Source organism: Phoenix dactylifera, chromosome 1 (assembly GCF_051530095.1).
Source record: "Phoenix dactylifera cultivar Ajwa chromosome 1, Ajwa_hap1_PhDact_Kaust_v1.1, whole genome shotgun sequence".
NCBI classification, from domain to species: domain Eukaryota; kingdom Viridiplantae; phylum Streptophyta; class Magnoliopsida; order Arecales; family Arecaceae; genus Phoenix; species Phoenix dactylifera.
In genome coordinates, this window is record NC_143190.1 from 47,765,670 (window position 1) to 47,837,758 (window position 72,089).

Consider the following 72,089-nt stretch of genomic DNA (forward strand, 5'->3'; position numbering starts at 1 on the left):
TTATGGTTCGGAGGACATGCATATTGGGAGGCTCCCAAACCCGCTGAACAACAAAGGGAGTGATGATGTTATAATTAGGGACTACTTGTCCTTCCAAAAAAATTGTACAGCTTTTGTTCATGGATAGCTCCGGTTGGGGAGTGGGGTGGGGGGACAATATCCTTTGAATTATTAAAAATTCTAAGTTTAATTTTATTCTTTTCCTTGATCTAATGGTTCTCCATTGATGAACTGATGAAAAATTATTCACACTACAAGAAAATTGGGCATTAGCGATGCTTTTTTTGGCCTTTAGCGACGCTTTTAAGCATCGGTAAAAACCATCCCGACGCTTTTCCAAGGGTCGGAAAGCGTCGCCTATGCTACAGTGGAGAAAATATTTTCCGACGCTTACAAAAACGTCAAAAATTAAAGACGTTTTGCCGATGCATTTTAGCGTCGGTAATTTACAACACAGCGATGCATGAAAGCGTCACTAATCGGACTTTAGCGACGCTTTAAAGCATCGGTAAATGTTTGATTTAGTGACGCTTTAAAGCATCGTCAATTAAATTTTACCGACGCTTTAAAGCGTCGCTAATTGATATCTATTCATGATTTTAACAACGCTTTAAAGCGTCGTTAGAATATTATTTTTTAAAAAAAATTTTGAAGTTTGTTTACAAAATCAAAACCACACACACTAAACGAGATATACACATGGCACAACCAAACATATTTATCTAAACATTCATATTGTCAAATTACATTCATATTGTCAATTTACGTTTACAATGTACTTCGAAAAGCATAAAAAATATACATATAAAACTCCAAAATAAATGCTTCAGGGGTCGATGGAATCACTATCTCTACATACAGATGAAGTATCAGGAACCTGTAATAAAAAAAACTTAATAAGAATACGAAAATTATTAAGCTCTTTAAAAAAAATATGATACTTATGTAAAATGTTCAAGTAGATATAGTAATTTACCTGAGGAGGGACAAACTGATGCAACAAAGATGTAATCTGATTAATCTGAGCCCTCAAAGATTATATCTCTGTCTGGTGGCTTTGCTTCAACTCTTGTATCTCTGCCTTCAGATCATTAACCTCTGCAGTGCTACTACTCTGTCTAGCATCTTGAGTATATCTACCCACTGCAGACAACTGAGTGGGGGTAACTCCAATGCCATAACCCCTCACTCGACCATAACGCTCCGAGCCCATCAATTCGGTAAACACCTGAGCTTCGATACCTCTGGTGTTGCCGATTGAAGATGACTCTCTGATACGCTCTGAAATAAGGGATGTAGCTCTGTCCTATATCTCTCAAAAACAATCAAATTAATTTTTGAAAAATTGAAATACATGAAAAATCATTTCACAAATTATTAATGAATACATACAACTATATCTCTCGACTCCTTCCAGACAAAGCTGCAATCTCGGTGGATGTGAGTCATCTTATAGAACTCCACCTCACCAGGTTTCCTCCCATGATCTTCCATCTACAACAAAAAGTATATTGGAAGTGCTATATATCATGATACATGCTATATGATATAAGAGTTTCAAAAAAACTTACGAATTCAGCTCTGAGCCTTGCATAACTCTTCGAGCCTGAAGTGTGAGGAACTGTCTGAGATGCTCGTACGGTTCGACCAATGTCAGAATATATCTACCACGGAAAAAGTAAACATTGTAATATATTAAATGTATTAAACATTATATAAGGTATTGAGAGAGAATACACAACCTGTCCTCTCTCGAAAAACCAATAGTGAACAAGCTCTCTCCACTGATGATGGTATACATTAGGAGGACAAACACGAGCAACCTCCTCCTCTGTCATCCCTCGCGTTTCCAGTTGGCCTTCAACTTCGACTTATATTCTTTCCATTTGCGGTTGAGGAACTTTAGCACCCAATCATGGCTCTTTGGAGGGAGCACAAACTTTTTCTACACCAAAGTAAAGAATGTTATAACAATATTAAATCAAAAAATTAAAATTATAATAGTAAGCAAATTAACATACAGTAGGTATCAAATTAACAATATTAAATTCAATTCTTTACCTGTACAAATTTAAGAATCTCAACTTTATAAGAATGAAGCATATCATTCCACTTATGATAGTTGAGCGGACACAACTGACCCCTACGCGCAACTGATCCTAAGAAACTTGATAAAAGGCTTCCAGCCCTCTTGATGGGCTGCCCTAGTTCGTTGCATTCGACGACTATCTTCTCATCCTCACGAAGCTGCCACACATCCCGTGCTCGAGAGAAACCCCGTGTCAACCTCACTCTCCCTTGTTCATCTATAAAAAATAATAAAATATCCATTAAAACATTGGAGGCAAATTAATTAAAATAATTAGATTGTAATTAACCTCCTGGCCTGGATCGTGCTGAGATCGGAACTCACACTGAGACTCGGACTCCTACTGCTGGGGCTGCTGGGATCGCATGAACTGAGCAGAAGAAGATCCCACTTGAGACTACTGGAACTCTACATCTCTGAATCGTTTTCCTCGGAGCATTTTGTTACCTAGTATGCACAAAAATGAATCAATATCAGTTAAATAATAATTAAATACTAAATGAATTAGTAATAAAAAATACATTATTCAATGTATACATCGTAAATTTTTCTTACCATTACGAAACTATATTCTCTCATTGTCCATCAGTCGGCATAATATTAAAAGGCATACACTGAGTATAAGTCTCATTATCCTCCTCTTCCAACATTTTCCTATATCATACAAGTTCCTAGGTTTAGTCTTAATGACAACAGACCAATCTTTATCTTTTGAGTCTTGTACAAAAAACACTTGTCGAGCTTGAGATGAAAAAATGAATGGGTCATCTTTCAATAGCACAGCGATATGTATCAACCTTGAAAAATTTACAAGTGTGAAACCATTTATGTCTTGTCTCAAACCTCTAGATGAGTTTATATCCATCCAATCACATCGAAATAGTACTACCTTAAAGTTTCCATAATAATCCAGCTCATAAATATCCTTCAGGGCACCGTAATAAGTTTTTCCGTCCGCCTCAACCATGACCCCACTATTTTGGGTTTTTCTAAATTTCTCACGTTCTTTAGTATGAAATTTAAAACCATTTATAATGAACCCATCATATGTGTTGACAATATTGTTCGAACCTCGAGCAATGACTATTAACTCATCGGAACAATTTTTCTCCATCATCATGGGTACCTAAAAAATTATAGAAGCAATGATTAATTATTCAATGACAATGTCTAAAAAAATTGTAAAAATACCTAATGTATTAAATGTCTAACCTGTTTGAATAGCCATTCAGGAAATAACTTAACTAACCATCTTTGCTCAATCCTTGGGGTAGGACGAATGTTATTGTTGATGCTTCGCTAAGTTACTAAAAATTCTCTGCACGATCAGAAACTCTTTAGCTAAGCATTTATATCTGATATGAGAGATAAGAAGATTACAATCATACTAACCTGCGATACTCGGATATTATATCACTGTGAAGTAACACATAGCGATGTGCTTGTGCCAATGATTTTTGGTCAAGAACAACACTTTTAATTGTCCCCAAAACTCTTCCCGCAGATGAAAACTTGTAAATTTCTGCATTCTCTACAATATCACAATTTCTTGGAGGTGATTGAGAGCAGTTTCAACACCTTCGAGATATCTCGAGCAAAATGTCAAACACTCCTCAACAATATATTCTTCAGCAATCGAGCCCTCGGGATAGGCTCGATTGCGTACATAATCCTTTAAGCGCATAAGAAACCTTCAACAAGAAATTTTTAAGATCAATATCAACACCGATATGATTTATAAATATGGACATTAGAATTTAGCAAAATCATCTCTCAATAGGATACATCCATCGGTATTGAACCGGTCTACCAAGTTTAGCTTCCGCCGCTAAGTGAATGAATAGATGAACAATAATAGTAAAAAATCCAGAAGGAAAGATCTTTTCCATATGGCATAATGTAAAGGCAACATTAGACTCCAATTGATCAAGCACCCTAGGATCAAGAACTTTTGAACACAATGCTTTAAAAAATGATGACAACTGAGAAATAATTACAAGAACTTGTTTCGGCGTTGACGATCTTAAAACCAATGAAAGTATATCTTGCATCAAAATATGACCATCGTGACTTTTAAGATTTGAAAGTCTTCGCTCTTTAAAATTTACGCACCGTGAAATATTCGATGCATACCCATCAGGAACCTTCATATTTTTCAGAATCATTAGAAAAAGATCCTTATCTTGAGTAGACATTGTATAACATGCAGGAGGTATAAAAAATTTATCATTAGCAAGCTCTTTCGGATGAAGCTCTTGTCGTATGCCCATGTCTTTCAAATCAAGACGCGCTTTTAAGTTGTCTTTGGTCTTTCCATCAAGATTTAACAATGTTCCAATCAAGTTATCACAAACATTCTTCTCTATGTGCATGACATCAAGATTATGTCGAAGAAGATTATACTCCCAATAAAGTAAATCAAAAAAAATGCTCCTTTTTTTCCATAACTGTTTCTATGTAGAAGCAACCAATGTGTCATCGTCATTTTCCTGTCCATATACGTTGTCATCATTCTCAAAAAAGTTAGCATCCTCTAAAACCTCGGATATTAACCCTTCATTTAATGAGCCGCCAACATCCTCCCTTCCCCTCTTCTTTGAACATTTGGAGACCTTACCGGGTATGTAATTTGTGCCATGCATTTGTCTAAGAACTTCAGTACCAGTTGGCGGAATAGGGGCAGAACGCAACTCTGTGGTACTATCAAACAGATCATTCTGAAATCGAAACGGATGGTTTGGTTCTAACCATCGACGATGGCCCATATAACAGAACTTTCCTCCATATTTTAACCAATATGAATGGGTTGAATCTGAAAGTTATTCCTAGGTTCTTCGGTGTTTAGCATGCTGAATTTTTTTTTTTTTGAAAACCATGGCTGAACCTGATCTGGTTGCCTATGTACCCCTTCACAAGGGGAATCAAGCCACACGTAGTTCTTTTAAAGTTTCAAAAATACAGCGGAAAAATGAATCAAACAATTTAATTCATGCATACTTACAAGATCAAATCTAGAAATCAGCACATTAAGAACACATAGGATTATGCCGGAATCGTTTAAATAATTATGCTAAAATTTTTATGCATGATTAACTATCAGAACTGAAACTTAAGAACTCTATTCCAATTAATCTCCGAATATCCATCGAATGGATTCTGGAGATATCTCCGTGAGGAGCCCCAAAAGAGGGTAAAACCTCGGAGAATCGGACCTAGACCTTGACACCATAATAAATGATTAATGCTAGATTAATACCTTTTATGATGGATGAAAGTTGTGAATCTGATTCTTGACTTCGCAGCCACGCACACGAATGGCCTCTACGAGAAGTACACGCGAAGTCCTGAAGGATCTTCTTCCGCAACAGTGCTAGCAGCTGCAGAATACTTGAAAGCTGAAATCTGTCCGCCGGAATTCAATCAACTCTTGATCAATCGTCTTAAAGCAGATAGAGATGAGGTTTGTAAGGAAAGTAGAGGACTCAGATCTGATCTTGAATCTTCTAGATATTCACCCTGAAAACCCTATCTAAAATGGAGAAGAAGAGGAGGAGGAGGCGGGTGAGGAAGAAGGCTGCAATGGATGTGTTTTCGGTGCCCATGTTTGACCCCTTTTAATGGCCTCCGAATTTTCATTCAAAATTCGAAATTTATTTTTAGAAAACCTCCTATAGTTGGCACATGCAAAGAAATAGGAACAACCCAAATCAGATCTCAACCAGATCTGATTTAAATTCAAATTTTAAACATATGTGCAAGAGGGGAGGAATTTGAAATCCATGCAGCAGAATTTTCCTACCTCTTGTCGCATATATTTCATTTGAATTTCGAATTTAAATGATTCAGAGGTTCACACGCCAGCTAGGGAAGTTATTTGATGTATGAAATCATTTAATATATTGCTTAATGTTTGAATTCAAATTCAAACAACAAACAATGTCGCCATGTGTCAAGCAATGGATCCATGCGCCATGCAATAATTTTGGTTTATTTAAAATTCATGAAATCCAATTCCATGTCACCACTAATTGCCACATCATCTGAGCCTAATCCTCTTGGGTTGCACCTAATCAAATTTGGTCAAACCCGGATTAAAACAAAGCAATTTGGTTGAACCCAATCTAATCAGGTCAAACCCTGATTGAGCTCAAATTGAATCCAATTCAATTTTTGGCTCATCCAAACTCAATCAAATTGAATTAATTACTTTGTGTTGGACCTAATCCAATTAGGTCAATCCCCAATTAAGAACAAATTAATTTAAAATTAATTTGATCAGCTTAAGTCCTTTTTGGTTCTGACCTAATCCAATCAGGTCAAAACCCTGATTGAGCCCAAACTTGGATCCAATTCAATTTGGCTCATCCTTAGCACAATTACTCAATCAAATTGAGTTTATTAGTAATTTAATTACTAATTAATCCTTCAATAATTACTTTAATTATTTTATAAGATAATTTGTCAATCAAATTGACCAAATTATCCCTGAATGATTCTTAATCATTCATCGGCTTTCTTGATCAATCAGGAATCTTCTATGCGTGCGACCTCATAGGTTCGAACCTAAGCCGGTAGTATAGGAACAGTTTCCTACACTAATCGATGTGACCATCTAGCAATGGTACCCGACGTCCGGATAGTCCGAATATATGCGAAACAAATATTCTGGAACCCTGAACTATGGTTACTGTATAATTCAATCCCTTTGACTCCTAATGCTAGGATGACTTAGAGCTTACTGTCAACCCTATAATTAGTACATCCATTATGTGATTAACTTTAGATATCCCGTGACTCCTCACTGGGATTACCCTGGCCAAGGTTTTGCTAAATTAATCACAAGACATTATCTTCTGTTTTCAGGAGGTGTCAATTCCATCTTGACTCACAACTGACTATGCAAGTACTTGACTGCACCCAGTGACCTTCCGTCACTGAATTAGAAATTCAGGTAGTCCGGTACCAAAGTACAGTGAGTTGCTTGCTAGTCACAGGTTGCGGTCTCAGGTCAGAGGGCCAAACTTATACCTATATCCACTCGGAACATCTCTCGACAGTAGAGCGTTCTGGAATTGGTCACGTTCAGTGAAATGTACTCCTACACTTCACCTGTGTGGCATACCAGTGTCTCCACACTTCTTGGTTAAGAGGACAACCAACGTATATGTCACACAACGACCTAATCTCGATAATGCTGTCGTCCTAGTAACAACATATCATTTGGTCGCGAACAAGTTTAAGGACTCAAAGATAAATCCTCATTTATCATAACATAAGTCCTAAAGACTTCATCATATAAGAGTTCATTTGAAGATGAAATGATGAATAATGCCAAATAATACTTTATTAATTTATCAATTCATTTACAAAATTCAATCATCAATATGCTGACGATTGACATTTAGGATACAAATCCCAACAGAATCTCCACAAGAAGGACATGCAATACGCCCCTTAGGCCCTGTTTGGGGGAGCTGTTGGCAGTAGAGCTGTTGGAAGTAGAGCTGTCTGAAGTAGAGCTGTTATAAAAAGCTGTTTGCTGTTTGGTAACTACATTCGTAAAGTGCTGTGGTACTTTGTTTTGTGTTTGGTAAATAAACTGAGAAAGTACTTTTATATGACAAAATTACCATAAAGGACATTGCATAGTATTATACAACATAACATAATAAAACATAACATAAATTAATACATAAATATACGATATAGTATAATATTATTGTAATATAAAATAATATTATGTTAATATAGCATAATAGTAATATAATTATTAGAGTAAATTAATATTTGATAATATAACATAATATTAAATTATTTAACATAACATATTAATGTATTATGATATAATGTAATATATATTATATTTATAGTATAATACAATAATAAAAGTATAAATTATTATAATTATTAGTATAAATTAATTTCTCATAATATAACATAATATTAAATTATTTAAAATAACATATTAATGTATTATAATGTAATGTAATATAATACAATATTTATAGTATAATACAATAATAAAGGTATAAAATATTATAATTATTATTATAAATTAATTTTTCATAATATAACATAATATTAAATTATTTAAAATAACATATTAATGTATTATAATGTAATGTAATATAATATAATATTTATAGTATAATACAATAATAAAGGTATAAAATATTATAATTATTAGTATAAATTAATTTTCTATAATATAACATAATATTAAATTATTTAACATAACATATTAATGCATTATGATATAATATAATATGATATTATATTTATAGTATAATACAAAAATAAAGATATAAAATATTATAATTATTAGTATAAATTAATTTTTCATAATATAACATAATATTAAATTATTTAATATAACATATTAATGTATTATGATATAATATAATATGATATTATATTTATAGTATAATACAAAAATAAAGGTATAAAATAATATATTTATTAGTATAAAATAATTTTTCATAATAATTTTTCATAATTTCCCATAAAATAATTTTCCGCGGTCCAGGGGCTCTTCTTCGTGGTCCACGCTCGAGGAGAACCTCAGCGCGGGCCGCGAGGTTGATGATAAAAAAAAACAATAGATTGATTTTGGAAGGTATGGAAAAGGATTAAAATTTTTTTCTTCTAAAATGTGGTTCAAGAGATGCATACAAAAATTGAAAAGAAAAATATCTTTTCTTACGGAAGGGAGTCTGACGGCTAGGGTTCTTGGCTACAGCAGATTTTTAGGTTTATAAAGGGACAAACTATGTAATTATGTTATTTTAATATGGGTATTTTTGTCAAAAATACAGCTTTCCGAAAAAGCTGAAACAGCTTCCTCCCAAAAGCTTCAAATTGGAGCTTTCTCCTAAAAGCTGTTTTCAGCTTCCCGCAAAAGCTGAAACAGCTTTTTGAAAAATTTACCAAACACAGTTTTTCATCTAAAAGTACTTTTGGAGGGCCAGAAATTGCTTTCTGGCCCTCCAAAAGCTCCCCCAAACAGGGCCTTAGTGGTCCAACCAGATAAATTAGCATATGCAGAAAAATCATTAATAGTCCATATAACAGCTGCACGCAATTTGAATGTTTGACCAGTAAAAGCATCAAATGCATCAATACCCTCCCATAACTGTTTCAATTCGTCTATTAAAGGCTGCAAAAAAACATCAATATCATTACCTGGGCCCTTATCACCTGGAATAACCATTGACAGAATGAGTGAAGACTATTTCATACACATCTATGGTGGCAAATTATATGGAACCAAAACAACCGGCCAAGTGTTGTATGTAGAACTCATAGTTCGAAAGGGATTAAGCCCATCAGTAGCCAAACCCAATCTAACACTGTGAACATCAGAAGCAAATTCGTGATGCCTATCATCAAATGCTTTCCATGCTAAACTATCCGCTGGGTGTTGTAACATTCCATCTTTTGTATGGCCTTCGTTATGCCATCTTATCGAGGAAGCCGTCTTCGATGATGCATACATCCTTTTCAATCTAGGTATGAGAGAAAAATATCTCAATATTTTTGCCGGTTTTTTCTTAGTCTGTGCATCATCCACTTCATTCAAAAAAGCATGCTCATCTTTAGCTTTCTCCCATCGTGAAGATCCACATATTTGGCACGACTCTTCGTTACTATTTCCACCATGGAATAAAATACAGTCATTCGAACAACTGTGTATCTTCTCGTATCCAAGATCCAATTTTTTTACTAGCTTTTTGGCTTCATAAGAAGATGATGGCAAAGTAACGCCTTCCGGAAATGCATCATTTAATAATTGGAGAGCATAGTAAAAGACTTGCTAGACCATCCATTCAAATACTTCAAATGGAATAAATGCACAAGAAAAGAAATTTTTGTAAAATTCTTACAACTCGGATATAGTTTTTCATCACAAGCTTTCAGCAAGTTATGATACCGAGCTGTGTCATCATTAGAGTGTATATGTTCTTCAACATGCATAAAATCAGTTGCTGTACGCTCATCATCTATTTCAGTTGCTTTTTGTCCTCCACTAATATCTGTTAAATTTCTAATACTATGTCCAAGAGCATCTCTGAGTAAGCCCCTTATATCATCTTCTCCTACAGGATTTCTTTCTATGTTACTGGATCCAAAACTAGAGGTATCTTCTATATACGAGGGTTGGTTACATGGAGATGACAATATCAACTCTCCATGAAATACCCATTCAGTATAACCTCTCGTAAAACCATTCCACACCAAATGTTCTTCAACAGTTTTTGGAGCGAGAGAAGAAGCATTTACACATTTTCGACATGGACATAAAATCTTCCCATTCATATTAGATTTCTCAAAAGCAAATTTAATGAAATTCTGAACTCCATTCAAATATTCGTCACTGTATCTCAGCTTAATTATCCAACTTTTGTCCATTCTAAAAAAAATAAGGTGGCAATGTCACAATCCGTAATTGAACAAGAAATATGTAACATCGATTACAATCCATATGAGGGAATCATGCATTAAGCTTTGAGTCATTAATTGATCTTACAGATCATTTTGCATGATCCCATATTTTTCAATCTAAACCTATGATGCTTTACTCATTTGAATTGTTTCTTAGACTAAAATGCATTAACAAGATTGTTTTTTGCATTATCATCAACCCCATAAAGGAATCATATGCTTGGAATTGCTTCCCAGACTAAAATGTCACTGTAAGATCATTTTCAGCATTATAGTCAACCAATAAAAGGAATAAACATATGCTCGCTTGCTGAATACTGTTTGCTAGCTTAGACAACCCAGAGAACCTCTAAGAGGGATAGGACTTTAATGAGAATAATACAAGAGCTGCTAATAATAAGTGAGAGTCTGCTAATAATAAGTGATAGTACAAGAGCTAGGGACTACCTTTTCTATAACAACTGCAGGATTGAAGAGAGTATGGCTCACAGGGGAGAACACCTCGATTCCAGATAGAGAGGCAAAATCCTACAAGTACAATTGCAATATATCATTAATGAGAAGAAAAGCCAGGAAAAGGCCAAATCTTTCTTGCTTTTTTTTTGCCTGAAAAAAAAAAGTGAGGCAAATCCAATATGAATAACTCACTTTGAGTTGTTTATCCCGGGCGAGCGAGTATGGCTCTGTGTCGAATTCATAGCGGAGCTTTCCAATATTTCACTAAGGCTCATTTGGTTCGTGGAAAGCATTTTTTCTTCTAGGAATATAATTGCTGGAAAATAAATTTCCAGAAAGAGGATACCTAGGAAAGTACTTTTGGCATGTTTGATTGACCATAGGAAAGTGACAAATTTACAAAGTGCTTATGTTTGGTTGGCCATCCACTTTTCTGGAAAAGTTATGTATAATTCCTATTATGCACTTAATAAAAATTAGGTCTTTAATGCCTCTTTAATGCTTCTTTAATGCTGAAGGGTCTTTTTGGGAAAAAGTAAAAATAGAATGATTCCTGTCTTATGGAAAAGTAACTTTCTCATGTTTCTCATGGGAAAGACTTTTCCATGAAATGTGGGAATCATATTCTATGGGAATACAACTTTTCCGTCTCTCTCCTTTGAAAACTCCAACCAAACAAGAGGCATCTCATTACTTTTCTGTTGACCACACTTTCCCCCCTTTTTTTTCCGCGAACCAAACGAGCCCTAAGAAAAGCATTCAAGAAAACATGGTGACTCAAGAAAAAAAAAAAGAAACGACAAATTCGAGCAAAATAGTTCCAAGATTATGTTTGAAAACAGATTTACATCCTTCAAGATGGCGCAGAGGACTCGGACGGGATCTCCTCGGAGGAGGAGGAGGCGAGAGCCGAGGGTCCGGAGGGTGGCTTCGAGATCGGAGAGGCAGTCGAAGAGGAAGCAGATCCGGTTGAGAGCAGAGTGGGCGGAGCCGGGGGAGAAGCGGATCCTGCAGTTGTTCTCTTCAATCCTGCAGTTGATAAAAAAGGACAGCAAATTTACTTATCTCATCAACCACCGAACCAAATGAGCAGATCCAGAGGGATCACTTGGAAGTTTCAACCCTCAAGAAAACTAAGTATGCAAGGCCATGAACAAACTCTGCTTTCTTGCATGCTCTGGAACAAGGCGTTCGAGAGCATATGGAGGGATGCAATATGGGATTTTAAAAGCGCTCACCAAGCTTCAACAGTTAAAGTACCCAATATGGGATTTGTCTCATTTCATACTCTTAAGTGTTGATTAAACTTCACCATGGAAGCTGATTGCAAGCTTAAGTAAAAAGAAGAAAAGAAGAAAACCCATGACAACATTATTTTTATCATATCTAGAAGGAACAGACTACCATCCTAACATGCCATCCATGCTAAGAAACAATGTCAGAGCTGTCATCACAGCGATTACAATCCTATGATCGAAGCAAGAGAGGAAGATCCCAAATTTGGCCTTCTCCTTGTCCTTGCCGGCTCCAAACTTCAAACGCCGTGTGAGTGCTCTGCGGCGGAGGAGGAGGAAGTCGTCCACGAAGAGGAGGCCAACGGAGAGGGGGAGGAGGGGAAGGAGATGCGGTGGAGGAACGCGATTTAGGGTCGTTCGTCGGTGAAGATTGGCTGAGATCGGTGAAAAGGGCTGAGGACGGAGGGGGTCGGTCGCCGTGAGTTAGGGATTTAGGGCTGTGGGCTGTGGAGGGAGGAGGTCGATCGGATTTTGTGGTGGGGAGGAGTGAAGTCCGACAACGCTTATAAGCGTCGTCGTATTTTTTCCTACGCCGACGCTTATAAGTGTCGGTGATAAATATTCCAACACTTATAAGCGTCAGTAATAGGCAGCCGACGCTATACAAAGCGTCGGCGGAACGTTTTTTTACTGACGTTTTTTACAAGGGTCGGCGGTTACTGTCGCAAGAAAAAAATTTGCCGATGCTTTTATGTAGCGTCGATAATATAGAATCGCCAAACCCTTTATTGTTGTAGTGAAATTTCCTAACTTATACAAAGATTTTATTTTTTTTCATGAATTGTTGACGGAGGTGTTTGTTTGCTACTGTTTGATATCCCTTTCACGTGCTTACTCTTTAATATTTAGGAAGACAAAAATCTCAAACATCATACACTTTGAGTTATAAGCTATTTCAAACATTCAACCTATGAGCATGGCACAAAATAGCATTTGTTTAAAATTAATTTAGGTGCACAAGGTTCCTCTTTTATTGATAATATATGTGTGTAAGATGTTGTTACTTAACTAATATCTTTTATGTATCCATCCGTGTTCGTAAACGAAAACACTATCCGATGGCTTTGCATATTATCCTAGAGAGTTCTAAAATTTATTAGATGACTTTCTGATCCGGCTATTCAGATACCAATACCCATCCTCTGTATCAAAATTCTGGAAGAATAGTAGCAACTCTTCACTTTTTTAAATATACAGAATCTAATAGTGCGGCAGACTGATAGTATCATATTTTGCTAATTATACAGAATTTATATTGTAAATAGCTATAACAGATATTTTTTATTTATTTTATTTTCTGATGCTTATGTTTATATTTATTTTAAATTGATTTAATATATCTATTTTTTTAAAAAAAACAAAAAGAAAAAAACACTATCCGATACCCATCGTCAGCAACCTGGCTCTGAGCATTCTACATCCTGAAGCACGGTAGGCAGCACCGTCTCCAATGTATTTTCAACAGAAATCAACGACAAAAATATTGAATAAACAAAAATAATCGGCTAAAAAGAAATCCATTTTCCATTCAATGTACCATCATCATTATTGTAAGATTGCACAAAATTTATAGCCTTCTGATGACCGTTAGAATAACAATGGCTGCTCTTAATAGTAGCAATGCTATCATCCTTGTTGCTACGTTGCTTTGGAGAGACCGCAGCGAGGACGACGAGGCCGCAGAGAACGGCGAGGGCGAGGCCGAGGGCGTTAACGAGCGTCGACTCCGGTGAGCGGCGGGGGAGGCCACGGTTGATGTGGAGGAAGGTGAGCTTCTCGAGGAGGCCGGTCTCGGCGGTGGCGACAGAGAGGCCGTAGGTGTAGATCCCCGCGAAGACATGCCACGGCAGCAGCGCCGCCCGCGTCCGCCGGCCCTCCCCCCGGCGCCAGAAGCTCAGGAACCCCACCACCCACTGGATCACGGTGGCAGGGCAGAACAGAGCATAATTAAAACAAACATAATAATGGACGTGATAATTAAGGTCCACTGTGCAAAGGACAGAGGCATGGGAAAGGATATAATAAAATATTTAGCACAACGAACCAAAAAGGCTTCTCTGCTATCGGGAATAAGGGTTCGCGGAAAGAGAAAGGAGGCAAGTATAAACCAATAAAAAAATATATCTTATATTTCGTAGTTTTCAAAAAAAATAAAAATAATTTTTCATATTTTATAAAATATTTTTATAAATAGTATAATAAATATTTTATATAATTTTTTTAGCAAAAATAAGCTCAACCTAATATAAAATATTTTAGAATATATTATTTTTTTTTTGGTCAAAAATAGGATGGGAGGGGGAGGGACCAGCCCACCCGCGTAGCAGCCCCATTACTGAGCCCCCCTTCCACTAGGGAATGTTCGATACAGGTCGCAGGTTTCGCGTGCCTTCCCCGACCCGTGGGCTCACCCCACTGGGTTCACCGCCTCACGTGTGGGTACGTCACCCCAGTGCCACCTTGGTACAAGTGGAAGGAAAGCATAACCGCCAACAAGCCAGCCGAGCGTGGGGCATCCGGTCCCCTAATTTAATCGACGCCCGTGCGTTTCGAACCCGGGCAACTTAGGCGGAATTATCGCCCCCTTACCACTAGGCTACTACCTTGGTGGCTATATTATATTATTTTTTCGTGATCAAAGCGTACATACAAAAAACATTTTTTTAGATATTATATACTCAAATATCACCTTTTCTAAAAAGTATATATTAATACAAAAAATTGTAAACCAAACAAATCATCATGGAAGAAATTATACCCTACACTATGGTATAACTTGCCGCATGTTACTAAAATAGGCAACCATGCACGAAAGATATAACCCGAACCGATCCCCACAATAAACACCATCTTTTGCCCGTGTCTACTTAACAGCGAACCATGGTAACCTTCACCCGCTCGAACCAATCTGAATTCCATTTGGATAGAGCGGGCAGACTTGAACTTTTTCTGATTACGACATTGCCTAACTTTCATAAGAATACTATTATAATAACAAACCCATAGGTGGGATCTCAAATCAAACTATAGCAAGGGAACTTATAATACCATTCCCCTTCTTTACCCTAAAGAAACAAGAAGAGGAAAGGCACATGCCCCTTCTTATAATCCACACTTTTGACTCGTTAATCTAGGCTAAACTTGTCACTAACAATAGCCACTCCCAAAATGGAGATCCATTTCCCATCAACTTTCTTCCTTGTAATTCTAGCTTGAAGTAAATCCATTTTGGAGAAAAATCTGAACTGACTAATTGATGCTACATGGTACATACCCCACCTAGAGGTATAGAGGGCACGAGAAACTATTAGGTGGACCAGAATTGGCCCATACTTTGCGTCATCCAACCTAAATAGGACAACACTTTCATCCAATGTAACGCCCGTCCGGTTCGGTGCTTGTCCAATGTAGCTTTGCGTGTCGGCGGCATGTCCTTCTCAAGCTCCAAAACAAACAGCAGAGATCAAATGGCAGCAATCAAATCATCGTGTGCTAAAATTCCAAACTATCGACGGTGAGATTTATGGGCCATTACTAACAGGGAGAGAAGAAGGGGGGATCATCAGACGGACCTGGGCGGCGAAGAGAGCGACGCAGAGGAGGCCCATCCAAGAGTGGAGGCTATAGAAGTTGGCCAGGATTCCATCGTTGCCCTTGAACTTGGCCCAAATACCAAAAAGCCCGAAACCGAGTGCCGCCCCATGGAGCGAGAGGTGCATCCACTTCCGCGACCACCCCGAGAGCCACCTGTGCGCCAGTATCCCTGCCACGTATCCCGTCACCCCAAATACGCTCACCTCCCGGTAGTATCCGGACTCCACCCAAAGAAGAAACAACGGGAAAAGAAAAAAATATATGTATACCTTACCTTCGCCGCTGAGAAGGATAAAGCCGATGACCATGAGAAGGGGGTGGAGCACCTGAAAAGAAAAAAAAAAAAAAAGACAAAGGAAGGGGGTTTATTTTAGAAGAATTCAGAGGGGAAGAGGGGTATTTGGGGAAATGTAGGGAGATTTACGGAATAGAGATGGTCGAGCTGGGAAGTGGCAGCGGCGGAGGTGGTAGAAATGGGAAGAAGAAAGGTGGTACGGAAGGAGAGGGTCCACACGAGCACGAGGATAGCGACCAAGACACCAGAGATCCGGGCCAAAGCCAGAAGACCAGCCATTCCGCCACCTTTAGTTACGGACTCTTTCTCTCCTACTGCTGTGAGAGTAGAGGAAAGAAGAGGTATACCAGCTAAAGCTTTTTCTTCCTATTTGGATCCATAGAGACTAGAGAGTGGCTACTTTACCTTACTACGCTTTGGTTATTTCGCATTCCACCCTTCTCTTGCGCTGCATTTCTAGTTGCGTTGAGATTGGGGCATAGCTGGTAATGTACGGTTGAAGTATAATATCAGCCCTCTGATGCCGTGGGCCGTGGGCTCCTCTTGCAATGCAGCAAGGGAAGCATGATTAGTTCCCTCCTTTTGTCTGAACTATGGACCCGACGGTACAGATGAACGGTGGTGATGGAGAGATATCGGGCGCGTCCGTACGTTTCGGATCATATTAGAGAAATATTTCTTTCCGGATTTGTTTCCAAGGTCATTATAAGCGGGCACATGCGGCGCACTCAACAAAGCACAAGCCAGAGTTACCGGACACTGAAACTGAGACACATGGAATGCTGGTAAAAAAACGCTTCTTATGCGCGAGACCCGCAAATTGGCTCAAATGGGCAATTTTCGGGCAGCTTATAGGTTGTCTTTTTCATTGTCCAACACTTTAGAAATTTTTTTAAATCTTTTAAATCCATAACCAATGGCATTAACAGAAAAGAAAATCAAAGTATACACTGACGGGAGGAAACGGACCCTTTTTCCTTCTTTCTTTTTTTTAATAGATGGACAAATCATACAAATATAGTATAAATACAGATGCTCAAAGTGTAGAGAGAAGAAAAGTATAATATTTTTTAAAATTTGTATCTAAAATAAAGCAGATTAGTTTATTCTAAACCTGATTAGTTCAAAATAGCTAGCCGTTGATTGTTTTTAAAAGATAGACTGGTTATTTTGCTTTCTTTTACTAGTTTAGGTTTAAAATATCTGTCCAAGTCGTATATATGGCTGGTTTAACGGATCAATTGGAGCTGCCCATATACTCTATATTAGATACGTAATAATGATAATTTTTTAGGATTAAGAGAGCCTAATCCATAACTCTGTCCTATAACCACCCATCCTTTTAGGGTTGATTTCAATTGAAATTGAAACCCGTCCTACTGACCCAAGTAGCAAGGAAAGAGCGCGTAAGCTCAATGGTGACATATATAAATAATAATTAAATAAAATTTTATATAATTTCTCAAGATTTTGGTAAGGTTAAAAGAAAGAGAAGCAAGATTTATTTTTGGTTTAAATTTACCTCCATAGATTTCAATAAATTGGATTCGGATCAAAGTTCATGGCCCAATAGATATACCTCCACAGATCCCAATAAACATTGAATTTATCTTAGATCCTCTGTTATATGGGCAACAGGAATTTCAAAGTTTGGAGTTTTGGTCGAAGAATAGAATAATGTTGGAAAACTCATTATCTTATCAATGGGGAGCTCCTTAGAGTTGTGTTTGAAAAACAAGTTTCTCGAAAACATTTCTTGCTAAAATTTTTGGCAGTGAAATATTAAACTTTAGTCGATTCTTAAATATGAGTATTGATGATTGTAGTTTCTCTTCCTTTATATGTGTGAGCCAAATTTTGTCGTAACTTATCATGTTTCCAATTGGCTTGCCCAAAGTCATTGATAATAGACTTTCATTATGCACTTGAGTTCAAATTTTTCTATCCATTGTTTGCATAAGAGAATAAAATATTTTAAAATTTTGAAACATTGATGGTGAAAAAATATGCATTAGTGAAGTCATCACTAGGTTATGTTGCGATCATTGTTCGTTGTCCAGTTTACAAATCTTGTAAACTATGCTATACAAATAACAGATATAATTTATATTTAAATTGGTAAAAAATACTAGTCAACTAATCTATTACAATGGTACACAAATTTCTATAACATCAGTATTTATTTTGTGTTTGTATGCAGCCATATTAAAAAAAAAAAAAGATATACTTAAATTAATTTTGGAATATCATTTTTCTTCAACGTTTTCATAGAATGTAAGAATAGTTCCTATTTTGAACTGTTAGTGTTGTTGCTTCCGTTGGGGTTGGCCAATCCCGTTGCCCTAAAACAATCAATATTTATGATGGCGTTCCTCTATTTTTAATGGCCGCTCCTTGTCCTCATCCTCACTTAAAGATACAAATCTATTATGCCTATAGACTATAGTCAATATGACCACTCACTAAAGAAGTTAATGGTTTGTCAACTTAATTTCTAAATCACGACATTATTTTTTTCTGAGAAAAGTTATTGACATCATTAATATGCAACATCTAGGTACAACAACATGACTCTACTAGTAGAACTTTTAGCAGAAAAACTTCTTGGGATGCCCATGATCTATACACAAAAAATATTTAGAATTTTTTTGCACAAATACTTTTCTAAAAAATTCAATTTATATGAATACCTTCTTAAAATTTAACTTTATTTCTGTACCCTTATAAAACATTATTTTTACACAAATGTCTCTAATATAATGGTTCTTCTAACACCGTTAATAAAAACTATATTTATTTTAATTAAAAATAAAATAAAATTTTAAAATTACATTTTTGTTCCTCATTGCAATCACTTTATAAATGTTTTTTTTTTAGCATATCACTTTATAGTAAAGACTTTATAATTGAAACCATTAATTTTTTAACGGTGTTAGATGGTGTAGGTACATATCCAAAAAAAAAAAAAAAAAAGTAGAATAGCAAAATAAATGTTTTATGAAAGTATTTATGCAAATATTAATTTTGAAAGTGTATTCATGCAAAATTCGATATTTAGATCTCTAGGAGGATATTCATGTAAGAAATCTAAATATTTATTGAACCCATAACAACTTATTTTGGTAATTATGCAATCAATCAATCTCTCGTGAATGACAACAAATACCATGAGTTGCACTGATTCTCTCTTGCTACATGGTAAGACATCCATACATTGATATGGGAGCCGGATAATATTACTTTTTCTTTAGAAATAGGCGGAGATAATCTCAAGAACCAACCAATTCAAAACATCATTTTCTACTGACAAGTTCAAAGCTCGGCCCCAGAATAATTTTTTGATTTTTCCAAAGTTCGGTTGGATCTACGCAGACCTTACCAACGAGCTGGCCGAGTAACCTGCAATATAATAGCCCCAGATGGACCTCGGGCTCGAACCGGCCATCTATGTCCAGCCCCCAACACTATAATTAATAGATATAATTAACAACGAAGTACGTGTCACTTGCAGAATGATTAACAGAATAGGATATGTATATATATATATATGTATACATATATATATATATGTGTATACATATATATATATATATATATATGTGTATACACATATATATATATGTGTATACACATATATATATATGTGTATACACATATATATATATGTGTATACACATATATATATATGTGTATACACATATATATATATATGTGTATACATATATATATATATGTGTATACATATATATATATACATATATATATATGTGTATACATATATATATATATATATGTGTATACATATATATATATATATATATATATATATATATATATATATATATATATATATATATATATATATATATCCTGTTAAGGACTCGGTAGGAATTCTTCTGAAATAAGACAACAGGGAATCTTTGCGAGGGTCCGTTCCAGCTGCATCGATAAGAATTATAAACGAAGCACACAATGCGCAAGAATTCCCCATGTAAGTCCTTGTGGTCTTCACTCCATTCACAGAGAGAATAAGAAAGAGATCACATAGGCTTCGAGAGGGCAATGGAGGTTTGGAAGAAAGACTTCAAGGTGGGGGAGTGCAAGGGCCAGAAGACCGTAGATGGGGAGCAAATACCTCTAGTGCTGCACCCACCCCAAGCCGACCGAGGAGACTTGGGCTCGCTCGTGGCGGCCCTCAAGGCCGACAAGGAGTGGTTCGAGGAGATGCTGATAAAGAACAGTGCCATCCTCCTGAGGGGCTTCGACGTGCGCAACGCCGAGGACTTCAACGAGGTCGTGGAGGCGTTCGGGCGGGACGACATCAGGTACGTAGGGCCTGCTCCGCGGACCCATGTACACAAGCGGGTGTGGACTGCCAACGAGGGACCGCTCTCGGAGTTCATATACTACCACCACGAGATGGTTCTGGTAAGTTGATCGAACGGCATGCTGTAGTTTTGAAACCAAAGGAGCTTGGAAGCTCCAAAACCTTGCCCAAGGAAACCATTTGAGAGGGGTGAATCCATTGAGAAACACACGTAAGGCGAAATTTGCCTACGGTTTCCCTTACATCATGTTATCGCTTATTTGTGCCTCCTATGTCGTTCTCTCTCTTGCCTCATGTGTTTGTTATTGATATGGACTGTAGATCAAGGAATGCCCCAACCAGGTAATACTCTTCTGCGAGGTGCCACCGCCGGAGGGTGGTCAGACACCCTTCGTGCCAAGCTTTCGAGTCGCAGAACGAATGATAGAAGAATTCCCCGAGAACGTTAAGGAAATGGAGGAGAAGGGATTGAGGTACACATTTACTGCCCTTAGTAAGGACGACACGTCTTCCATGAGGGGAAGGGGATGGGAGGATGCCTTCGGCACATCTGATCGGATCGAAGCTGAGAAAAGGTATAATCGACTGAATATTTAACGGATTGTCTGAGTTCTACGTACTTTTCCATCGATCCATTTAGTGCCCAATTACCTTACTCGACACTTCGGAGAGAAAAGTCTAGTAGTTGGAAAAATGCAAGCTCTTTTGAGCCATCTACTTGTGAAGCATGTCAAGCCTTCCAGTCTCCAACCACGAATCCCGCATTCCAAATGAATCTCAGCAATTAATCCCTGCATCCATCCATAACTTTGTTGATCTATTTCGTACAATTTTGATTGATGGAAGCATAAGCTTCTATATAAACTATTCCTTTCTTCATAGCTTGTGCATCGCATGGCGGCACAATTGTCTCACTTGATTGTAGGGCCAAGGCGCTGGGGATGGACATGGAATGGCTTCCTAATGGCGGAGTGAAGACCGTATTGGGCCCTCGCCCACTGACCCGTGTGTTCCCAGGGAGAAGAGGGAGAAGGATGTGGTTCAACACCGTCGTGGGTATGCATGGGAAAGAGCTCAGCTCAGCCACGATGGCCGACGGATCAGAGATACCAGCAGATGTTGTGAAGAGGTGCGAGGAGATCATCGAGGAGGAGAGCATCCAATTCAAGTGGGAGAAGGGTGACATACTCTTCTTGGACAACTTAGCCTTGCTTCATGGGAGGAGGCCCTCTTTGCCACCTAGGAGGGTCCTCGTTGCAACCTGCAAGTGATCAAGAACAGAAGGCATGTGTTGTTGTTACGTTAATTCTGAATAATTTGGTAGACCCTCCCAAAAATAAAAATAAGAAGGATGCGTTAAGGTTGTGATCTTTCCCTATTTTTCTTTTTGTTTCTAGTAAGCAAAAGTGTAAGGTTTTTACATGGAACAAGTGTAAGGTTTGCTTCGTAAATGATAATGAATAATGAGGGAAATATTTATGAAGAAGGGGTCTGACGCTTGCACGTTATATCAAAGGCAAATCACATAGCCATTTGGCTGATTAACCCAAATAAAGGACTCGCCAGTTGTTTGATGGAAATTACAAATTAATAAAACTTTAGAAATAAACAAAATAATAAAACTTTTAAATTCTCCATAAGCTTCGTTATAACTTTTCTTCACAGCTATGTTACCCCTATACTATGTTACCCCTATGCATGTTCCAACATTGCAGCCGATAGTTTCTTAATCCACTACCTCTCAGTAGGGTTACAATTCTATTTAGGGCTTATTTGGATTTTGCTACACAATTGGGCTGAAAATCCTATAAAATTCGTTGATTGAGCCAACAAAACCAATAAGATCACAGACTACATATTGGATTAGGTCTATATTCATAAAATACCCAGAAAATCTTTTTTTCTTCTAATAGAATTCGAACCGGCCCATTCCAAAGCTATTCCTAGATATTTTACCTACAGCTTATAATCTTGCTGATTGTACTTTGTTCAGTTGACCTAAAAAAATCACGTAGGATTCGTAGATTGGGCCATCCATTTGGCCAACCCAAATTTTGTTAAAAAAAAAAAAAAAAAAACATTCTTTCCGATAGCCCACAATCTAGAATCTGACCTAAAAATTTAAACAAATTCTTAGAAAATGCAAGTTAGATGAACCAAAAAGCCCAATTCATATAGAATTTTCAGCCCAAACAGACCTTAGCCTATAAAAAGTCTAAAACAGCCATGAAGACTAATCAAATTCACATGTAGTAATACACGAATTCATTTAAAATATGTTTTGCCGCAATCTCAAGATCCAAAAATTATTAGATCAACAGCTTATGTAATCCTTCCTACCTCTCCACATTCAACCAATCCCTTAGCGGGATCGATCGATGGCTTTGTATCATACAACCATGCAAACAGCATCGCACAAACCTGGTAGTCACGCATCCAGACAATACCCATCCCCACTCTCAACACCCTCTCATAGCAGATCACAAAACCAGACAGAAACAGCTGAAATTAAAATGCAAAAGAAAATGCATGCGAGGGGTGTCTAATTCAGATAAAATTAGCCAATATCAAAGTACTCAAGTCTAAATGGATTTCCTCTCGAAGAAAATACCAAAACATGGTCAAATACCCCGGTCCTGGAAGAAGATATTGGCCTGTTGGCCTTTCCAACAAAAACCACAACAATCAATAGAAGAAGAAAATGAAAACTATTTGCTGCTACCTTTAAATATTATTAATGAGCTTGTCTCAGAATCAGACATTTTTCCACAGCATTCCAGAGCTGTGCGCTACATAAGCACGCTAATTTGGTGACCACCAGTCTCCTCGCCAGATCTTCAAGAGACTGAAAAATGGGAACCAAAGTAAAGCAGCATAAAACTGAACTTAAAACATCCAACAGCTATAAGAAGACAAGGCCTCAAACATGCCGCCTGCGTCATATCTGGATCTTCAACCGGGCCATATATCATCCGGGATTTATTTTCACAAGACTGGAAAGTTCCCATTGTTTTCTCCTGGGCTTCTCTTTATTTTATAAAGCAATCACACAGGTAAGCAAACAACATTCTATAAAAATTAAAAAAGCAAGCCTTGTCATCGTTAGTCACTTCGTCTCTTAACTATGATCTTTCTGGCATATATCCTAGTGCCAGTAGCATCCTTATGAGGTCCGGTTCAAGACGGTATGGCCTCGGCCCCTCCCAGCATAGCCATATCCTCGTCCATAGTATGAGCCCCTTGTACGCCCACCACGATGACCACGCCCACCACCTGGGCTGGGCCGATGCCTTGGAAAATCACCAAAAGTCTGCACAGAAGAATTATTTGTACAGCAGAATCTCTATAAAAGTGGTATACAGGTCAAGATCAGGAAAGTGTTCAGCTTACCTCTGTATCTATTTTCAACTGCTCGGAGAACTTAGTTCTCCCAATCCTCGTACCATGGTCGAGCGAGTTGGAAGAGAGTGAATCAAAGAACTCGTCCTTAGAGTAAACAGGCTTTAGGAAGGAAAAATCGTCAATAACTGGTTTTTGTGAGAGAAAATCAAATATTTAAACAGGCAAAGAAGTAACGATTGTTTCAAATGAACAATGTCGATATGTAAACAACTGGCAGAACAGTGATGTTTATTTCAGAAGAGCATGTCATGATACCTTTATCTCCAATTTTATGCACTCTGGAGCATTGTCCTCCAGAGTATCATCAGCTTCATCTTCTCCTTCCCCGTCCTTTAGCTGGGCTTTGTTCTTACCAAGATGGCCCCACACTTCATCCTTCTTGAATTTTTCATTCATTGCTGTGAAATCAAATTCTTCAGTGAATTTGGTGACAGGGCGCGGATACTGCAAGAACAGAGACAACGGTCCATTTCATCAAATAAGTAAACTACATCAAGATAGGATACATTCCGTATCTGCATAAATAGATGGCAGGTAAATAAAGGTTTGCGAAGGTGCACAAATGCACGAGCTTGCAATCGTGAGCTTGTGTCATGGTCAGGTGTTTAGTCATGGAAGCACGGATGCATACTGATGTAACTATGAAGGAATATCACTTTGTATGTTGTAAGAACCGGGATTGCCTCAGTCGTAAGACACCACTTTAAACCCGGAAGTTCTGGGTTCAACTCTGGACTGAGGTATCCTCAAAATTTTGACCCAGGTAATAATAATACAGGTGGGACTCCTTCCTGTTCTTGGAGGAGGAGGAGGTGGATGCAGAAGCAGAAGAAGAGTACATCTGGTGCTTGAGCTGCCAATGCAAGGATGGAGGACGCATGCATGCTGATGCAATTATGAGCAAAACATGCATGCCAATATTAATTATGAAGGGCACATTAATGCATCATTCCACATAGATAACCACATGTGAAGCCCACAGTTCAATTATAATTGCTAACAGGTAGATTTAGAAAATTATTGATTTCAATAAATTTGAGGTGCTTGGTTGAAAATCCTTGGTAAAATTAGATCAAACATGTTTAAATTGAAGGATCCAAAAAGCTTGGATAGACCAAGTAAGGAGTTATTAGAGAGAGATTAGAGCAAGATTTCTATACCAACCGGTACCACACCATATTGGTACCGAACCGGTATGCAATCTCATACCGTACCGACACTCAATACATCTCGCCGTCTCGTACTATACCACATATCGACACTGTAATAAGATGGTACTGGTACGGAGTTCGGTACTGAAACAGCGCACCTTGGTTTAGGGACAATGAATTGAGTGGATGCAACCTGAAATAGGAATTCTAGTGAAGGTCCATAAAGATGGCTACCAATTGATAGAACACTGGCTTTTTTTCATTTATTGTGCTTAGATAGCAATCAGAGGTATATGAAACAAAAAGACATTATTGAAGGAATCCCATGTGTTCAGGGTTTGGAAAAGGGGGGCGAAGGATATTAAACATAAATTGGAGAAATAGCGCCTATGTACACTTCTTATGCACTCTTTTCTACAAGATCATGTGGAAGCTGCAGTTTTCAGAATCCTTCAAACCACTCTTAATCACATGCTGCCACATCAGCTCCTAATAAAGGGCATACAAAATGCTAGTATTTCTTCCCTTGTAAGAAATTACGGGGGAGTGAGTATGCATTCCAATTGCATGGATCTGGTTTGGAAAAGAATCATTATTTAAATCCATTAACATGATCTTGAACCCGTGAAGCATAAGTTGATATTTTGTTTATATATTGCATTTTAATTACATAATAAACTGGAGTTAATTTATCCAACTGGAATCATGCTGCATCATTTAAAAGCAAATTCAATAGCCAGTGCTAAAAGAACCAATTGGCTACTCCAAATGGCCATCACGTGGTGACACAAATAGGTAGCCAAGACTTCAAGAAAAGCCCTCCATAAATGTTAAATATGCAGACATCTATGTAAATTTACTTATTTGTGTACTTCACCTATATGTATTGCATGTAGGTCTCACTTATCTATTTGATATTAACATTGATCTAATTTGATAAACTAACTAGAGTTGTTTATGAGATCAATGGAATGCAAATTCATGGACCAATATTGAGCTTCTATATTTTGGCTTAAGAAATGGGAGCAACCACATAACTCATAACTCATAAAAAACTTAAGAAAGAAAAACAACTATATTTTGGCTTGATCAGAAGCTTAGTTTTCTGAAATGGGAGCAGATTCAGGAACTGGAGCATGGAGTGCGGCTCTCGAAAGAAACATAGAGCAAGGAAACACTTAGGTAACAGGTGCCGTAGCACTATTCAGAATGACCATAAAGCAGATGCAGCAACATAGAAGTTTCTCATGATGAAGAGAATGAGATAAGAAGACACTGATTGTTCACGACCCCAAGGCAACATTTATTTGGAAGCAATCTCTCAACCAATTGGTTAAAGTAACACCAAAAAAACATCTCAAGTAGGATTATCACGTAGAAGCAAATGATTTATAAAGCTCTCTAAACTTGGCTATTGATAAAATCCTTCTGTGAAAGTTATCAGAGGATAAGATGCAGTACGATGAAGAGAATATCAAAACAATAGTAGGATATAAATATCAATAACACACAATCCTACAACTGTTTCTTGCTCCATACATACACATATACACACACAAAAAAATAAAAGAAAGATGCAAGTACACCACAATATACTTGCGATAACATGCCAAAAATAACATGCAAGGATGAGAAACCTTAAGAACCACTAATGGGGGTTACTTTCCAATCTTTTTCCTATGTCAACACTAAACTGTGTCACTCAACTCTTTCAGTTTACCTCCAAGTATCCACACCAGACACTTAAACATGGTTTGTGTGCGACATTCGGGATGGGACTGCAAGAAATTATTGTAAATTAGAAGGATCTGATATTTAGACACATTTCCACACTCGAAAATCACACACAATTTTACTTAACATAGGTACTAGAAGGTTGCAGAAGTCTCTAGTGCCATTATCTAAAACTCGGTATATGAGAATTCAAATTCAGCTGAGTCAGATTTTTCTAGATCTTCAGCTGAGTTGGCTCCAAAAATCAATTTGTCTGTCCTATGAACTGACTGAATTCACCAGATAGTGATACGTTCTAGGTAAATGTAAGTTTAGTTCCAAGACCTACAACTATTTAGCTAATATAGACATGAATATTTTCCAACGTTCAGTCCATAGGCTGATGGTGAACTGCAGAATGCAGCTATTGGAGAAGACTGACTGCTGACCAAGCAATGTATGAAGCTCGTATAAACTAGCAACTTACTAAAGGGCACAACTATACACTCTTACAGCAACTTTATAAGGGAATTACTTGGAAGTACTATGCATTTAATAAAATCAGAGCAGTTTTTCTACAAGAAGTCATTAGTATCAGACCACTTATTAAATGAGAAAGAGTGAAAGACTTTTCAGAAGGCACAGTAGATGGGAAGAGTTGGTGTTCATCTGATGAAATATGACCAGGGGATGATGTAATTGCGTTCGGGAAAAAGTAAACCTACAAACTACCATGCAACATGCACAAGCATGCATGCACATGTTTTTATCACGCATATGCACGCGTGCATGCGCACAAAGAGATTCAGTGAGAAAAGCCAACTTTGCACTAGCACTTGCAGAGTCTTACAATAGAATTAGCTACTGAAAAAGACAAGTTCTAAAGATACAACACATTTTATACATTTTTGGGCAACAAACTTTAGAAAATGCATTGAATTATTCAATAAGCTTTGCATAAAAGATGAATCAAGAGGCTATGTCCAAGTTTGCTGCTATATAGCTACATGTAGCATAGAACCCCTTGCCCTTACCCTTAATGTGGCATAGAATGCTTCAAGAAGTTGAGAACCAAAAAAAATGAGGTAGGTTTTCCTAACTCAGGTTTACGTAATAATTTAATATGAAGCCCCGTTAGATGTTCTCCTATGTCAACACAAGTATTTACCCTCTAAAAAAATATCTGACAAAGTATCATGAACAGAAACTGGTAGATTAGGAGATAAATTTTAGGTCCACCTCACCAATGAAGAAAACAGGACAATCATTTCCTTAATTTGCCGCAAGGTGGCATCAGTTGTATGGGATCAGGAATGATATCCTCAACCAAGTCTTGAATTTGTAAGATAAGTAAATGCTGTAGAGCATTTAAAGCTTTCCATACTGTGCTGATATCTTTGTCAAAGGATTGTTCAAACATATCACATCTACTTCCATTCAGGAAAGGAAGATAGATTGACGCCCACAAATAGATCCTACTTACAAAAAGCATTCATAAGTGAAAAATATATTCAATATTTTAAGCTAATGCAATGTTGTATGATATTCAAAATCCTGGGCACAAGGGTACAAGATTCGTAGAAGCATGGAATTATGGACATATCAGTATATGTTTAGAGTCAGTGGCAGTATATAAAATACAAAAGAGTATCTAAAAAATGGTTATAGTTCAATTTTATATGAAATTCAGCTTACCTATATAAAGATGTTATGATTGGAAATTTATGTGATATTTATGCTTTTGACATCACCTACAATCACTAGTTGAAATCTCATGCCTTACAAAGCTAGCCAGAAATCTCATGTGATAACTGCCAATAATCAGAAGAAATGGAAGAAAATAGAGATGCAATACCCTGCTTCCTCTTCCTCTTCCACGCCCCCTGCTGCTGTGATAAGTCTGCAGAGCAGCCCCATTTGGCTGGATAAACAATTTATATATCAAAATCCAAATCAATTCGAAAAAGATTTTCTCAAGGAAAGAATATCTGATGTATAAGAAGTAACTTCGTAGCAGTAAAATCCCAAAATAATAACTAAATATGAATTTAACTTATTCATCCTCTCATTTAACCAGTTCCTCCATTCTACCAGTTTACAGAAAAGATACAGGAAACTACTTTAACACAAAAATCAGCATCACTTGTTTCTCAACTCAACTCAACTAGCGCCTAATCCCAGACTAGTTGGGGTTGGCTGCATCTCTTTATTCAAAACAATAATACAAAAGCCATACTTTGGAACAGTATCACAAGTGTAATGACAGTAAATCAAGGCAGCAGATGTTATTTTGGTGTTCCAAATCAGTTAAAAGCAAAGAAAGAGCATGGTTAGGAAGTAATAGTTTTATCTTAGCTATACTGGTCTCCTTGGATGCCAGTCATTTTCAGAAACTGTGTTATTCAAAGTCCACTCCCAAACTTTCTAGAGAGCAAACCACACATCAATCCTAAGGTTGTTCCATTTTAACCAATTCTGATTAGACTAATTTATGCTCCTGCTTTCAATTATGCAGATCGAGAAATTGATTTTTTTTTTCAAAAACCATTAATTTAACTATTAAAATGCTATATCAAGTAGAACAGAAAACTGTGAACATGTTTTTGAAATGTTTCCAGTCTTATCATCATATGGAATCTAATTTCATCAATACTGCACCAGAATCCTCAATTATCATAAACCACATTCCTTGTAAATCATGAATAAAATGGTCAAAGATTCATCTGTGACCATGTCAAAACAGGCATATACATGCACCCCCATCATATTCAAAGTCTTAGCTACACAGAACAAATCTGGATATTTTCAGTTTCAATAATCTCATGCAATGCAATCCTTAAGGAATGTTAAATAGATCCTCACATATGGTCCAAAAAGATCCAACACTCATATTTCAACCTCTCCCCACTTCCCATTCCTTGTTACTCTTTAGGCAAGCCCAGATAGGGTTTCTAACAAGCCCTCTAACTCTAAGATTAGTAACGTTCTGCTTTTCTACTTTTAATGATCTAATTGTTTATCTTGTTTTGTCCACTTTCTTAGAAGGTACTTATTTTTGCAACATGTACTGTAACTCTAGGGTTTGCAAGTTAATTTTTCAAATTTAAAGCATACATTATGGATAAAATTGAATAAAACAGCACCTTAACTTGAGTCTAAACTCTAGACTCTAAAATAAGATTAATAACAGATCACAAACTGGAATGTTTAACTATATTTCATGCATGTAATGTTCCAACCAAGGAAATCTTAAATCAAACATTGAAATAAGAAGTGCTGCACATAATATTTCATAATTGGCAGACAGAAATATAATAAAAGCAAAGAGGCACCAATACAAATGAGATAGCAATCCAAAACAGCTATCTAACTCAACACAACTATGGGGTAAATGTAAAAGCAATCTATAGATTCTTGGGGCTCAATTATGTGATGGAAAAAGATGAAAACAAAAACATATATACAAAGTAATGTGAAAGGTAAGATGAAAGATGAGCAAAGGATAATAAAGAACAAGGAATATAGTCATTGATTGACAAATTATGCCACTGGAAAATATGTAGCTTGGGTGAAAGGACAAGCTTCAAGACAACAAGGTCCTTTTATTAGACCCGAGCAAATTAGGCTTGGCTAGCCTACTCCCAATCCACCCAGCCTGGTTTTGGGTGGGCTCAGTCAATATTTTTCAAAAAGAGGCCTATAGATTTTCAAGCAAGTCCTAGGTTGGCTAAGATTTGTATTGGCCTGGTCTAACTTGACTCAAGATTAAATAAAATATATAAAATAGATTTTATAAAATACATTATACTATATTATTGAACTAAAATATCTACACGATCTTATCCTAAATGTTTTGCACCCACCAAATTGTCTCTCCCTATTTCAAAAACCCTCTCCTTTCCATCATCCGCATCTTTGTCACCTAATTCCCCAGACCTAACCTGATTGTTCCTCAGGTGTCTATCGCCATTGCCCTGCAAGCCACACATTAGCCATCACCACCAACCCCTTTCCCCAGCTCCTCCCATCTAGAGCACTTTCTCTCCCCCACCCTCTCTCTCCCCCCTCTCTCCCCCTCCCCCTCTCCTCCCCCACCACCCTCCCCAACTCAAAAAAAATAAAACAATCAATCTCACAGCCTTGCAATCAGGCTCGACGGAACCGTCCCAAACCAGACGGTTTTGGCCGCTCCGAGACGAGACCAATTGCCGGAGCCAGAGAAGAAAATAGAGAGCAAGCAGGGGAGGGAGGGAGAGGGAGAGGTCGGGACGCCGATGGAGGGCCTGCGGAGGCCGCGGCAGGCCTCCCTCCCTCTCTCCCCCTTCTCTCTTTCTCTCTTTTTCTCTCTTTGATAGTACTGTGCTCTCTCCTCTGTAGGGGTGGCAATCAGGTCGGATCAGAAAATTGTAAACCTGAACCCGACCTGTTTATTAAACAGGTTAGAAAATTACAACCTGAACCCGCCTGTTTATTAAACGGATAACCCGACCCGACCCATTTAACCCGTTTAATAAAAAAAAAAGTTAATAAGGCAAAAAGGTCTCACCACTCAGATCAGAGGGCTGGGGGAGTTGGAGGAAGCGAGATCGACGACGTGGGAATCTCTATGGTGGCAGAAATCCGGAATGGCGGCCGCGGAAGAGTCGGTGGTGGAGAGGTCTCACTTAGATTGGAGGGCTGGGGGAGTTGGAGGAAGCGAGATCGACGGTGCGGGGATCTCTACGATGGCGGAAATCCGGGATGGCGGCCGCGAAAGAGTCGGTGTTGGTGGAATTGGGCGTGAGCCGAAGGAGCCAAGCTACGGAGCGCGGCCTTGTTGCGGTCCTTGAAGGGGCCGAGGGAGGAGCCCGCGAAGGAGGTGGCCTCGTCCTCGGCGACAGCTCGAATCCATCATTCCGATCTTTGCCGCCATCTCAAAACAACGATCGCAGGGAAAGAAGATGAAAGGAATCACCGCGCGAGAGCAGGGGTTTGGGGATTTCTTTGGGATAGGGTTTTGAAGATAGATTTCTTCTTCAATTTGGGAGGAGGGCGCTGCAATAAAAAAGGCTTTGGAGATTTGTCAGTTCGAGGTGCCAGCGAGGATGTGGCCGTAGTGGGGGAGGCCGGTGGCAAAGGGGGGGGGGGGGCGTCGTAGAAGATGTACTCGGGCATGGACTCGGTGCGCTTCAGCTGGGTCTCGAAGGCGGCAACTTCCTTCCACCATTGGAGGATGCGCTCCTCCTAGTGAGGAAAGGAGAACTCCCTCCCCTCGCAGACGTCATCCATGGTGGAGGGCAAGAGGATTTGGGGATTTGGATGGCTGGGGGTCCGGAGAAGGCCAGCGCGAGGAGCGAGGGGAACGAGGGAATAAGCCGATAAGGGTTTTATTTCCACCTAGGGCTTTTGCCTTTGATTCGGTTCTTCAAAGGATCCGTTGGGCTGAGGGCCTGAGGCACTTGTTCTTCTTGATAATAAAAAAAAGCTTGGCCCATATATTAAACGGGTTAAACGGGTTAGATATTTAAAATCCATATCCGACCCAATTAATAAACAGATTAAACAGGTCGATCTGTTTACGACCCGAACCTGTTTAGGCCAAACCCAAACATGTTTATGGTGGATCGAACACGGGTCAGGTTGGCGGGTCGGATCATATTTTGCCACCCCTACTTCTTTATCGGTACTGGCCAGGCACAGCCCATATCGACTTGTGCCACCAAGGTACAAGTACGGTGCCCGATATTAGTTCCTCCAATCTTGCTTGCAACCAAAGTTCATCGTCTTGGTACCGAACTCTGTACCGGTGCCACACTAGCATAGTGCCGATACGGTACGATATGAAATTTTTTTGATATACCGAGTGTTGATACGCCATCTGTATCGGGTACCGGTACCGAACTAGTATGGTACGCCCTGTACCATCTGGTTCGGGCCGGTACGGCATATCTTGCTTCAACCATCTCTATCCATACAACTTTGCTCCTATTACCCCTTTCTCATGCCCTAACTCCTCTCACGTGACTACCACCAACTCAACTGCACTATCAGTAGGCCCCAACTCCATAATAAAATGTAGAACTGCCATGATTTACTTTGTTGTTATGACAGCCTTCCCTTAATCCCAGCTCGCCTTTTCATGATAAAGGAAATGGCAAATTGGGCCCAATAGAGTTGGTTCAGGTCACCACTCAACTTAAAAAAGTTGGGCTTAGGTTTCATATGTTACCCAAATTCAAGTTGGCTCGAGCTCAGGGCTGGAGTTTCTGCCTAGACCATGCATTTTGATCTAACCAGAACCCAGCCCAACCTACCCAATTCACAACTTTACTTTAGATACAGCAATACCAAAGAATGAGAGCCGAGAGGAGCGGAAGGATGGTGAAGAATAGAGCAGCAGACATCTTTCTCAAAGATCTTGACCAAATTCAGTCAAACCTATCCCTTGCTTCCCTAGGACCCCTCATTATTAAGATTTCTGAGTTTCCTACCAAACTAGTGATGATTATATGGAAATTGAGGAAGTGACGTGTGCAAAAAAGAAGAGGGAAAGAAGCACGTAGATCAAAGGGGAAGAAAAAAAGAGATGGGCAACGGTTAGGTGTTTGATCAAAGCAAAGAACAAGGAGTGGGAGCTGAACCTTTTTAATTGCCAAATTGGACTCAATTTTACGTGAATCCCTAAGAACACTTATATAATAGAAGCCCTCAAAAAGCCCTCTAATAGCTTTCTGTTTTCCTTAAGATGGGGCTCGACCACTTTATTTTAACAGACCTGTCGCATTACAATCATAGCATACCACTTGAGTTGCCATGTGATGAGTGCATGTGACAGATTGAGTGAGTGTGCACACCTATCATAGCACAGGTGAAGCAGTCATACATCATAAGGGCCAAAAAATGCACTGAAAAGACGACAATATCAATTGAATATAAGCCAATCTAACAGTCAAAATGGAAGAAGAGTTCTATTAAAAATGGGGAAGAAAAAGAAAAGGTAAACTACATTGACTTATGACTTGGAATATGTTTTTACATCTCTTCGTCAAAGATCACCTTCGCTCTCATTGTGCAAAGACTTTCCATGTCAAATGGAGGCTTCGAACACTTATGCAGGTCAAGAAGCATAACCATTGAAACTCAAATCTGAAAACATAGCTGACTAATATGGAAGAAAATAAGACTAAGACTAGGGCGTAAACAATCAGACAAACTAGAGGTTATGTAAAAAAAAGCTATTTGATCTAATATGTATGCAATGTACCTTGCTAGCTGAGATCAGATTAAATTATTGAGACAATCAAAAGAATTAGTCTACAAATTCCAGCAAGAAAGTGAAAAATCCAAATAAAGTTCAGTGGATTGGTGATTGTCAAACCTTTGATCCCTCCTTTGGATGCATAGAAGATCCTCTCAAACCAGTCTTGCACATAGCAAATATTTGACAAAGAACAGGGAAGTCAATCTGAAATTCAAGACAGTGATCTGGAAGGATGAAAAGAGTCACTGTATGACCAGTTCTGTAACACGAAGGCAGCACTATATATCAGGCCTCAAAGGAAAAAAATGTTTCGGTGAGTGTATGGGCTGATTAGGGTTTCAGGTTTCCAGTGAAAAATTGAGGCAGGTAAAGGACTGAAAGGAATTAATAACAGGGGGAAACAGTCCAGATATAAAGGATGCTTCTTCTGGCTGTTGCTGGACCAGACTGACCAGATTTCAGGTCTGAAGGAAGGGCTGCAGAGACCCAATGATGCCTGGCTGCCATTGTCAATGCTGCGCTAGCCAGGAGTAACAGGGATGGACAGCAATTATGGGTTTAGGGTTTTAGATGGCCAGAAGAGAAAGTAAAAAGAAAAAGATGCAGATGAAAAAGAAAAGAGAGAGAGGGAGCAAAGAATGAGAAAAAAGGGACATCAGAGAAAATAGATTAACCTCTGGACTTGCTCCACTGGGCTCACGCCAACTTCATCTCACACGGAGAGAAGACAAGATAGGAGAAAGAAGAGCTTCTCGTTCATAGGTAGTTTCGTTATAAAGTAAAGCCCCAGGGCCGGCTATAAATAATATAAAATTGCATTTTTGCTAAAAGGCCCCTCTAAGAAAGAATTTACACAAGATCCCTAACAGATTTACTTAAGGCCCTCAACCCCCAAAAATCATAACATAGAAGACTCAAAATAAAATAAAAACAAAAACAGCTAATATAATCACTAAGTAACAACAAATAAAGGACTCAATCATCATCTAGAAAGTATTCACCTCTCATTCCAAAACTTGTAATCCTTCATCAGATCTCAAAGGCTCATTGATCTCCATCATCCTCCAATTGCATAAGCTTAAATTTGTAATCAATAAATTAGGCTTCGTTACTTGCCAACCAACATTCTAGGATGAATGGCAAGTCCTCCTATTTCCCAGGTTGCCTTAATCAAAAAATGTGGAACCAATTTATGGTTGGCATCGAAGTTCAATCAGTCAGCAGCATTATCAAGGCTCACTTACGTGGATAATTTATTAGCTGCTAAATTTGATAAATGACCAGACCTTTTGGATTTACCATATTTATTTGACTGCTCATGTATTGTATGTGCAAATGTGAACTAAAAAGATGAGTGAATGTCATCTCACTTTCTCCATTTTCCTTCATTAGCAGCTAATAACCTTCAGTTTTTTCTACTAACTTCAAAGTTACAATCTGAATTAGTTTCTGGTTTAAAATAAAATTGGAGTTTGAACGTAGATTTTCTCTTCAGAGGAACTTCACCTAGTCTTGGGCAGTGGGTACATGTGATGCACGTGAGAGGAAGTATAGATGGTTGTGATTGCCTATGTAATGAAAAAAAATATATTATTTATGTAACTTGAAAAACACTTTTGAAGGTGATTTCCTCTATATCTCTCCCTTGTACTGGAAGCTAAACTAAGGTGTACTTCTTAAAGATGGAAGCAGTTATCGAGTTAGCAAGAGGGATAAGAGACAGTCTTCCTCCCGTTCTATAAATGTAAAAAAATATTGTCTTGAAACCCCTATCCATTATTTCTTCTTCGTACTTTCATTATCTCAACAAATTACCATGCGTGTAATTATATAATATACCTATATGTATGTGTGCATGTGTGGATGGACGTATCTATGTGTGCATGCATGCATATAAGTAAGGTAGAAAAAAATCAATGAATGGTCATAATCCAGTGAAATGGTGAGATAGGTGGTTCTGATCTTATCTAAATTAGGATTATTTTCCATTAATATACACTGATAAATATGCTCCCATTTTTATTGGCGTACTTCTTTTATCTCAAGGGAAAAATGTAAGTCAAAATAAAATGATACACACTAGTGTATGCCCACTTTTTCTTTGCCATTAGCCCTGGCACACTACTGGGCATCTGACTGGCGTAATATGGTACCATATAATACTATAAGTGCTAGACTATCTACAACATGAATTCAGCATGTGATACTCTAAAGTTTAAATCTTGCGGAGGTGGGGAAATCATCCATCACAAAAGACCAGGCTATCTTTGGTCAGCTTTATGAATCAATTTTCATCATTGATTCCCATCAAAGCCACATGATATGAAATTGCTAGTATTTCAAAATTCATTTTATATTTTCAGGTTTTTCATTCAATTTTATCTTTAAACCTTTCCTTCTTCTTTCTCGAAACATTTGATGCAAATTTCTCTTCCCAATGGGTCTTCCATAGATGCGCATTGCACATGCAAAATCTATAAAACTCATGTTTAAATTTTTTTTATCTACAAACCTTCCAGTAGCTCAATTATCCATGATTAACCTTTCTAGAAGAAACCCAGATTAATTCCCAAATATTGTTGTCAAATTTCTTATTCTTGTTCCATAGTGCATTATCAGTGCTGATTGCTATATGCATGGATTGTCGAACTGCTCAGTTCGATCCATACTGAGCCGACCTGGCACGGGACCAGGTCAGTTCGCCTGTGGAGTTCGGAACTGAACCCGAACCAGTCCCAAACCGGATAGTTCCGCATGGAATCGGCGCGAACTGGCCGGTTTGTACCAGTTTGAACCAGTTCTCCCTCTCTTCTCCTGTTTTTTATATGATGGGATGTTGGGAAGGCAGTTTCTCAAGCCTTCGTTCAATTCTCCTTCAAACCCTCCACCCCGTGGCCAAAAACGCGATGATTCAAGACGAATCTAGTCCAGAATAAGGTATGCTTCCTCCCCTCTACCCCATTTTTTTATTTTGTTTCTTAAAGCCAAAAAATACCTCAAAAATTGCAAAATAATAAGAGATCATGTCAAAATTTTGAATTAAAAATTAAAAAATAAAATAAAATTCAAAAAGAGTTTGTAAAATCAGAAGCTTATTTAGAAAAATATAAGCTACTCTCCAACTAAATTTGGTATTCATTTATTCAAATTTTGACGCGATCATGTGTATAGTAATGTAGGCCTAAATTTTAAAAAAATCATAAATAAGCAGCCTTTGATGCATGCCCGCGGGCCTAAAAAATTATATGTAGCATCCATGGTAGGATTCTACATGAATCTAAGCTCAAATTTTTTTTTAAAATATTTATATTTTAAAACTAATTTTTAAATTTAAAAATATATAATTAATACCAAAAATTATAAAAAATTAGTAGTACATATTACAAATTTCAGAGGTATTTTCTGAAGTAAATTTTTTTTCTGAATTTATTATATTTAAACATATTTTTAAATTTAAAAATTATTAAAGATCTGAGTGTGGTTATTAAAAATTATTATAATATATTTAAAAATTTTAGAAATATTTGTATTTCTCAGAGCTAGAGCTTCAACGAGAATACTTAGAACAGAGCGCATTCCTCGTGAAATGAACGTACAAAACTACAATGCCACATGGTTAGAGGGATGGGCTGATGTGCCTCTTGATTGTGCAATTGATTCGGATATCTACGAAAGACATCGCCACTCGATGAGATTTTAGATATCAGTATGTATATTGTACTTTAAATATGTGTAATTAATTGTATCATTTTATATTTTATATCTTACTAATTGATTTTAAGAAATTTATGTTGCTTCTTGTAGCATGCAATATCTCATTAATCATTTTATATTTTATATCACTTTAAAACAACAAGATGCATCATTTAGGTTATATCAGAATCATAGAAATATCAAAAAATATCAAAAAACATCAAATCATACTTAAAATTATTGAAAAGTTGAAAAAATAATTACCAATAAATCAAACCTAAAAAGCATTGAAAAAAATGGTGTGCCGGTTCTGGCATGTCTTAGCGTATCGTGTGTCAATATGGTACCGAATTGGTATTGCACCGAACCGTCCGCCGATCGATACAGATCTCGGTACCAGTTGAGCAGCCTTGGCTCTATGATTCAAGTCTAACTCAAAAGCATTGACTCATGATAGATGGTGATATTTCGTATATCCCGTTGCTTTTGCAATAGGTTTTCTACAACCCCTGAATCTTTCTTCATTTTCAACATCACATCCAAGACTTGATTTGATTAACCTAGTTTCTCTCTTAAATGTCCCAAAGTTATATATGAAAAACAGCATTTGTACAGATGCAACAGGATTTTAAAATAGTTCCTCCAAAATAACTCCTTTTGTAAAATCTTTGTTTAATAATTTCAAAAAAGAATAGTTCATTTTAAGCTTCCCATTCCTCGCCAATATCATGTTCTCCACGCTCTTATTGTAACTGATTAAATCAATCTCTAGTTTTCATATCGCGCTTCTTGATTGTTCCTTCTCATCTTTACGAGAACAACTGAATGGATAAATCATCAATTCATAAGTTGCAAGCATAGCCCTGTGTATTTTAGCATCTTTCCTTTCTCTTCACCATTTCTTCAAACAGAATCTCTTAATCGCAGATAAGACCTTAACATTTTGCGGCCAAGCTTTTCCGCCTATTAAACACTTCTGATTCTCAAAGAAATGATCAATTATAATGTTCCATGTAAGTATTTTTACATTTTCGAGCATTAATTTCCCTCCAATAAGTTGTCTTTAATCAATGTTGCATATTGAGGTTTGATTCCATAACTTTATTCTGAAGTATCATATGGTTTGATTTCTTTTCATTTTTTATTTAGCAGAAAAATCAATTGTTAGTCAATGCAATGTAATCAAACTTTCTCCTATAAACACCTTAAAATCTCTGCATATCAACCTTTCTTTAGTTTAGAGGAAAATAACCAACCTACAAACCATTTAACTGGCATACTAGAGTATCATATACTCTTACCATAGGTATTTGTGATCATCATATCCTCTGTTACCGCAACTTCATATCCAATCTTTATTAGTATTGTTATCTCAAAACCATATTATTTTTTAACAAAAGAAACTGAAAACCACCAACAAATACTTTCTCCCTAGATTCACTTGCATGGATACAAAGGTCTTATCAGAATTGATTCAAATTTTATCCTTCAGTATTACTTATTGTGTACAAGATAATAATATCACCTCTCAACTCCGAATGCCAAAAAGTATAAACCTACATTCGTCCCAGTTATATCTGCAATATTATCGTGCATATATTTTTTAATATTAGATTACACTGCTCATAATCTTGTAGTAAATTGATGTCCTATGCATGTGCAATACCAACTCACCATTATATCCACTACCTCACTAATAGTTGTTAGAGCATCAACATTCTATGTGGTGTAAATGGTACATTCAACTTTCACCGAACAGCATTTTTTCTGACTTCAGTCCATCTAATGCAGGGAAAAATCTCATGTCATTGAAATTGGGCATCACTTTAAAGAGCCAGCCTCGCCAGCCTTCTCACATTTTTTAAAAGCAATGTTCTTATATATTGCTTATGTGAAGTGCACTAGCTTACTAACATCCTATTTCTTAACATGATCAAGTTGGTTTGCCAAAATGGGGACACGCTGTATTGCTCATCAGTCACAAGGCTTGAGTTTTAGGGGGATCAATAAGAACCAGATCAAGATTCATCTCATAAATTCAGCCTCTGTTTCTTATGGCTTGTACTTCAACACCTTCTACATGTGATGTTCACATTCAGGGGGGCAATTCACATTCTTGAGATGTGTGAGAATGATTGTCAAAAGGAGTAAAATGTCTATATTAATGGAATATGATCATAAACATGACAAGATGTTAAAAGAACTATTAACTTATAAAATACAGGTGTGGAAACAAAATAAAATTCAAGGAGTTAGCAAGTTCAAAAAACATAACATGGGAGTTAATAGATTACGAGCATTTTTCTGGCATACCTTCTGCTCAGTTGATTTTGGTAATGGCAATATGGGCTCCTTACTTTCAGCTGGAGACAATGCAGTTGGTTCAGCTATTAATGGTTTAACCTTAGCTTTGGGTGGGTTAACTTCTACATCTTTGTTGCTCATTTGTGATGGCTCGGAGAAAGCAGACATGGAAGGGCCAGGCTGCGACAGCTGACCTGGAGTTACCAATAGTAGTGATGATTCGACTTGGCTTGAACTGGATGAGCCAATAATGGAGGACATGGCCTGGGATATAGTTTGAAGAGTAACACTGGGACTGGGAACTGTCCTCATTTTGCTACCAATGATGGATGACATATTCCGAGAGAGAGTTGGAACAGACTCAAAGGTTGATGGCGTTACAAATGGCAAATTACTAGCAAGAGCTGCTGCAGGACTTGCGGCAGGAGGAGAAGTGATAGGAGGCTTGCTTGGCATCAGACTCGCTGATGTTTCAGGAGCTAATGCACTGGCATGGGCAGGAGCCAATGTTGGAGGTGACATAGATGAGGTTAGACTAAGGGCGCTACTACCAGGTGGCAATAGAGGAGGAGGAAACTCAGGCAAACTTGGAGATCCAGATGGTAATGATGCATTAATTCCAGAATATTGCAATTGCTGTTGCATGGAAGGAGGAATTGGCAATCCAGGTGGTGGACGAAGCAAAGGTGGCTGTTGCAAATGAGGAAGCCCGGATGAGGGTGCATAATATCCCTGCCAATACATTGGCATTGCAAGCCCAGAGCCATCTGGATTTGGCAAAGGTGGTGAAGAGCCCCATGATGCTAAGCTTCCCCCAGGAGGCAAGCTGCCTTGAAAAGTTGACCTTGGGTGCTCCAATTGAGTCGCATGGGAACTGGGATCAGGTACAACGCCACTTCCAACAGAAGGCAAGCTTGTAGTTGTAGATGCAGTTGCCGGACGAGAGTAGTGTGACTGCACAAAATTGACAACCTTGCTGAGTCACAGATTCCTAAGTTAAAGCTCTATTTTACCAGGCCAGTTTGCATTACCTGAATAATAGCAGGATCGCTGTGTATATGAGCAGTCTGAACAGGTGGTGGAGACTTAACCTGTAAATCCTGAAACCAATGCAAGATAATAATTAAGAATCAGAAAAAACGAGCATACATAGGAGTAATATTTGAAGTCCCAGCATACATCAAATAAGAAATATAGATTTTGTTTTTAAGAATTCTAATTACCAATTTTTATGCACAGAAATGAAGATTGATGGTTAAGTATCCCCACAAATAGACACCGTCATAAGTTCATCACAGAGATGTGGATGGGTTGCACTCCTTATACTCAGTGGCCATCACAAACAAATGTTCACCGCTTGAATCCGTAGATTAATAATGTCCAAGCAAAAGAGAGATATAACTTAAGGCTAGAAGTTATTGTTGGATAATTTTACAGAATAGCAAGTCAGAGAGAGAGAGAGAGAGTTGGCTAACTAACTATATCATGTGGACCATCAATTCTTCAACGGATGACCAACATATGGGAAAATATAGAAACATGATGACAAACACTCATGCATTAAAACTGATACATCTTACTGATCTCATGATTCACATTCAACAGAATTAGCCAGTATCTAACAACAATGAAACACTTAAAAAACTTGACCTGAAGTTCAGTAAGTTATATGATCTTCATAAAAATATAGCTCAGACACATGGAGATCCAGAACTTGGAAGAATGACACATCACCAATGACATATGGAGATTCGGTCAAGAACATAATAGTAGGTACAGCATTTACTCAAAAACCTTAAGCCTAGCAGTATCAGCAGGTTTGTAATTGGGCATTTAACTGAAGTTTGGGAAGAAGATAAATAAATGGGTCCAATGTGAATTTTGTATTTATTTAGTTTATCTGCCACAGCGAAGATATACTGTGCATGCAGATTGTCCGTAAATACTAATGCATGACCCATATTTGTTCCCATAGTTCGGACTTATTCCTAAGATCTGAACAATAAAGTAAGCTATTTCAGGCATGTTTGTCTACCTTGATATCACTCCCACGAAAGATTATGTACTCATAGACTTTGTCACTAGCAGGAATTTGTGGACCATCCTTCTTTCGTCCTTCAGTTCCGAACGATCGCACTACCAAGACAAAATAGCAATTAACAATCAATGGGAGTTATTTCAGAAACACATAAAATCCTGCAGACCAAAGAAGTAACAAGCACAAAATAATTTTGCAAGATTATAATGTTCCAATATTACTAATACTGAAGAGAGTTGAATTGTAAGGAATTAATAGAGCAGAGCTATTGTGGAAATATTGCATATATTTCCTCAATGATAATGGAAAGAACTCTTAGTATGCAAATATGGTGCCAGTAGAGTGCTTACAAGGAATGCAATATTATGAAAAGTAGCAACAAAGTAAGCTAGCAAGCCTTGCAATTGTTGGGCATCTTTATAGAAATCCAAACAAATGACTGTCCATTGCAAGAATATAACACCATAAGCATAATTATGATTAGATAAGCTGATGCAATATGCCCAGTTCCAGACAGCTGTAAAACATGCAGCCTACATGTCTTGACCAAAAAACAAGAAACTGGCATGAGTAGGAGAAGCTTATTGGAAAAATAGATGGTTAGCAAGACCCATGTGCAAATTCTCAGGCACTGATATAAAGATCAGGACTGAGTCGTAAAACGTAGAGGGTGTTAGATCAGATCATCGATCAAATTGTGGGTCATAGGAGATTTTTTTTATTGTCTTCAAAATTTTAAAAATATAAAAGAAATGTTAATTGAAAAAATGAGTCAATTGTAAAGTAGATGAATGAAGAATAAAAAAGTCATAAATATAAGAAGTCTAGTTTCCGCCATCATAAGCCCATACATGGAATGTCCAGCAAATGAGACATCATGTCTAGTTATTAAAGATATTCATATATTACCTACTAATTCCATTATCCTTTAGGATAGAATATTTTTAAAACAATAAATCATGTGATTCCAAAATGCAGGTTGGACTCCGTGGGCATTGGTTAAGAGTCCAGCACATGGTAGGACTCTGAAGTTTTCCTATTTCATAGTTCATAAAAGAAACTTTCCAACAAGAGTAGAGAACTAGAGATCATTGTCCAAGCAGATGATGGGCTCTCTTACACAAGGCTTCCTTTTCTGACAAGCACACGCAATCCATATGCAACATGCTAGTCAGATTTTGATAAAATGTTGTAAAAAATACAAAATTGTATCTCTTGCTTTTAAGTCCATGAAGTCCAAAAAGTCCATCAAGAAAACAAACTTGATTGAGCTATGTCAGCAGGGGATTGCTCTGCTTCACTTTCTCTTACTCGTTCTATGGAAAGGGGTGTCAGGGGTAAAAGTAAGTTATCATTTCGTTCGTCCTTACGTCCTCACTTTACTTGTTTTTTTAGGGTTATATCTCTAGATAAAATCGTGTTATAAAGCTCGTTTTCTTTTTCTTTACCTTTTAGAAGTTAAAAACTCTAAGAGCTTGTCCATTTTACATGCTTGAAGCTTGTAAATGATAAATAAGTAATTTAAAATAAAATGGACTTCCATATATTTCCATATATAAATAGCATGATAAGTTCAATCTTATGATCCAAAGTACAAATCTAGATCTTATGATCATGACTGATCCCAGTAACAGGATGAAATCCAAATCACCTAGTGCTTCATTTGGATCATAAAATCTTAACAACAATATTCTCAAGCACCATCTAAAAAAATAAATAGTTTCCAACAACGTATCTTCGGTTGGTTTTATTGGAAAGTGTCTAGTAAGGTTTTATTGCCATCATTTCTTCTCATTGTATGTCTGGAGATAAGTATAAAAGTAATTTTTGTCTTAAGAACAGTAATTATTGTTTTAAGAAAAAGAAACCCAAAATTCCTCCATCTTTCCATATAATTAAGTTGCCATCAATAATAAGATTTTTTCCCGAACTTAATATGAAGCATAAAATTCATAACACTTTGTTCCTTAACTTGGTAAAACCAGTATGCTTGATATCATGTAGCTCAATATTGTAAAGACTTTCTGAATTAGAAGTAAAAAATTTCAACCATTATTCTGTATGTAAAAATTTATCTAAGATTTTTCAATTTGGTGTGGTCATATTCTTTCGAAGGAATACATTCCAACGAGTAGAAAATTAATGTTTCTCAGTGAATACTTAGAAGGTTTACTGCCATATATTTATTGATCTCCAATAAAAGAGTCCCAATATCCACCAATAGGAATTTAGTGACTATCAATTGTCATCATTATATTAAAGAACCATTATGTTCTTTGAGGATGAACAAGATTTTGTCTACCAAAACTATAAAAAGCAAAGTTTTATAGTAAAGGTAGCCAACAACTTCTGCCAATAACTCTTTCCTCTATAAACTTCTCGCTTGCATCTGTTTGGAACCTTGCATCAGCCTCATTTATTCCTTGATGGAAATTGAAAGTACAAGCCCCTTGCTAACAAAAGTTTAGAAGAAATGTTTCCCTAGCATAGCCGTTAGCCAGTATCTATGAGTCAGCAGTTGCTAAAGAATTATACAACAACTAAGTCACTGATCAAACATGAGGAATGATATACACTTACATGATCAACTCTATTAACTTCACAGTAAGATCTTTTACAACTACTCCAAATAAAATTAAAGAATATTTTGCTTTTTTCTCAATCCACCTATTGTCAAACCATCATTCCACCTAGATGTAGACTCAACTGGAGGCTATATGTGAATGCAGGATGCACGATAAACTTGAGAGTCTTAGAAAAGCAAAGAGTAGGGTAGATAAAGTAGAGATATCCTTTTCCAATGTCGTACAGTCACCAAACCAAGTAAAGGTTAATATAAAAATTCTACAATTCAATAATGTAACGAGGCCACCAAAGTCGCATCAATTGATATGATTCAGCAGTAAAAGGATCTTTCCACAAATGAAGCATTTTTTAATTTTCCTCAACCACTTAAGCACCATATACAATATTGACAAGGTGAATCTGAGATCAGAAGAGAATAGAGAACATTAAATCCAGATGGCAGTTGTTTGTGCATCATTTTTGGGTTATGAATACATGAAGAGAATTATATTCTTTAAAGAGCCGGACAGGGTTATAGATATAGATTTCATTGATTTTATTTTCATTTTTAAATATGCTGGTTAATTTGTTAAATAACATAACTAGTTATTTCCTTCTTATCATTTTCTTTCTATCATGTTCCCTCACAAATTTAGGCAAGGTTATAATTTTCTCCAAGATTTGTCGTCTCAGTACCAAACCCATTCCGGTACCATCCTATTATAGTATCGGTACGCGTTACAGTACAAGACGGCAAAGCGTGGTGCAGTACAAGACTGTATATCAGTTCCATACTAGTATGATACAGTGCGTTTGATATGGTATGGTACCAGCTGGTATGGCAAATTTTTGGTTTTTCCTTTTCGTCGTCATTTGTTAAACATGCAATCTTATCTTTTTTAATGCACATAAGGTTTCATCTTTGACCGATCTACTTTCAGTGACTAAAGAGGTTGATACACCAAAACATCACATGCATAGGATTTTCTATTTAAAAGTTAGATATCCTGTCATATAACCAACAAAAGGAAACATATAAACATCAACATTTCTAATATCAGCGAGGGCTTAAAAAGGTTAAAAATTGTTACGGAAAAAATAGAGAAAAATTGTTAATTAAAAACAAAAGCTTGCATAAGGACAAAATCAATAAAAGCATAGAGTAAGACCAAAAAAAATGAGACAAAACTGAGCATGAAGATTTTTTCCTATTGTTCATTTGTTACCAATAGTTTGTTATGGCAAGAGTGCAAGATCTAGTGGAGTATCTTGAACTAGAAGAACCTTGAACAGAACAAATTTGAAAGAGGACAAGTGCATAACCAGGTGTGAATTCTGCATCCCTTAAGCCCTACTAACCCCATAAAGGCACATAACAAATTTGCTTGCATGGAGAATGGAATAGCCAAGTACAAGACCAGAGTGCTTGGACTTGCTCTGGCAACAGAACAGTGAAATTTTTAGAAAAAGTAAAATATAAGAAGTATCTCAAAAAGAAAAAGCTCTAATACCCTCCAAATACAAAAGTTATTGCCATATGGAGGTATGGAGCTTGAACTTGAATAGAAGAGGTATCCTACTTTGTAAATTGGGCTTTGATGCATTGATGTGCAAAATATATCCATATCCCAAATTTCAATCCTGAGCACAATGCAGTGATTCATACAATAAATATTGCTAATTAAACAATTAAAGCCCAGCATAAAAACTAATCTTTCCACAAAAGAAAAAAAAATGCACCTTTAAATTATGTATAAGTCCATGCTGAATTATATGCAGATCTCATTAGAGAGCCATTCCACACAAAACTTCAAAAGGACTTTTTATATTCTTAAGAAAGTGTGACATAAAAAGAATTCCATCACGAAGAAGAATTCCATCGCGAAGAAAAGGCCAACCTAGCAAAATCTTGAGGGAGAAAGAAATACGTACAATGCCGCAAGGAGAAAAACTCTACATAATCGAGAATTACGTTAGAATAAGAAAAGTTTACAAACATGTGAAAAAATAAACGAAAACACAATTTAAGGGAAAAGAATAAAAAATAAACGAAAAAGAAAATACTGAACCAGTGAATATGAGAAGGAAAATAATTGTGAATTAGCAAAAACAACAACTAAATCCCCTACGAATGAAAACAAAAGAACCAAGACATATCGACACAAGCAACATCCACGTCAAAGAACACCTTGAATAGAAACCAATAGCCCAAAACCCTTGAAGAACGCCTCAAGAATCCAACTTTACACTAAAAGTGACCGGAAAAACCACATAAACCTAAAGAACCAAGGCAAGAAGATAGAGAGCCGCTACCGTTACGCAATCCAATGCTGGATTCCTCGATGTTGATATTGTAGAGGATGCCCTCGTATCTGATCTCGCTCTTGGAGGTCAGGCTGATGAGGCTCCCGATGTAGGAATCGGCCGAGGGCCCCGATCTCGAGCTCTCTGCGGCCATGGCCTTCGCCCTCGCGCGGCACCGATGCGAGCCGCCAAGATTCGTGCGGTTTATATACAAGGAGGGAGAGGAGGAGAGGGCGAGAGACCACCCCAACGAGGAGACAAGGTGGGGTGGTGATGGAGAAAGATGAGAAGCAAGCAGCCCCCCTCAGCTTCCCCTCTTACTTTTGCCACTGGTTTTGACCCCTACCGGGCCCCATATATATCGGATTCATGGTGCATGTACGGGCTTCGCCTGGGAATTGCGAGATATTTTTCTTGGTTTTTCCATTGGGTGCCTAGGTTTTTCCTCTCTTTGTTTTCAGATAAAAACCGAGGTTTTCTCCTTTACTATTTGAGAAGAGTCCCGCTGCTCGGCCATGCCCTTCTAGTTGTAGCCTTTAACCAGTCTTCCTAATAAAATTTTAATTGAAATTTGTGAAAATTAAATTAATATGCTTGAAAGTGTTAGATTAGCATGGAGCCACTTTGAGCCCGTTCTCGCATATTTAGAGGCACATCGTCCTTTGTGCTGCAAGTGAATATACTACTTGTTCAGAAAATTTCATTACATAATTATTCGATTACATGATATTATAAAGTTTAAATTGTTATCCATGCTATTAGGTTTATTATGACATGTTTTTTTGGATAAAATCATCCATGCAATGGCATTTTCGTAATAGCTAAGAGGTGAAATTATAACCATGATACTTTACTTCTTTGTCACCGAATAAAGGACTTTCATAAGTTTGTGAAAAAATAGGATGTTTGTAGAGTTCAAAAAAATCGACCTATATTTGACAATATAGATAATTGCCAACCAATAAATGGTCTAGAAAAGTGATTATGAAGACCATTTATAGGTTAATATTAAATCAATTAAGTCGGGCAATATGATCAGTAGCTTTTGCTGGACTCGTCGGACTTTCTTTTTCAGAGAAATATTTTCTTGCAATGGCTAAACGTGCATGAAAAATTCTTCAACCCGCTTATATTAGCTTGGCAATTCAATATTCAACCTGCCCCTGTGTATTGCATCAATTCTTATGAGTTGCACTAATTCTTCATGCGATATGAGAGAACTTTTTATGTGCACATAGCAAGCACCTCAAGCACTACTTGTGTTGTCATGAAGTAACTTCTTTTCTTTTTGTTTTTTCTTTGCTTCCGACTTACTTTTACCAAAAATAAAAAGAAAAAAACTCCATTATTTGGATAAAGATCGCGTATCTAAATCAAATTGCTAAGCAACTTGATGGAAAGTTTATTAACTTGGTCATTTGGAGGTTATTTATTCATTCAAAAACTCTAAAAAAAATCAAAATCTACCATCTAAAACTCCCATTCCTTATAAAATAGCGTAAATTAATTCCCAACCCTCCCCTTGACTACTGTATAACGCTAAGTCCCTGTTGATCCAAACCATGCTTTCTGATCCAAGATTAGGGATAATCTTAATTATCGGTCCATAACAGAGGTTTTTTTTCCGGAGTTGCCCTTTCGTTGCCGTTATGGTTGAAAACGTGGAATCGGTTGGGACATCGACCGCAAACAGAAAATATGGCTCAGATTTTCCATTGGAATCGTGGACAAACAGGATTTCTCCATTGGCAGCGAGTCGGGGAGATCGTTCGCATGGGATATGGCTCGGATTCTTCTATTTTACTTCTTGGATCCGAAAGAATCAAGCGGAAAGGGAAAAGTTTATCCATTGGAATCGTGGATGAACATGGTTTCTCCATTAGGAGTGTGTCGGGGAGATCGTTCGCAAACAGGAAATACAGTTCAGATTCTTCAATTCTGCTTCTTCTACCAGAAATAATCAAGCGGAAAATTCTGGTTGAAATACTATTCTGTGAGTTGCGGAAAATTCAAGTTCCTCCTTTTTTGTTTGCTTAGAGTCCCTTTCGATATTTAGCGACAATGGTTTCATTGCACAAGAGTAATAGAGATTGAAATGCTACTCCAATTTCTCTTAATTCACCAAGGCATCCCTCTGTTCTCCTCTGTTTCCCGAATGTTATTGAACGAAAACCCTGTTTTAGTTGGCTTATCTTGTTGTGTGTCTGTCATTACTCATATACTGTTTAGAGACATAAACGTGTGACTTCCATTGCTGATATCATATTCAAAAATAGTTGCTGTTCCTTTATTCTCCTCTGTTTTCCGACTGTGATTGAACGAAAACCCTGTTTTAGCTGGATTATCTTGTTGTTTGTCTGCCATTGCTCATATACTGTTTGGAGACCTAAACGTGTGACTTTCATTGCTGATATCATATTCGAAAAATAGTTGCTGTGGCAGCATTCCCTTCGCTTCATTGTTGTAATAGCATTCGGAACTTCAATAATTTCCTTTTTTTTCTTTTTTTCATTATCATGGCTTCAAAAAAAACAAGTAGCCCTGTTTTCATGGCTATTTGTTCTTATGGTGGCGAAGCTCTTATTATTTCCATCTCCGAGGATACAAATCTCGATCAAATTTACAAGAAAATAGTGGAAAGGTGGAGACATCTATCTGATACAATGGTAGAAGTTAAATATTTTATTCCAAACAAGTCTAGAATGCTTGTTTCGCTCCTGGGTGATAAGGATGTTCGGAATATGCATCAAATACACGTCAACTTAAATGTGCCGGTGATCGAGTTGGTTGTTAGTCATATTCCATGCTTGATCGAAGCAGCCGATGTCGTAATTGATATGAGGTAATGCTGAAGTTAATTCATCTGTTTCTATTTTGGTAATTTTAGTTTAAATCTTTGTTGTATTGCATATTTCACTTGTTAGTTTGTTCATGTTAATCACAAATTTAATAGTTAGTATGCTGAATTTTTGTTAAACTTATTGTAGGGATAGTGGCCCATCCCAAAATGTTGAGTGTAGCTACCGATCAAAAAAATTTTCAAAGGATAGCTCAAGTAATTTCGTTCGAGTTGTTGAAGAAACAAGAGCTGCAATCGAAGAGCAACCTAGTCAAAGAAATTTTTTGGATGCTTGGAAAACCTCTATTGAGGGTGTTGGTCAGGAGTTCAACGATGTGGAAACTTCGCGACATGATTCGCAACTTTTACATTGCAAATTATAGAGATTTTGTATTTGTGAAGAACGATCGCCTGCGACTGACTATGGAATGTGCATACGAAGGATGTGAATGGTGTATCCATACTTCCCGACTTGGGAATCAAGCAAGTTTTGCAATTAAAAAAATGAATAGTCAGCATACATGTGGCGGAGGGTTGCAAGTCCTGTCGCATCCTGAGGCTTCGAAACGTTGGATTTCAAACATAGTTAAAGAAAAACTTCAAGATATGCCGTTATATAGGCCGACTGATATCGTAAAGGATATTCGTCGAGAATATGGTGTTGAATTGTCGTATCATCAAGCTTGGCATGGGAAGGAGGTGGCTATGAAGGACCTTTATGGTCACAGATCAAAATCTTATGACCGGATACGCTGGTATTGCGATGCCATTCTTGAGACCAACCCTGACAGCATAGTGGAGTATGGAACTATTGAAGGTCGATTCAGACGCCTATTCATTTCATTTCATGCTTCAGTAGTGGGTTTCATAAGAGGATATAGACCTCTGATTTTTATGGATGGAACATTTATAAAGCATAAGGATGGAGGAGTAGTACTTGGCGCGACTTCCAAAGATGCGAACGATGATATGTTTTCTATTGCTTATGGTGTGGTCGATACGGAGACTGATGATAATTGGGACTGGTTTTGTCGGAATTTGAAAGAAGCAATTTATAGTTGCATTGAGTGGCGAAGTGAGCAAATCACATTTATGACGGATAGACATCAAGAAATTATTAAATCAGTGCCAAAGTACTTTTCTGGTAGTTATCACTCATATTGTTTCCGTCATGTGAAAGACAACTTCAAGAATCAGGTATGTATAATCATATTTTTAATTTTCAGCATACAATATATCTAACTAATTTAGGATGTTGATGATCTCATCCTTTTATTATTGTTAATGCAGGTGCTTGTCCATTATTGTGCAAGTGAGAGAAAGATGCTGCTCGATTTACTAAATGCTGCTGCCTATACTCCAAGGCTAAATGTTTTCCACAAATTAATTAGCAAGCTTACATTAGATGCTCCAGGAAGTAGAACTTTTCTCCTGCATGCAAATCCGAAGCATTGGGCAAATGCAGTATTTCCAGGTCCACGATGGGGTATTATGACATCTAACGTGGCAGAGTGTTTCAACAGTTGGATCTTGGAGGCTCGCCATCTTCCCGTGCCTCAGTTGGTTGACCATATCAGGCTTCAAATAATGACATTGATGCATGAACGGCGTAATCGAGGTTACAATATTCAAACAAATCTATGCCCAGATGTAGAGAAAGTATTGCATAGAAATGCAGAAGACGGTCGGAGATTATCCGTATTTACGTCAAACATAATGATATATGATGTAAAGGATACAAACTACTCTTGCGAAGTTGACCTCCAGAATAACAAATGCTCTTGCGGCGAGTGGCGAATATTCCGCATACCATGTAAGCATGCATGTGCATGCATTGAGAAGGCTGGTAGATCACTGTACCACTTCACTGATAATTGTTTCAAAACTGAAATGTACAGAGCAACATATGCTGAAGCTATTAGTCCAATTCCTGATATCGAGGAGCTCTATAGTGCCTCAGATGAGATTCATATTTTACCCCCAATCATAAAGACTCATCCAGGTAGGCCAAAAAAGAAGAGAAGACCTTCGCAAGGGGAGTTAGTACGTCATATAAAATGTGGATGCTGCGGAAAGCTTGGGCACAATAGAAGAACTTGTAATGTGGCCATCGACTAAATATTTTGGAGATTAGGTGTAATATATGGAGATCTGAATTTTTCATTTTTGTCGTAGTCATGTGCTTCTTATTTTGTTGTGGAAGAATTTTGCACAAACACTTGATGTCAATGAAATGAATGGCATAGTTCTCTGGTTGCCCCGTCACACTCTTACTGTTGATGTTATTGGAGAAATATAAGACACAAACTTCAAAAAATTCAGATGATTGCGTGTCTCTATACCGATTGGTAGTAAGCAACCCTTGGCATACCATGGCACACCTCTGGTTATGCAACATGTAAGACATAAGTACTTCTCAGCATACAGTAATCCCTAGCACACTGTTTATTAATACTGGAATACTGTATTTATAACTCTGAAAGGAGTTAATATAACATGGTACACCATGACACACTATTAAAATACAATGAAAGTTCCTGACACCATGTTAAGTATACTTCGAACACGATCTGTGAATCCAGGCACACATTCCATACTGGTGCACACTTCAGTGGATTGCAATGGAACACATTTAAGTATGATTGGAATCCACTTATAAAAACCTGGCACATAATTGTTCATTCTATGCAAACAATAAACTATGCTTGGAACACATTTCAGTATGTGGTGTGCACACTTATGAAAGCCTGGCACACATTTTATTAAGGTTTGCACCCATCAACGTTTGCTTGGAACACACTTGTTTTAGACTATCTGAGGTTTTTGAGTTGGCTTTGAAACACTTTCAGATACTTTAGTATGCCATTTGAATCATTTTCCTCCAATTCAAGTACATAGTTAGAAAATTAGTTTCAAAGATTTATGGCCTGACAGATTTGAAACAATAAAGTATGCTTCGAATGCATTTAAGTATGATTGAAAAACCACTTATAAAACCCAAGCATACAATTGAGACTTCTATTTAAACAATTGAACACACTTCTACATACCTGGCACACAATTAATTAATGTTTGCACACATCAACGTTTGGTTGGAACACACTTGTTTTAGACTATCTAAGGTTTTCGAGTTTGCTTTGAAACACTTTCATTTGCTAAAACCCGAAATGGAGGAAAATGGTTCAACTGGCACCATGCATTTCAGATATTATAGTGTGCCATTTGAACCATTTTCCTCCGATTCAAGTAGAGAGTTAGGAAATTAGTTTCCAAGATTTATGGTCTGTTTCAAATCTGTTTGACAGATTTGAAATAATAAAGTATGCTTGGAACGCATTTAAGTATGATTGGAACCCACTTATAAAACCCAAGCACACAATTGAAACTTCTATTTAAACAATTGAACACACTTCTACATACCTGGCACACAATTAATTAATGTTTGCACACATCAATGTTTGGTTGGAACACACTTATTTTAGACTATCTGAGAATTTTGAGTTTGCTTTGAAACACTTTCATTTGCTAAAAATCCGAAATGGAGGAAAACGGTTCAACTGACACCATGCATTTCAGATACTTTAGTGTGCCATTTGAACCATTTTTCTCCGATTTAAGTAGTGAGTTAGGAAATTAGTTTTCAAGATTTATGGCCTATTTCAAATCTGCCAAACAGATTTGAAACAATAAAGTATGCTTGGAACGCATTTAAGTATAATTGAAACCCACTTATAAAACCCAAGCACACATTTGAGACTTCTATTTAAACAATTGAACACACTTCTACATACCTGGCACACAATTAATTAATGTTTGCACACATCAACGTTTGGTTGAAACACACTTGTTTTAGACTATCTGAGGTTTTTGAGTTTGCTTTGAAACACTTTCATTTGCTAAAAATCCGAAATGGAGGAAAACGGTTCAACTGGCACCATGCATTTCAGATACTTTAGTATGCCATTTGAACCATTTTCCTCCAATTCAAGTAGAGAGTTAGAAAATTAGTTTCAAAGATTTATGGCATGTTTCAAATCTGTTTGAAAGTATGCTTGGAACGCATTTAAGTATGATTGGAACCCACTTATAAAACCCAAGTACACAATTGAGACTTCTATTTAAACAATTGAACATACTTATACATACCTGGCACATAATTAATTAATGTTTGCACACAATAACGTTTGGTTGGAACACACTTGATGAATCCTGTCTCAGAAGTTTGTGTTCAATAGAAACCTGATTTTCACTTGCTTGTACTTGCATATTTGTCCCGTACACTCAAGAAATGCAAAGTTGGTCATTACTTTATTCAAGACCTGCTTTTCAACTAAAATAAAAAGCTACCTGCCAGAGAATTAGTATCCAAATCAAAATAATGCAGCATGACAAACCATGGCACCCAGCTTGGTACAAAATTTGTTAATGTTTGTACACATCAACGTTTGGTTGGAACACACTTGTTGAAGTTTATCCTTGGAGGTTGTGTTCAACTGGCACCTTGCATTTCAGAAAATTCATTGTGCCATTAGAAGCATGGCACATCATGGCACAAAAAAATGATGGCAAGAAGTCACAGAAATCAACAAAGATGCATTGTCATGGCATCCTTTATATAGCACGACAGCAAAGAGAGATAGGCAAATTAGACTGTTGAAAAATCATTAAATTTAATCGTCATTACTGTCTCAACCAGTATAATTACACAAAAATTAAAAATGTTATAAGACTATTTTACATCTAAAGGCTCTAATCTCTATGCCTATTTTTTCTTCTTGTCATACCATGACCAGAACCCATCAAATGTAAGACAGCAAGTATTTAACAAAATTTTTTCTGCAACCCAGCTCCTGTATAAAGAGGGATCCTTGAACTCCTCCGGCAATGGTCTGGTTGTGCCACGTATCAATTCCTCGGCAAACATGAGCACATACACCCCGCAATCCACACTATCGGGTGTCTGTTGTGCGCACTCTCTAATTTCTCGAACGGGACAATCAGGGATATGGTATCCAACGCAGTCTTCTAGCCAGTGTCTCAAAAATGATGCCTGCAAGAATATCCACAATATATTATATCTGCTTAACTTGTGATTTAATTTAAAAATAAAAACGATGTAAAAAATTGTACAATTGATACCCACATATTTGATAACGTCATCTGCTACATGGAAGCTCCACATCAAGTTGTAGCATTCAAAACATTGATTCGTCAAGTCCAGAGAAATTAGATACCAATGCCATCTCGTATTCATTGGAATAAATAAATATCTACACTGTTCGAGATCGAAAAGTTGAATTTGCCCTAACCACTTCCGAATACTAGGCTGCAAAGAATCTAAAATTTTTCTGGTAATATCAGCTGTTACATCACGAACACTTGAAAGATGTTGAACTACAGCAGCCTATAAAATTTATAATAGCACACAATTAAATTTTTTCAATACGTAGTTTCTCTAATTTAAAATGTTGATGTAAAGAACTTGTATCTCGCAACACAGGTAAATACTTGAATTATCAACGGGCTCAACGTATTCTCGTTGGAATAGCTCCATCACAGAAAAATACACGTTCATGACCTATACTTCAGAAAAAATGTTAAAAAAGCAAATGATATAGATTAAACTGAGGTATGTCACTAATTTATGTACATCACTGCGTAGTGGCCCATCATGAAGGAGCTGGACTATGGCATCACCAGTGTATGATGGTCTCAAATTATCTGCATCTTTCCAAATTGTGTGCCTACGTATTTCATTGACATATTTAAGGTACTTTATTTGTGAGAAATGTGAAATTGCACAGTTAATAAAAGAAACTTACTTGAAGTTGTTTCCTTGTAGAAAGAAATCAATAGCTTCTTCACAGTAAAGAGGGAGTATACCTTCCCCCTTCCCATGATACATTGATACGTAAGTTTTGGTGCCACTTTTATTGACCTTTCAGGCGACGCCGATCTCTCAACATCAATTATGTTAGAGGATTGTACTAAATGCTAAGAACAATTAAATGTGAAGACAACAATATAAGTTAGCAAAGACATGGGATATTGAATCAGCAACTGATATATGGATACAGAATATTAGGAAAAATGAAAAGATTGCTATACCTCTCCAGGAGGGAGAGTTTCTTTGTCGATTGGAGTAGACCTGTGGAGCTCCATAAGTGCAGTACTTATAGGCAACAGAAACTTACTTGAGTAATCGGGCGAATCATCCATTTTGTTGACTTTCTATTTTTTATATGCCCTTTTATAAGTCTTCGAAAATTGGGATATGGCTTTTGCTTTCTCCATTGCCTTTCTCTCGCGTGCTCCAAACTTCACGCGCCGCATAAGGAGGAGACATATTTGGTAGTCGATCCACATTTCTTCTCGCAAGGAGTATCAGTAGCCCAAATAACCTGCTAGTAATATGCAATTTCAGTAACTACCAATAATTATTTAATTGTGAAATTATAATTTGCCTTACGATGCAAAAGTTACTCTACCTCCAAGTCATATGCACTATATTGCGTATCCTCTTCTTCCGCTTCACCTTGATCCATAGCCTCATCAAAAATTGTGGCATCTCGAAGGAACTTTTCGCCTTGGACATCAGTGGACCAAATAACCTGATAGGAATATGCATTTTATGTAATAACGATATACACTACAAAGCTACAATCAAATAGTGTCGGAAGAAAATAATTACAAACCTCCACCATTTCTGCACTATGTTGCAAATCCTCTAATTCCGCTGCAGCTTGGTCCAGAGCTTCACCAACTGCAGTATGCTATTCCCTCAACTGAGAATGTGTGGTATTAAATTCATAAAAAAATACAAGTTCGACAAGAAAACTGAGTTAATAATTCGTCAAACTTTGATTACCACAGTAGAACCGGTCGCATGCTCACTTCGTTGGTCATCCGACAAGAGACCCTTATCTTGGAGGACCTTTTCGACTCTGGACAACCTCTTATCTATCAGGACCAACCGGCGATCGTCCCCCCCCCCCCCCCTCGTCATCCCCAACAGTTTCAGGGTCTTGTAAACTAAAGCCATGTGTTCTTAAACACCTCTCAACCAATCTCATGTGTTTCTCTATGCTTTCCATTAGATGAGGTTCCCTATGGCTAGATGAAGGTAACTAAAACAAAAGAGTTATCCAACTAAGTGTATGTATTTCCTTAAATGCCAAATGAAATTATATGTGCGCCAGGTGTTTGTAAGCATGTGCTAGCAAGAATTAATGATGTGTGTAGAGAAGATAGGTGTGTGCCAAATGGAGCTAAGTGTATACTGGCAAGTGAAAAATGCATACCGAATTTAAGTAAATAGGTGCCTAATGGTTTAAAGTTATTGCTATTGCGAAATAATAATGGTTAAAGAAAGGATATATTGAGTGCCATATAGAAATAACAACTTCTCATCAATTTAAAGGAGTGTGCCAAGTCAAGAAAGATGAGTGCCAAGTGGTTGTCAGTGTGTGCTGCCAAGAAATAATGATGTCTAGATACAAGAGAGGTGTGTGCCATATGTACATAAGTGTGTGCCATATAGAAATAACAACTTCCCATCAATTCAAAGGAGTGTGCCAAGTCAAGAAAGATGTGTGCCGAGTGGTTGTCAGTGTGTGCTGCTAAGAATTAATGATGTCTACATACAAGAGAGGTGTGTGCCATATGTACATAAGTGTGTGCCTTCAATTGAAAGATACGTGCGAAAGTCTAGAATGCTTGTAAGTTTTTTTGTACAAACATTGAAACTTTTTTGTAAACCCTTTTGCAATGCATCATCTCTTCGCGTCTCTATCGGAGCAACGTCTCGTGGCCTTCCTCGCGAGAGAATGTGTAACTCCTCCTCTCTAGGCTCTAGTTTCTCGATTACCTGATGCAAGCGAAAATTTAAGTTTGGCATCAACTAAAATTATTTTCGATGTAAGAATTAAAAATTCAAACATGATATCGTTTTAACTTCTTCATGATTTCAGCAATCACGTCCACCTTGCGAGGAAATGGGGCATTGCTCCAACGCAGGAGACGTGGATACATGAAGGGGGGTCGTTGGCTTCCAACAAGGTTGTTCGCATGCTCAACAGGCCATGCCTGCAAAAAATCAATGTAAACATAAAATTAGAAGTAAATACATATCTTAACAATGAAATTTAAAATAGACATTAAGATGCTTACCACCAAAGCGACCGTGCAGCCGTCCATATATTTAGCCGATCCCTTACCAGTGATATTCCTTGACTGCACACTATCAGCTACACTAGGTATTTGTTGGTGAAGAAAAGCAAAAACAGCAAGACCCCAACAATATAAACCTAAGCGGTCTAAATCATCAAGATATGAACATAATGCCTTAGGAATATAATAGTATATAGTTGGAAAGAGGATAGTCACAAAGAGATATAGAACCCATAACTTTGTGAAATCCTCTACATCTTGTTGTCTGCTCTTTCCAACAAGAAATTGTAATCTATTCTTAACTGCATTTCTATTGGCTTTTTTATGGTCCCCCTCAAAAAAATGGATGATGAGGTCAGACGTGACCCTTCCCTTACTATGCAGTTTTACCTCATCGCCCGTCGCACTTAAACTAAGAATTAGTGCAAAATTGCTCCCTACAAAAGGAACTAAAACCTTACCAAACCAAAAACCCTCCTCATCATCATCCCAGAAGGAGAGCAGAGTATCCAGGATAGGTCTACTCTGTTTAATATATGGAAGACCTAGCAAATGCCCAAAAAATGTGCCGATGATCCTAACCTTCTGCTCATGAGACAATAACGGGACTAAGGTGACCATAAAATTGACAAAATGGTTGAAGTAACACTTACCATTGATCATATTTTTAGGGCCAACAGCAGGTGCTTTGCGTCTAGTCTGAATTGGAGCCATGAAAAATGTCTGCAACACAAATATATTCAAATACTAATTGTGAATAAAATCAACTCAAATATAAAAATATATAATTGAGTAAAACATAGACGGGATAATGAATGATTTTAACAAACTATAACAACGAACAGAAATGTTTCCCAAATAATCAAGCTTTTTGAAGACAAAAATCTTAATTTTGATATCATAACGTCCCTGTCTGAAAATTTCTCAAATCCTAAGCATTCGCACATTTTTAAAATAAATGTCCTACAATACTATATAACAGTTTGTTGCTACGAAAACCAAATTGAGAAAGTATGATGCAGGATTTACAAACCGTCGAAGGACTGGCAATACGCCTCGGAGAGGGTTTGGGAAGCGATGTCGAACGAAGCACCGTCGACCAACGATCGGGGCGAAGTCGCGAGCGTCAAGGAAAGAATCTGGTGTGGGAGTCGACAAAATGCCGTCGACTCAGAACTCTAAGTCGGAGACCTGCCGAAAAATAGAGTCGACAGAGGAACTCTTAGTCGGGAGCAAGAGCGATTTGCCGGTGGGAACTTGTTTACGATCTTAGGGTTTGAAACAGGGGACACCAGATCAACCGGAATCGGTGAGGAAGATGGAAAATTTCGTGGGGAGATAGGATTGCAAAAGGGGGGAAATATGAATCCTTAACGATGAGAGCTATTTCTGTGTGAAGATAAGAGTGAAAAATGGGAAGAGATGAAGCCGAATCGGTGGGAACTTCAGGGCTATTTTCGTCTCAAACAGAAAGCCAGAAACGGGATGGACCGGCTGTTTCGGTGGGAACTTTAGGGCTATTTTCGTTCCAAACAGAAAGCCAAAAACGGGATGGACCGGCTGTTACAAAAAGAGTAAACAGGGACTAAAAATTATAGTCCGGTCCAACACTGGACCGGCTATTAATTACCCCTATAAAATATTCTTCTTCAATTATTCGCACATGCATATGGCTAAATACTTACCATACGAGGTTGATGCTTGCATGTATTCACTAGCCTTTTAATTGTAAATTATAAATGTCAAAATGACTATGACTAGTTATTGCCTTAACTTACCCTCTATCCTAAACCCCAACCTAGCAATAGCTTCTACAATCCAATGGTAAAGATCACCTCGTGATGTAGGTTGGGGCCCTAGTGCTAGCTCTAGGCCTACCCAACAAAAGGCTCAATTACCTGAGCAATGATCTTAAACTACTAAGTAGAAATTAAACTAATATTAGAAGTAAAAAAGCAAAATAACTTTGAAACTAAAGGCTAAGGAAAATAAAAAACTAATCTACCCAAGGATAATTAATAACTTGCTGCCTCACTACTAAGAGCACTTTGCTGCCAACAAAGACTTCACCAATGGATGCCGTTGCGGCAAGCCGCAACCAAAGACTCAACCAAATGATCTCGCCTTCGACCTCAAAATCCACCAAAACTTGGGCAAAATCCACCATGCAAAAAAAAGAGTTTTGGACCAACGACGAGCTAACATGAACTCGATAGAAAGAAATTTTATTTGTGTACAATCGAACATTCAAATATTGGGTAGTTCTACCCTTACTATCCTAGTCATAGACTATATTGATATTGCTCTGGTATTTTGCTCATAACTTCTTCATCTGAGCTTTGATTCAAGCAATTCAAATGGCATTGATAAAGCTCATATAACATTGGACATTGTAGAAGTAAGCTTAGAATTCAACTTATGACAATCATAATGAAATCATTTTTTGGATTGATGTACACTAGACTATACCTGTCATTGCAACTTAACCTAAATTTATAAAATGTTGAGCCTTTTAAACGCTTTATAGTCAGATGTCACCTTGTAGTCTTCCCTCATGTTGGTCTAAAGGTAGTCTGAAGGTCACCCGAGGATCTTGTAACTATTAGAGGGGTGGTTCCAGCTTGCACCTCCTCATCTACCAATAGCTACCAAAGAAGGCAATGAAAAATTTATCGATACTTGATTTGTGGATGGAAATAGTGGAACTAAAAATGAAGGCAAAACTGCAAGGCATTGTTTAATAAAACCCTAAAGGTCTACAAGGGTGAGCTTACTACCGATGTTCATATCCACCACCAACAATGTCAAGGTTCAAGATTTCTCCATCTCCATTAGCCTCAAGTCCAAAAGATACATGGAGCTTTATTGTTTAAATTTCTTGTTGCCCATGTAACTAGTACACAAAAATAGAACCACTTCTCCACATATTTAAATTGTGAGAAAAGATTTTGTGTTTCATTTATTATTCTGCTAGTAAATATGTGCTATACGCAGGCAAAATTACTTTGCTTTAGATTTTTTTATTTTTCTAAAAAATATAAATTATAAATTATAAAATTAATGATTATTTATAGTAATCTAATTTCAAGAAAAGTTAAATACAATGAAATATCATGAAATGGCTACATTTTGTACAAACTACACAAAAAACGATAATAAAAGTAGCATCATTTATGGCAAATATTTCTACTATATTTTATATTTAAATAGGCAAATAATTACTAGTGAAGAAAATAACTTAAAGTTGATATGATGGATTTTTATGTTGATTCATATCTATGATACCTCTATTTGTAATCTTTAAATTATTTCAACAATTTATTATAATTCATCTAAGTTAAATTAGGATTTTCTCTTTTTTCGTAACCCTTTAATCTAAGTCTGTTGAGGTTCTTTACTATTCTTTTTAAAAAATAAATAATTATATTAATATGTTATTATTTTAATTTATTATCTATTTAGTAGTATTTTTGATTCAGTAGTTATAAAGTTTAATTATTTGATTTAATTTATATTTATATACCGATATGCGATAAAATAAATTTAAATATAAATTTTTATATCTAACCAATATTTATATTTATTAAATAAAATAAATATAAATATATTAGTATTCGATCTGTATGTAATTTTCCAGTAGGATGTACAAGATATGTTTTAAGATGCAAATGTTGGTTTTTTTATTTTCTTTTTTTGTTAAAAAAAGAGGTAGGGGGAGGAAGGGACAAGCCCACCCCCTAGCAAATCTCACGGGGCCCTCACCCCATCAGAAGAATGTTCGATACGGGCAGACAAGTTTTACTCATATTCTCCCCATCAAAAAATGAGTACGTTACACCTCGCACCACCAAAGCTACCAGCGTACCAATAAGCGCTCCTAGACCCTATATCCAAGCAGTGTCACCATATTTTAATCGACGCACAGGGCGATTCGAACTTGAAACTATATAGTTAGAAGATAATATCCAGCTTCACTAAACTACCATTTTGGTGGTATGCAAATGTTGGTTTCACTATCTCAATTACTCTTGCATGCCGGAATTTTTTTTTTTGATAATATACAAATAGCCACCTTTTTTTTAAATAAAAACTAACGGCTGTCTGCTTGGTGCCATTGAAATGACTACCACACAGAACAGGCACTCCTCACCCGAATAACTAGGGTTTCAGAAGAGGGTTTAAGCCAAGAAGAAAGAAGACCGGAGAGAAGCTCCTCCCATGGCCTCTACCTCCTCCTACTTCGCCTCCCTCTCGAGGCGTCTCCTCTCTCGCCCTCTCCTCCCCCGCCCCTTCTTCTCCTCCGCTCGCTTCTTCTCCACTCCCCTCGTCGGCGACGAGTCCGACTCGGACGATTTCCGTCCCGATGCCGACCAAGCCACTCCTCAGTCGTCGTCCTCCTCCCCCGGCGCAACCCCTCAGCAGCGCCTCCAATTCCAGCGCCCCCTCGAGAAGGGTCTCGACGCTGGGGTCTATAAGGTAAATCCAAAACCGAATCCAGCCCCCTTAGATCGCGAAAGTTAGAATTTCTACGGGTTTTTCTTGATCGGTGGTTTTCTTGTGGGTGATTTTGAAGGCTATATTGGTCGGCAAGGTCGGGCAGAGGCCGGTCCAGAAGCAGCTTAAGAGCGGGCGGGGGTTGGTTCTGTTTTCCCTCGGGACTGGAGGGATTCGGAACAACCGGCGGCCGCTCGAAAACGAGGATCCAAGGCAGTATGCCGACCGTTGCGCCGTGCAGTGGCACCGGGTCTGCGTGTACCCGGAGCGACTCGGAAACCTCGCACTCAAGCACGTCATGCCTGGGTAAGTGCCGGTCGTCTTCGAACCCCTATTTTTGACATTCTTTATTACATGGAATTATCCTTCTTTTTTTTTTGAAATTACAATTACAATTCTTTACAATGAGGGATTTTGGTTAATTTCTACAGAATACCAAATAAAATGGATGTTGTATTTATAATATTTAGTAATGTGATTATGCTAACATAAGAACGTTCTAGACCATCATCTTAAAATTGTTATTGAAAGTTTTTGTTAATTTTAACGAATCATAACCATTTTTTCTTACTGAAAAATTGCATTCTTACATTTATAGCTATGATTCGAACCAATTGTTAGTCATTTAACTTATATTCAGTAATCTATTGGCAAAAATGATATTTTTTTAGTTGTATTTTGTATGGAACAATTGTAGCAGATACATGTAAACTGAAAAATAAGTTTGTCTGCAGTGCTGTCAGTTAGACATAAGAGATTGTTACTGAAACACCCAAAGTTACATATAGCAAAGGAAACAAATTGTTCTTCTACTGATTTAATCTCTTTTTTTTCCCCCAGTCAACAGTAAAACTGCAAACTTATTGATTAATCCTTATCATTTAGTGGACTTTTTTGGCAGCATTCTGTTTCTGTTGGTTTTGCTTTTGAACACATTTTTTTTATAAACCAGTTTTTAATTTTTGTATCTGCAGAACTATTTTAGAATTTTTGAAAAATATTTATACTGGAAAATTTCTTTTGCTCAATTTTTGTTTTCTGTTTGCATAGCTGCCCCAACCACTGCCCCTGTTATCAGTTCCTCTCATTATTGTTCATCGAGTAAATCTGTGTTCATCTTTCGCATGTGAACCTTTTCTTTTCTTTCCTTTAGGATACATTAGATAATGTCTTATCAATTTGTGTGTCGAACCAACTAAGCTGTCTTGTTTACTTTCATTGCATGTGATAAAAGGTGTGGTTTTAAGCCATCCTGAAAAAAGGTGTATGTTTTGGCAGTTGAGTTGTTTTAGTTGTAGAATTCTCCACTCTTTTCAACTTATATTCTCCAGCAGGTCTTTGAAACTCTCGTGGAGTGGTTGGCATGCACCATGACGATGCTGCTTGTATTTAGAATGCTTTGTTGGATTTCATGGAAGCAGTGAAGATATGCCTTCTTCTTTTTTACAGCAAACTTGGTAAATTGGATGGAATTAATTGTTGTGGATGTGTATATCCATATTCTGCTGCTCAAATCTGCTGTATGATTACATTGCAAATGCTATTATACACAAGGTTGTCCATTACTGTTTTTTAATGGTTGGAAACTGCTCATCCTTCTTTCTTTGAATTGTCCACCTCTTCTTTTGAAATTTATTTTCAGTGGAATTTATAATGACCTGCATTTTGTTCTTTTCTTTTCTTTTTTTAAAACTATTTCATTGCTTTTGCTCTCTGTAAACATGAGGTTGGTTCCTAAAACTACAGGGAATGAATTGAATCTTTTAGGCCTAGTCAGAGTTGTATAAATTTCATAAGATATGCTAAATGTTCTTTTACTTGCTTTTGAGTGCGAGGTTGTTATTTTAGTTTGAATGATTTGCATCCATTGGAATGCATAATATGTGCATAAACTTGTATCCAATTCCTTAATCCAACTTACTGGTTTGGATACATGATGTCCCAATCCTTTAATTGGGCTTCCTGAAATTTTGTTGCTTGATATGAGATGCAGTTAAAAAATTTTTGTGTCTTAGTGCTGTTTTTTGTTCTTTTATTTAGTACTCAGTATTATCTAATCCAAATAATGTGGGTATATTTTTGTTTATTACTTGTTTTTTCTTTTGTATTGCAGATCTGTTTTATATTTAGAAGGCAATCTGGAGACCAAAGTATTCAGTGATCCACTAACTGGACTTGTTAGGCGCATAAGAGAAATTGCTATCCGCCGAGATGGTAATGCTACCCTCTTCTTATGCTGTTCAAATCTTAAGGGTTAAATAGTTCTACAAAATCTACGTAATGCCGCATGGTTGTGTCATCATTTTTTTTTTTGACCTGCTGTTCCAGTTTGCTAATTAATAAATGGTACTAGAAAGGTTGCTAAAATTAAGAAAAGCTGATATCTGAAACAATTATTTCCTGATACGTACATATCTTGCATCAATTCAATTTCAGGGTTTGAACTTCAAAACTATAAACATGGATGAACAAGACAGCAGAATGTGGCCACGATTAAGTTCTCTACTTCAAATCAATATCACACCTGACACCTTTTTGTACCAAAAGAGCGCATATAAAAACTAAAAACAGACCGTTTGTACTTGCTGTATGCCTCTGATATATGCTGCATATTAATACTAATAATGATTTATGAATAACATCAAAATTCTCTTTTGACTCACCATGGGACCATTATGTCCCCTGTTGATCTCCTTTTGGTGGCTGGCACCAACAACTACTAAGCAAGCAAGTCTTGCTTCCTGTTCCCCCTATCTACTTGCTTCCGGGGCATCCACTTTCACAGGCTTATTCTCCAACAAATCAGCAATGTGAGACCCCACTCCACCTCCACACCTCTCTGACATTTGCCATCGCTGCCTGTTCCCCCTATCTACTTGCTTCCTCGGCAGCCACTTTCCCAGGTTTATTCTCTGAAAAATCACCAATGTGATACCCCACTCCACCTCCACACCTCCCTGGCATTTGCCATCGCTGCCTGAGGCCACCACTTTGCCGTAAGCCTAACTCCCCTTACTCTTTCCTTCCCCATCCTTTGATCACTCCCTTTGAAGCTCCAACTCCTTTGTGCTTTATCCCCATTTCGTGCAACCCTCCCACTTCTTCATCATCCCTGCGCCTCCCAACATCTCAACCTAGTTTCTCTCTCTCTTACCCTCTGCCACAACCTAGTTTCTCTCTCTCTTACCCTCTGCCACCAGCTACCATTCGAACCCCATCAGTTAACCAGCTCACCCTCCCCCACAAAGGCCTCGTTGGTTTAGGTAATCATGTTGAATATCAACTAGGTTAGTAGAAAATGATTTTGCTGACCTGTTAGGTCCTTTGGTTGCATTGGTTGGCCATTTAAGATATCTGTTCAAATTTGGGTCATCCCCCACCTAAGCTGTTCTGACCCATCGACAAGCATAGCCTGAGTTATGCATGGGTGAGTAAAACTATTGGGACATGAAAATGAGGGTTAACATACTTTGAGTTGAAAATGGCCAACTGCAGAGGAAGGCAAATGGAAGGGATGGTGCCACAGGAGAATGGGTTCTCTGTGATCTAGGGGTGTGTATTGGGATGCATGAAATTAGGTGAAAAATATTTATTCTGTGCTTGCTCCAATGCATATGTATACATTTTGATTATTGATGAAGGTTGGACCAAGGTTAGAACCTATCCGAACCGGCCGGTTCCGCCCGTTTCGAACCATACCGGTGTTTCACTGGTACGGTTCCGACTTAGAAAATGGAATGCTATCCCGAAGACAGAGAAGAAGGAAAGAGAGACAGAGCGGGGGAGGGAGGGAGAGGGAGAGGACGCCGGCGGAGGTTGCGAGGGGGCCGACGACCAAGAAGGAGCCTTGGGAGAGACAGAACGAGAGAGGAAGAGAGAGAGAGAGAGAGAGCGGGGGAGGGAGGGAGGGACGCCGGCGGACTTCGGCAGAGGCCGCGAGGGGGCTGGCGCTGAGGAAGAAGGCCGCTTAAAAAATTTGAAGATTCGTAAGTGAAGTCGGCAATCGATTTGTCAACTTCACTTACGAATCGCGAAATTAAAAAAAAAAAATTGAAAATTCGTAAGTGAAGTCGACAAATCGATTGCTGACTTCACTTACGAATCCCCAAATTTTTTATGCGGCCTTTTTCCTCGGCGCCGGCGGCCTCGCGGTCTCCGCTGAGGTCCGCTTGGCTCCGCCGGCGTCCTCTCCTTTCCTCTCTCTCTCTCTCTCTTCCTGTCTTGTTTGGCATCTCCCTCACCCATCTGTTTGCTATGTCGGTACGGGCCCGGCCCGGCATGGCGCGGGCCCCTACCGAGCCGTCTCACCGAGGAACCGGTATGGGGTCCAGTACCGGTTCCTCCGATCTTGATCAAAACAAGTAGTTTAATTCATGTAATTGCATGAACGAAAGTACTTAAATTATTGTAATTGCATTGCTGGGTATGTTTCATGAGTAAATTAGTGGTTGATTTTTCCTCCTACTTGAATATATCAGAAATCTGCCTGGATTGTAATCTTGTTATTATGTGTTATCATAGATTTTTCACAAAATTAATTTTGGGAAGACATGAAACATCTAAATTTAGACGTAAAAGCTGAAGAATGGTCTAGGCAGGACAGATCGCAAGAAATACAGTTAAATATTTAGCTTATGCATGCAAAATGTTTAGGTAGAACTCTGACAAAATTAAGTTCATGAACAGGTCGTCTCGTCTTTCTTGGTAAAGGTAGTGATGCCAGCCAATCAGAGCAAGTAGAGTTGAGAAGTGCAGGCTATTACTAAGGTGATGTTGAAGATGATCCTGGATGATACATTGTTGTAGAGATGAAAAGCACAATGCTGCCTCTTCTGAACATGCGAGAGAAATATCGACATACTATTTCTCCAGTTGCACAATCTGATGATCAACCATGCAACTGTGTGCTCATAGTGTCAGCCTTTGCTGACGATTGTGATTGGCCATAAAAATGCAGGATGTGATGAGTATTTTGCTTCAAGAACGCAAGCTAAATTTGGTAATTACATTGTCAATCATATGAATCTATCAAATTTACAATTTGGGGAGGCATTCTTTTTTTTTTTTGGTTATTTTTATCTTTCCTTCCAACTCTGTCCAGGCATTTTCTGCAATGCTTATTGGAAGAATTTTGTTATGCTATGAATTCTTATGTATGTTCTCATTTTGTTTGCTCTTTCATGCAAATTCTGTCGGACCGCTTTGATGGATTGGCATCTCTCTCTCTCTCTCTCTCTCATGTATCTGGTGGTTATGCGTGTGTTGCTCCCGTGCGCGTGCACATGGTGCATTTGTAATCTAACACACTGGAAGTAAAAAGAGGTTTTGCACTTGCTATTAGATTCAATGGTGAAAGTTGCAAAGTGAGTCCGAACCGTTCCATGTGATCTATAAAGTTAAAAATGTCTAAAAATAAGACATATAATAAGATTATCTTTTGGAAACTCTCAGGCTATGCATTGATTTTTTTTTTTTGGTTTGAATTAATGGTTACAATGCCATGACACAGTGGGCTGATTTTTTTGGATGGCTTGATGTACAGGTAACAAGTCTCCAAAATATATAATTTTGTTTATAAGCGTTTTAGATGATCTAGTCCTCCATTTTGCATTTCCTATCATTGGATTTTAGTGCAGGTAAAGTTTTGTGACCTCTCAACGGTGGTTCACGTAATGTCTATTGATCCACTTCATTTTCATTGAAAACGCTGAAACTGACCTCAAAAACGGACTAATAACCCTGTAGGGTCAGGGTTGGTGCCTCTTTATCGGATGAAAGCCTTTGTCTGGGTGACAAGACACCAAACCTGTTTCTTAAGGATAATCTGTGTGCCTCTTTATATTGGTTTCATGCCAGCGGTTGACTGAATCCTGACATATATGGTGCTCCACAGTTGGTGCTACAGTCTCGAGTGATCAGGGCTGGCTCGAGTCTTAGGCGATCATCTCGGCCCAAAAGCAGGCCTTCCGGACTGGAAGAAAGCAGGCCTTCCGGACTGGAAGAATAAGAGAAGATAATCACATAAGGGAAAAGACAAAAAAGCACCGACTTGCGATGAAATAAAGAGAAGAGAGGTGAGAGAGATTGAGAGAGAGGGGAGGGGAGAGTAGGGAGGTTCTTTGTCCTATTTTCTGTGTCTGACCGTGACCAAAAGAAAGCAAAGGCCTCATATAACGGGAACAGGCGCTGGCTACAAGTCTTTCCTCTTGATGGAAGGGAGGTGGAGGGTTTCCTGGCCTGCAGAGGGGCAATTTGGGAAGTTGGGGACAGTAGTTTGGTTTTGGGTGGAGAGAAAGAGAGAGAGAGGAGGGATTTGGTTGGCTTGATGCACGTCTGAAGCCACTGTTATCTTTCATCCCTTCTCTTTTTTGGTTTTGGTCTTGGTTTTCCTTTCCTCACATTACTCAGGAAGAAAGATTGGGGGATTGGAGATGGACTTCTTGGAGGGTGGAGATTCTTTTAATTTTCTCCTCGCTGTTTCTTCTCCCCTCTTGGGTGGTAGAGAGAGAAAACGAGGGAGGGGGTTGAATGGCTGCTGTGCTGTGATGTTGCAGTTGCTGCTTGGGTACTCGCTTGAAGGGGAGATGGTGGGATGGGACTTTTATTAATTAGATGGATTGATTTCCCATAATGCCCCTACTTTCTCTTATAGAGGTCCATCTATGGACAAATTCTTTCCTTCGCCTTGACCATGAAATGCCATGGGATAACCTTTTCCTATTCTGCTCTTGCTTGACATCGTAACAGTATTGCCAAACATTATCCCAGTTCATGACCTTTCTCTTAGAATAATTACTTTTTCGTGCTTTCATTCAAAAATTATATTAGATTAAAGTAATTTCTTGTTAGATTCATGCATCTTTATTGGAATAGTCTATTTTCATATCATTTTTTAAATAATTTATACTTATTAAAAAAAATTATTATTAAAAAAAAGGATTTTTTGTATAGATATCTTTCTAAATATTAGATTTTGCGTGAATATTTTTTGAAAATTGGTATTTGCATGTATACCCTCGTAAAACTCTGTTATTGTACAAATATCCCTAATATAACGATTGTTCTAACTGTGTTAAAAAAATCATATTTTTATTAATTAAAAATAAAATTAAAATATGAAATGACGTTATTATTCTTGCTCCCCCCCCCCCCCCCCCCCCCCCGCGGCGCGCTGGTCTCCCCCCCCTCCCACCGCGCCCGGCTCCCCCTCCTCCCACCGCGCCCGTCCACCACCTCCCCCCGCGCTGGTCTCCAACCCCCCCCCCCTCCTCCCACCGCGCCCGGCTCCCCCTCCTCCCACCGCGCCCGTCCACCACCTCCCCCCCACCGCGCCCGTCTTCCGCACTCAACGCGCCCGGCTTCCTCCTCCTCGCGCCCGGCTTCCACATCACCCCCTCCCCCCGCCCCCGGCTTCCCCCCGGCGCCCGTCTTCCCTCCCGTCTTACCAAGCCAAATTTCATATCACACTATTTTTTATCTATATGACTGATTGGACGGAACTTGTCGTCTCCCAGCTCTCCTCTCTCGAGGACAAAAAAAAATCCCAGACCTTCTTCCAAAATCCAATTCCATTGCAGAAAATTGACACGACCCATATTTCGTTCAGTGTTCCCTCACTTTCTCCCTTCAAAAGTTACAAGAAACAAAAACAAAAAAACAGAAGGAAAAAAAAAAAAAAAACAGCTACTGAGACACCAGAAGTATCAACAGTGTAATAGAGAGAGAGAGAGAATCCTGACGGGCCGAGGTTCCTTTGGATTCTGTGAACCTATGCTTGTTGCCATCCTTCCACGCTTGAACCCTACTCCCCTTATGATATTAATCCCATTATCAGATCAAATGCAGGAGGTAAATTTAGATGCAGCCAATTTACAAATCCTATTGTATATTTTTATTATATTCATAATAAAGAAACAGGCCTTTGGTCAGAGAACCAAATACATTTCCTAATAAATACAGGATTATAAAGGCTATCACATTAATTAATGTATCTAAATTCTTTTCATTTACTAGGATTTGTTTTGCGTAAATACCCTTCTAAATATAGAAAATTGTATGAATATCCTTGTAAAGTTACTATTTGCTTGTATACCCTTATAAAAATTTCTATTTGCACGCTTACCCATTAAGGATATTTTAGTCATTTTAATTTGAAACCGTTAATTTTTTAACGGCGTTAGATGGCATGGGTATATATGCAAAAATAAGAATAAAAGCGGATAGAATAGCAAAACAAGTATTTTACGAGGGTATACATGCAAATATCAATTTTGGAAGGGTATTCACGCAAAATTCGATATTTAGAAGGGTATCCATGCAAAAAACCCAAAAAAAAAAAGCCTAATTGCCGCCCCTCTGAGTGATATGCCTTTACTTTCCTCATGGAAATATGAAGATATGGCAATGGTGAATTTTTCAAATGCAATTTTCCTTCTTCACGGCCAACCTCAATATGAGCGTCCCCCCCCCCCCCCTCCCCCACAACACACACACACACACACACACACACCAATCCCCCTCTCCCGATTCAGCTCGCAGCAGTATATGCTATCCTATGATCCTACCACAAGAATATCTGTTCTTAATCATATCACACATGAAAGTTCCCAAGAAATTATGCAAAAACATGCCTACTTTTTAAGAAACTATCATTATCTTCAGAGTAATTTCATTAGCAATAGTTTATGAGGGTGACATGATCATCATCTTCTCCTCCTCCTCCCTCTTCTCTTTCTTCTCCTTTTCTTCTTCTCCGTCTTCCTTCTCTCCTTCTTCTCCTCTTTCTCCCCTCTTCCTTCTTCTTTTCTTTTTTCTGCTTAGGTAGATCGTAAGCTCATTGAACAGAAAAAATTACTCCAGACTTCATAATTCTGCTACAAGAATATCTATTTTCTTGATCCCTCATCATGGCAGTTTTGAATATGGAACCACCTTTGTAAAAGTTTGATTTAGGCTAGCCTCCTTTTCTGTATCAGAAAAAAGAATTATGCAAAAGATAGCATGCCCACCCTTAGGAAATTCTACCATTATCTTCGGATATATATATATATTTTTATGTAACATAATTCGTAAAGGTGACTTATCTTTTTTTGGATAATTTTTACGATTTTGGTCAATATTTTTTGGCAACAGGGCAATTTGGGCCTCTCCTCCTCCTCCTCTCCTTTATTTCCTTTCATAAGTTTGTTGAACAGATTTCCTCACTCCAGACTTCCATTCTTGATCCTATTGTACCTACGTGGCAGTTTGCAAGAAGTTATGCAACGATAGCATGCCAACTCCAAGGAAATCCTACCATTATCTTCAGATATAGTTTTACTAGAGACAGTCTGTACGGCTGACTTGATCTCAACCTTTTTCAGACATGTGTTAACTCCTTTTAATTTTCTTTTCTCTTCTTTTTCTTCTTCTCCTCAGTCTTTTACTTCAGTAGTCGATAAGTTCATTGAAGACATTTACTCAATCCAGACTTATAATTCTACCACGAGAATATGTATTCTTGATCCTATCATACGTGGCAGTCCGCAAGAAATTATGCAAAAGATAGCATGACTACTTTTAAGAAATTCTGCCATTATCCTCAGATATAAATTTATTAGATACAGTTTGCAACGGTGACTTGATCTCACCTTTTTTTGGGGACATTTTTTAACACATTTTTTCGGTCAATATTTTTGGC

The 72,089-nt window shown here is 37.7% G+C and overlaps 5 protein-coding genes across 6 annotated transcripts; 3 read left to right on the plus strand and 2 right to left on the minus strand.

Annotated features, from left to right (window-relative positions):
- Positions 1-13,785: 13,785 nt before the first annotated feature.
- Positions 13,786-16,616, minus strand: LOC103715956 (Cytochrome b561/ferric reductase transmembrane protein family). 2 transcript variants are annotated; one of them, XM_088704174.2, is made up of 4 exons: positions 16,391-16,616; positions 16,151-16,202; positions 15,855-16,045; positions 13,786-14,195 (listed from the first exon to the last, which is right to left on the minus strand). In XM_088704174.2, the coding sequence occupies exons 1-4, from the start codon at positions 16,448-16,450 to the stop codon at positions 13,788-13,790; spliced, it is 711 nt and encodes a 236-aa protein (XP_088560300.2). In that variant the 5' UTR covers positions 16,451-16,616; the 3' UTR covers positions 13,786-13,787. The 2 variants fall into 2 exon arrangements, with proteins under 2 accessions (XP_088560300.2, XP_008801984.4); XM_008803762.5 differs by having other exon boundaries at positions 16,301-16,609.
- A 3,581-nt stretch (positions 16,617-20,197) lies between these two features.
- On the plus strand, positions 20,198-21,854 carry LOC103698826 (clavaminate synthase-like protein At3g21360). Its single transcript, XM_008780877.5, has 3 exons — positions 20,198-20,599; positions 20,820-21,073; positions 21,424-21,854. The coding sequence occupies exons 1-3, from the start codon at positions 20,234-20,236 to the stop codon at positions 21,767-21,769; spliced, it is 966 nt and encodes a 321-aa protein (XP_008779099.3). The 5' UTR covers positions 20,198-20,233; the 3' UTR covers positions 21,770-21,854.
- Positions 21,855-23,200: 1,346 nt separating this feature from the next.
- LOC103715938 (protein decapping 5) lies at positions 23,201-47,415 on the minus strand. Its single transcript, XM_008803736.6, has 8 exons — positions 46,918-47,415; positions 42,037-42,137; positions 41,033-41,101; positions 40,011-40,955; positions 28,620-28,685; positions 24,156-24,344; positions 23,889-23,999; positions 23,201-23,808 (listed from the first exon to the last, which is right to left on the minus strand). Exons 1-8 carry the CDS (start codon positions 47,060-47,062, stop codon positions 23,662-23,664), a joined length of 1,773 nt encoding a protein of 590 aa, XP_008801958.3. The 5' UTR covers positions 47,063-47,415; the 3' UTR covers positions 23,201-23,661.
- A 2,665-nt stretch (positions 47,416-50,080) lies between these two features.
- Positions 50,081-51,865, plus strand: LOC103715957 (uncharacterized). Its single transcript, XM_008803763.4, has 2 exons — positions 50,081-50,944; positions 51,038-51,865. The coding sequence occupies exons 1-2, from the start codon at positions 50,081-50,083 to the stop codon at positions 51,863-51,865; spliced, it is 1,692 nt and encodes a 563-aa protein (XP_008801985.3).
- Positions 51,866-62,013: 10,148 nt separating this feature from the next.
- LOC103715958 (Nucleic acid-binding, OB-fold-like protein) lies at positions 62,014-67,620 on the plus strand. The gene is made up of 4 exons (XM_039125642.3): positions 62,014-62,392; positions 62,490-62,716; positions 64,524-64,624; positions 67,097-67,620. The coding sequence occupies exons 1-4, from the start codon at positions 62,135-62,137 to the stop codon at positions 67,174-67,176; spliced, it is 666 nt and encodes a 221-aa protein (XP_038981570.1). The 5' UTR covers positions 62,014-62,134; the 3' UTR covers positions 67,177-67,620.
- The last annotated feature ends 4,469 nt before the right edge of the window (positions 67,621-72,089 follow it).

What these genes read in the sequence shown, in the direction of transcription:
- LOC103715938 (XM_008803736.6), bottom strand. Translation starts at nt 47,062, where the DNA reads ATGGCCGCAGAGAGCTCGAGATCGGGGCCCTCGGCCGATTCCTACATC. An exon ending in TTCGTGGGAGTGATATCAAG is followed by an intron (nt 41,102 to 42,036) that starts GTAGACAAACAT and finishes CATTGGTTTCAG; the next exon opens with GATTTACAGGTTAAGTCTCC. An exon ending in GCATAAAATTGGAGATAAAG is followed by an intron (nt 24,000 to 24,155) that starts GTATCATGACAT and finishes TCCTTCCTAAAG; the next exon opens with CCTGTTTACTCTAAGGACGA.
- LOC103715956 (XM_008803762.5), bottom strand. Translation starts at nt 16,450, where the DNA reads ATGGCTGGTCTTCTGGCTTTGGCCCGGATCTCTGGTGTCTTGGTCGCT. An exon ending in AGCTCGACCATCTCTATTCC is followed by an intron (nt 16,203 to 16,300) that starts GTAAATCTCCCT and finishes TTTTCTTTTCAG; the next exon opens with GTGCTCCACCCCCTTCTCAT. An exon ending in TCGCTCTCTTCGCCGCCCAG is followed by an intron (nt 14,196 to 15,854) that starts GTCCGTCTGATG and finishes ACCGTGATCCAG; the next exon opens with TGGGTGGTGGGGTTCCTGAG.
- LOC103715958 (XM_039125642.3), top strand. Translation starts at nt 62,135, where the DNA reads ATGGCCTCTACCTCCTCCTACTTCGCCTCCCTCTCGAGGCGTCTCCTC. An exon ending in TCGACGCTGGGGTCTATAAG is followed by an intron (nt 62,393 to 62,489) that starts GTAAATCCAAAA and finishes GTGATTTTGAAG; the next exon opens with GCTATATTGGTCGGCAAGGT. An exon ending in CTCAAGCACGTCATGCCTGG is followed by an intron (nt 62,717 to 64,523) that starts GTAAGTGCCGGT and finishes TTTGTATTGCAG; the next exon opens with ATCTGTTTTATATTTAGAAG.
- LOC103698826 (XM_008780877.5), top strand. Translation starts at nt 20,234, where the DNA reads ATGGAGGTTTGGAAGAAAGACTTCAAGGTGGGGGAGTGCAAGGGCCAG. An exon ending in ACCACCACGAGATGGTTCTG is followed by an intron (nt 20,600 to 20,819) that starts GTAAGTTGATCG and finishes TATGGACTGTAG; the next exon opens with ATCAAGGAATGCCCCAACCA. An exon ending in CGGATCGAAGCTGAGAAAAG is followed by an intron (nt 21,074 to 21,423) that starts GTATAATCGACT and finishes ACTTGATTGTAG; the next exon opens with GGCCAAGGCGCTGGGGATGG.
- LOC103715957 (XM_008803763.4), top strand. Translation starts at nt 50,081, where the DNA reads ATGTGGAAACTTCGCGACATGATTCGCAACTTTTACATTGCAAATTAT. An exon ending in AAGACAACTTCAAGAATCAG is followed by an intron (nt 50,945 to 51,037) that starts GTATGTATAATC and finishes TTGTTAATGCAG; the next exon opens with GTGCTTGTCCATTATTGTGC.